Raw genomic sequence first — 72089 nt, 5'->3', positions numbered from 1 at the left:
CGTAGCGGCAGCATCATATAATTCAAAAGCTAGAGGTGTAGCTATATTAATTAATAAAAATATACCAATCAAAATAGAGGAGGAAATAATAGATCCAGCAGGGAGGTATGTAATGATAAAGTGTCAGATATATTCAGAATTTTGTAATTTGCTCAATGTACATGCACCTAATGAAGAGGATCAAAAGTTTATGCAAGATTTGTTTTGAAGATTGTAGATATACAAGGGAATATATTGATAGGAGGAGATTTTAACCTTAATTTGGATTCAATGTTGGATAAAACTGGACAAAAGACTAGCAAAAAGAATAAAGTGGCCATATTTATACTTAAATCAATGCAGGAAGTGAAACTTATGGATATATGGAAGAGGCAGCACCCAAGAGAGAAGAAATACTCATATTATTCGAGGAGGCATAAAACATACTCAAGGATTGATATGTTTTTGTTATTGGACCATATTCAAGGGAGAGTTAGGAAAACTGAATATAAAGCTAGATTGCTATCTGATCATTCACCCCTGTTATCCCACCAAGAACATATAGATGGAGGTTAAACTCCATGATACTTAAAAGGCAGGAATTTAGAGAGTTTATTGAACGCCAAATTAAAATGTACTTTGAAATAAATATGGAATCAGTGAAAGACAAATTTATATGATGAGATGCAATGAAAGCTTTCATTAGAGGGCAGATAATAAGTTATGTAACTAAGATGAAAAAGGACTACAATTGGGAAATAGAACAGTTGGAAAGGGAGATAAGGACAGAAAAGGAGCTAGTAAAAAGGGATGATATAACAAAAAGAAGAGAATTGACAGACAAAAAATTAAAATATGAAACATTACAAATATATAAGATGGAGAAGAACATAATGAAAATAAAGCAAAAGTATTATGAACTAGGAGAAAACACACAAAATATTAGCCAGGCAATTTAAGACAGAACAAGCTAAAAGAACTGTAATGGCATCAAGGAAAAAGGACAAACAAATTACATATAATTCAATGGAGATTAATGAGAACTTTAAGGAATTTTATGAACAATTATACCAAACTGAGAATGAGGGGAAAGATGTAAAATAGAAGAGTTTTAGCTAAAATTGAACTGCTGAAATTACAAGAAGAGGAACAAAACAAACTGATAAAACGATTTGAAATAGAAGTGCAGGATATATTAAAAAAGCTGCTGAACAATAAAACACCAGGAGAGGATGGATTCCCAATAGAATTCTATAAAGCATTTAAAGACTTATTAATTCCTCCTCTCCTGGAAGTAATGAACCAGATGGAAGAAACACAAAACTTGCCAGATTCATGTAAGACAGCAATAATTACACTAATACCAAAGATGGAGAAGGATCCACTAACACCAGCATCATATATACCAATATCTCTACTTAATTCAGATTATAAGATAATAGCAAAATTATTAGCAAACAAATTGGCCGATTGTGTACCAAAAATAGTAAAACAAGATTAAACTGGATTTATTAAGAAAAGACGAACAGCAGATAATGTCTGTAAATTTATTAATTTAATTCATGCAGTTCAAGGAAATAAGATGCCAACAGTGGCTGTTGCTTTAGATGCAGATAAAGCCTTTGACAGGGTAGAATGGAATTATTTATTCAAAGTATTACAGAGGTTCAATCTAGCAGAAAAATATATTAATTGGATTAAAGCATTATATAATGGACCATTGGTGAAATTAACAGTAAATGGATATGTATTGAACCAATTTAAATTAAGTAGGTCAACTAGGCAGGGATGTCCATTATCTCCCTCACTGTTCACTTTAGCAACAGAACCATTGGCAGAACTGATAAGAACGGAAAATAAAATAAAATGGATAAAAATAAAGGAGGAGTATAAAATCAGTTTATTTGCAGATGACATCATAGTATACTTAACAGAACCAGAAATATCTATAAAAGAACTACATAAGAAATTGAAGGAGTGGGGGGCGTGGCAAGATGGTGTAAGGATCAGACGTGCCTTCCAGTCCTCTCCTGACTCTATCTTATTGTTTTGTTTAGAAATGCCCGTTACAATTCTTTAAAAGTTTAGATAATTTCAGTGCTGTTAATTTAACTTATGATGGTACAATTGGTGGAAAAGAGCAAAAAAAAACGACAACAGATCATCAAAAAAATACATTTTCCAAAAGTTCAAGTTTTGGAGCCTACCTACAGGAAAGACACCGGGACTCAGCGTGAAATGGATCCCAGGAGAGAGGTACAGTGTTCGGATGCAGAGCTCGATGTTACATCGGTAGAGCCCTCTAAAGAGGGCACCAAACAGCCTTTAGAACAAAGAGTTACTCAGGTTCGCACATGCGCAGTAGCATCTGACGGCAATGTTATGAATGAACCGCTTGTAGAATCATCAGCTGAAGTATTACCAGCTGAAACACCGGCTGGGGAAAGGCATTTGTCAACTGTTGTGGTGGCGCTGCAAACTGCACCTCTTGAGATGGAAGAACCTATACAACTTGATGTACTGGGAGAACTTAATATATTATGGACTGGGGAAAACCCCGGCCAGCGCCCTCCAGTCATTGCTGGAGAGGCTGTGGCTGGGGTTTCCACACGCAGTCATACTACAAGGAAGGTAACCAGAATGAAGGAAGGAACAGAAGAAACCTTTGATTATGCAGAAGAAGGAGGAATCTGTTGACCCAGAATCTCTTCCAATTGAAAAGATTCTTGTGAATCTTGAATCTAAATTATCTTATACAATGCAGGGATTATCCAAGATTATGACTGAACTTGGTACTAGGTTTAATACCCTGGTGAAAATACATTCTCAACAGATGGCTGAGTTTGGAGCTTTTAAGCTTGAAGTGAGAGATAAATTTAATTCGTGTGAAGAAGATATAGACGAAATACCAAAATGGTTGAAGACTTACAAACTCAAAATAAAAATTTGGTGAAAAAGATTGATTATTTGGAAAACCAATCCAGATGGAACAATATAAAGATTATTGGTTTGCCGGAAGGTGTGGAGGGACCAGACCCAAGAAAATTTTTTACTGAATGGATTCCGCAGGTGCTGGATCAAGAACATTTCCCGGAAGGTATAATACTGGAACGTGCTCACAGAGCCTTGCATAGAAGACCTATTTCAGGTCAAAGTCCAAGACCTGTTTTGGTTCGTTGCTTGAATTATTACGACAGAGAAATAATTTTATGAGTGGCTATTAGAAATGCACAACAGAGAAAATCACCCTTGATGATTCAAAATAATCGAGTTTTCTTCTATGCGGATTTGAGTCAAGAAGTTATGTTCCAACGACAGGAATTCAATCCTGTTAAAGAGTTGTTGTGGAAGAAAGGTTACAAGGCAACCTTTAGATATCCAGCTGTTTTGAAGGTTTTCAAGATGGTTGCCAACCAAAGTTCTTTGATTCTCCAAAGGAAGCTATAGCATTTGCTCAAGAGCTGCCAATTACTCAGTTTCAACAGAGACATAGTCCGCCGTGATCTCTAAGGAGACAAGAGATGGAAGAAAAGAGCCGTGCTCCAAGAAGGAATGGTTGTAATGGTGACTCGGCAGTTGGAGCTGATTAAAAGAAGAGTTGTCCTTTTTTTTCTAATGTTTTTTTTTAAAAAAGGGATATTAAATAATGATGATGTTAGTTTAAGATGAAGTGAGAGTTGGGGGAGAGAAATGGATAGGCACTATTTCCTGAAAGTCATCTGCTACGTGTGAGTTATCTCACACCCTTTTTTTTTGGGAGTTACCGCATTGCGCGGTTTAGACGGGAGGGGGTATTTTTAACCTCCTACCCGTTTTTTTTCCCCTTTTTTTTTGTATTATTAGATTAAAGAGTGAAGGGTTTTTTTTTGGTGTTTATAAAAAAAAGCATAAGAAAATATTTGATTGTTTAAAAAACTAAAAATTGATGTGGTTTTTTTTGTAAAGTTTATTCAGTAGATAAGGAATATTTGAAATTTAAATGTGAATGGGATGGATAAGTTTTTTTAATATTTTTTCTTTAACTTTAAGGTGAAAGGAGTGGTAATTCTGGTGTATATTATTTTACTATTTTAGTTATAGAATGAAGGGAATAATGGTGAAAGTTATAAATTGAATTGTACAATTCTTAATGAGGCTTGAATTTTGTTTGTGGTTTATGCTCCATTTGTTGAAGATATAGATTTCGTTGTAGATGTGTTTTTATTATTTGGATATTTGAATTTTAACGTAATGATTTTATTGGATAATTATTCAAGAGTAAAAGGGAAAAATGGTGGAAGAGTACTAAAATTGAATTGTACAATGCTTAATGAGGTTTGAATTTTGTTTTAAGATGGTGGTTTATGTGACTAATATGATGATAGATGTGAAGTTAGTTGATATTTGGTGAAGCTTTATCTCTATAGAGAAAGTTTTTTTTCATCTTTTTTTTCTCATGCTACAATTTTTTTTAAGAATTGAATATTGTTTAAGAATTTTTGATAAACAATGTTACTAACTTTACTAATTTTTTGTATTACGTTTGAGTTAAATATATGTTTCATCTTAACTCCGTTTGTTAAATATATGCATTTAAGTTTGATTTAAATATGTTTTTTAAGTCTGATATCTTAGTATTAATTACTTTTCTTTTTGTAGGTATTTTAATCGGTTATGTTTTTGGTTTTTTTTTGTAAGTGGGTTTTTTTATCACATATATTATTAACTTTATTAATTCTTCACTCTTTATTTTGGGGGAGGAAAGGGGGGTTGGACTAATTTGAGTTGGGTTATTAATGTGTAATAATTATTGGGGAGGGTATAGTTTATTTAGATTACTGATACTGTATTGCAATTTTATTATTTTATTCTTAATTTTTTTAAATATAATCCTATATGTTATTCATGTTATAAAATCTTAAATAAAGTTTAAAAAAAAAGAAATTGAAGGAGTATGGAGAAATATCAGGGTACAAGATCAACGCAAATAAAAGTGAAGTGATGCCAATGAGTAATGCGGATTATACAGAATTTTAAAAAGAATCACAATTTAAATGGCAAACACAAGCAATCTGATACCTAGGAATTAGGTTAGATAATAATTTAAGCCACTTGTACAAATTAAATTATCAGCCACTAATAAAGAAATTGCAGGAAGACTTAGAACATTGGAAAGAATTACTGCTAACTTTGATCGGGAGGGTAAATTGCATTAAAATGAATGTCTTCCCAAGGACTTATTTCAACCATTACCAATTCCAAACAGAGAAATTCTTTAATGAACTAAAGAGAATAATAAGGAAATTTTTGTGGAAAGGGGGGAAACCAAGGATAGCATTAGATAAATTAACAAATAGATACAACCAAGGTGGTTTGCATTTACCAAACTTTAAAAATTATTATAGAGCAGCACAATTAAGGTATTTATCAGATTTTTATCAGACAAGGGAAAAACCAGATTGGACTAAGATAGAGCTAGATAAAATAGGGGAGAAGGTACCGGAACATATACTTTATAAGTGGGATGAAAAGCTGGTACAATATAAAAGCTCATCATTTACTCAATATATGGAAGAGAATTCACTTAGAAAAAAAAACAAATTATCAAATACCAAAATTATTATTGACGCAAAATCAGCTGATCCCTTTTACAATAGATAACCTTTCCTTTAGAGAATGGGAGAGAAAAGTAATTAAAAGAATATAAAAATATTTTTTTGGGAAATAATTTATTAACATTTGAACAAGTGAAGTACAAATATGGAATAACTCATGGTACAATGTTTGCATATCATCAACTGAAAGCTTACTTAAAGGATAAATTGGGAAATAGACTGAGATTACCAGAAGGAAGCAGCTTTGAATATGTGATTACAGACACAATGATAATTAAAAGATTTATAACGAACATGTACATCAAGCTGCAAAATAAGGAAAATTATGAAATAAGCTACAAACCCAAACAAAAGTGGGAAAAGGATTTAAACATAAAGATAAAAAATGAAACATGGGAAAAGTTATGTTCTGGAACAAGTTTATGCATGATACAGTGTAATTGCTTACGCAGGTTATATATCACACCCCATAAATTTAAAAAAATGGGATCCAACATTATCTGATAGATATTTTCACTGTAAGAAGGAAATGGGAACAACAGTACATGCAATTTGGGCATGTGAGAAAGTGAAAAAGATTTGAGAAAATGTAAATCAGATATTAAATAAAATCACAAAAAACATACCAAAAAATCCAGAGATCTTTCTTCTAAGTAATATAAGAAGTAAAGAATTAGGCCTTGATTTGGATGAAACACAAAAAAGATTTATTATGATAGCCTTAGCTGTAGCAAAAAATATATAACGTAAACTTGGAAATTGGAAGAGAGCCTGAGAATACAGCAATGGTACATGGAAATGAATAAATGTATTCCATTGGAAAAAAATAACATATAATTTAAAAAATAAAGTCACATTATTTGAACAAATTTCGGAACCGTACATGGAACACAACAGAGAGGACTAGCCTCGGACCTCCACCCCTTAAAATGATAAGAAGTCAAAATGACTTGATCCAGTGTGTAAAAGTAGATGACACATTTTTCTTGTTTATTTTTCATTGTGTGATGACATTGTTTAATGGTTTTATTGTAATGATTATGTTGAATGTTTATTGGTTTTGGAGGGGGTGGGAAGTGGGGGAGGGAAGGTAGGGGGGAAAAAGGTGAGAAAATGCAAGACTACACAAAAGAGTCTGGAAAAACAACCAACTGAAAAATCTCACAAAGATTAGCGTATACAGAGCCGTTGTCATACCAACACTCCTGTTCGGCTCCGAATCATGGGTCCTTTACCGGCATTACCTACGGCTCCGAGAACCCTTCCACCAGCATTGTCTCTGCTCCATCCTCAACATTCATTGGAGCGACTTCATCTCCAACATCAAAGTACTCGAGATGACAGAGGCCGACAGCATCGAAGCCACGCTGCTGAAGATCAAACTGCACTGGGTAGGTCACGTCTCCAGAATGGAGGACCATCGCCTTCCCAAGATCGTGTTATATGGCGAGCTCTCCACTGGCCACCAAGACAGAGGTGCACCAAAGAAGAGGTACAAGGACTGCCTAAAGAAATCTCTCGGTGCCTGCCACATTGACCATCGCCAGTGGGCTGATATCGCCTCAAACCGTGCATCTTGGCGCCTCACAGTTCGGCGGGCAGCAACCTCCTTTGAAGAAGACCGCAGAGCCCACCTCGTTGTCAAAAGACAAAGGAGGAAAAACCCAAACCCAACCCCAACCAACCAATTTTCCCCTGCAACCGCTGCAACCGTGTCTGCCTGTCCCGCATCGGACTTGTCAGCCATAAACGAGCCTGCAGCTGAAGTGGACATTACCCCTCCATAAATCTTCGTCCGCGAAGCCAAGCCAAAGATATTTAAGAGGAAAATGTTTGTATGTATTCTGGTTGATATGGTTCACAGTGTGAAAAATAAAAAAAATATTTTAAAAACTTTTTAAGGTGTACTGACTACAGCAAATAAGAATTTTCATGTATCTGAATGTTGTATTCATATACTCTATATTGACAATGAACTCTCACACTCAACCTAATGGGTTCATCAACATCATACCACCATAACAAACCTGGCCTCAGTATATCAGAGATATCCTCTTCATCCTATCCATTTTGCCCAACCCTCTCTACAGCTTAAAACTAAATTGTTTTCTCTTTGTCCAGTTCCGATGAAGGATCTTCAATATGAAATATTAACTTTGTTTATCTCTTTGCGGTGCTGCTTGGCCTGCCATGTGTTTTCTGCATTGTTATTTTAAAAAAATATATAAATCTAATTTATTTTAAAGCCACAGATAGGCAATGGATTCTGCATCTAACCAAGTATTGTTACCTCTCTTTCTTTTTCAACTAAAGTCAATGCCATTAGGGCATTCTTCATCTTTTGGAAGCAAATTTTCCTGATTTACTCTGTTTAAATTCTCCTTTAACAACATTGGTCTCTCTAATCTGCCTCTAGTTTGGTCACATGGAATTAACAAAGTTCCACAGCATTTAAACATGTCCACAGGCATGTTGTTCGTGATGAACAACATGCCATTTTGCTTTAGTCACAGTTGCTTGCATTAGGCCCATATCCCTCCCAACCCCCTTCCATCCAAGTGTCTCTGAAAGGAAGCTAACACACCTGCCTCCATCACTTTGTCTGGCAGCTCATTCTATATTGAAGGGCTTGTTTCTGTGTTGTACTATTCCATGCTCTATTCTATGTGTTCCTTCTAAATCTCACTCCCCTGTTATGCCCTCTAATCTTAAATTCACCCACTCCGTGAGACAGACGGTCACTGTTCACCCTATCAATACTCCTCGTTATTTTATAGTCTTCAATAACATGTCCTCTCAACACGATAACTCAAATTCCTTAATCTTGGAAAGAACCTCATAAACCTCCTCTGTACCCTTTCAACTTTATATCCTCATGCAGCTATATAATCAAATGGCACATAATGTTCCAAGTGTGACCTCACCAACGTCATGTATAACTTCAACATGACATCACAATACCCTGAATGATGAAGACAAGTGTCCCAAATGCTCCCTTCACTACTATGTCCACCTGTATTGCTATCTTTAAAAAGATGCATACCTGCACCCTTCAATCCATCTGCTCCACAATACTCTTTAGGGCCCTGCTGATAATAGAGTAAGTTCTGCCCTGGTTCAATTTACCCAAATGCAGCACATCACACTTCTCCAAGATGAACTGTATCTGCCATCCTTAGCCAGTTCTCAGTCTGAAATAGATCCTGTGGCAAACCTAGGTAATCTTCTTCATTGTCCACCGAAGCACATATTTCTCACCTTGTAACAAACATCCTTGTCCAAATAATTTTTGTATATTACAAAAAGCAAGGGTCTTACTACCAAACCCTTAGGCACTCCATTGGAGGCACTCCAAAACTGCCCACTACAATCATTCTCTTGCACCTATCACTGAGCTAATTTTAAAAAAAAATCATTGGATATTAGCTTCTTAACCCATGTGCCCTAACCTTCCATATTGACCAACCATGTAGCACTTTATCAAACACAGGATTATTTGAGTACAGCAGTAGACATTTGATCCATGGAGGTCATGCTGGCTTTCTGCAAGGGTGATCCAGTCAGTCCTATTATCAGACCTTTACCTCTGGCCCTGTATGTTTCATTTTACTCTCTCAACTATCTTTTTAAAACATTTATTAAATTTGAGGCTGTGAATTCCAGATTATAACTACCCACTGAATTAAAATATATTTTCCCAATAACACCTCTCGTTTATAAGCAAATCAACTTAACTTTGTTTCCTTGAGGCTTCCATCTATAGAAACAATTTCACTTATTTTTCTGTTCAGTGCTCATGATTTGGAACATTTATCAAATCACCTGACCACCTGTTCTCTTCGAAGAAAAATCTTTAGCTTCTCCAACATACAACTCTTCTCATCTCTCAAGACCATTCTGCTAAATCTTTTCTTTACCCTTTTGAGGCCTTGACATTCTTCCTATAGTAAGGTCATCTTCACCTTGAAACCAGTTTAGTAAATATCTACTGCACCTTTTCATGTCAGTGTTGCAGCTCGTCAATGATGGCTTATTATTTTTTGATTAATATTACAAATTTCATTTTGGCTCAGTGCTCCAGTCAATGGCTTTTAAGACTTGGCACATATTTTAACATACATATAATACCCCAAAGTAGTTCACTTAATTCCAAAAGGTGACAAACAGGTTGAGAAATCTCTCAAGCTACATTAATAATAATAAAGTTCAACAAGAAAAGTACACCCTGAAAATACCGAAATTTGAGAGGATTAGAATTAGATGTATTGGGAATAGAATTGTGTATGAATGTGGATAATGCATTAGGCATTGTCATTATAATGACAATGAGAATTAAACATAGGCCTGTAATTGCCTGAGGCTTTCAATTCTCTGTCATACCATGCATAAACCGCAAATTAAAATTTATAGGAGTTGCAGGTGTGCTTTTGTTGTGAAATTGAAATGTCTGAATTACATTTAAATGTTGTATGAACAAGCCTGTTTCTCATCCTTTATCATGTTCATCAGAATTCATCAATGTGCCTTTAAGCTATTTAAGAGCAATAAATTAACTAGATTTTGAAATGGTTTAGCCATGTATCTTAGAAAGGACCAAAATACTAATCAACATATGGTATACATGCTATACAAGAAACAAGGGTTCAATGATACTATTGTAATTTATGCCAGGTTTTAAATAAATGTTGAAAATGTCCAAAATTTGGCTTTTGAACGAGTCAAATTGTGAAGATACAGATACCAAAAGATCCCAGAATATTTTTGTTTGATGATTTATATAACACTGATACTAAATTGAAGTTAGACAAATATCAATGAAAATTTTTAACTGAAGCAGTACCAGTGGCACGGAAATGTATGACAGTAACATGGAAGTCAGATAATTTTATAAAATTGGATAGGTGGCCTCAAACTTGTATACATTTAGACATAGCCTCCTTCTGCACTGCATTATAGTAATAGTGACTTCCACAAAGTCAAAAACACATTGTGGTCTAAATATAGGGGACAGGTGAGAGATTGAAAATATCTGAAGATATTTATTTGTGGGAATATATCTTGGGAAAATGGGGAGAGTTGGGTAATAGAGATACATGCAAAAATGGATTGTTTTCTCTGCAGAAACAATTATGATTGGCGTGGATACTCAAAATCTTTTTCCAAGAGTGAAAATGTAAAGCTCTAAAAGGCAAAGGATAAGATAAGGGAGGGGGGGGGAAACATATGAAGGATATTTGCGAGACAAGTTTTTCTCACCCACTGTTGTTGCCTGCAACATGCTACTGGGTGAGGTGGTAGAAACAAATAGGATAGGAACTTTTAAGAGGCATTTAGACAGACATGTGAACAGGAGGAATAAGGTGGTACAGATCACATGGAGCTAGATGAAATTAGTTACATGGTCAGTGTAGGCAAGGTGGGTTGAAGGGCCTGTTTCTGTGTTGTACTATTCCATGCTCTATTCTAAAAATAGGAAAGGAGATTTGGACTAACACAATACTGTTGTTTAAAACTGCGAGTACAGCATTTTATCCATGTGGAAAGGATGGCCTGGTGTGTTAGAAGATCAAGCAATATTTTGTAAAAGATAGGTAATCTCTAAGAATAATATAGATCTTAATCATACAAAAGGCAAACATAACACAAGAGGTTCTAATCTAATATAAGAACCTATGACGTATGTAAGAACTTTTTTTTCTAGGTATCAGGTAAAGATGTAGCCCCTTCAGTGGCCACTAACCCCTGCCTTACAGCTAAAGTATTCAAAGCAAACATTACTTTCTGGAAAAGAAACTAGACCACTCCAGTCATATTGACATTAATACCCCTGCAGCCAAATTGATCTCCTCACTGAAGAAACAGTGCCTCGAGACAGCAAGCACTTTATTAGTTTACAATTCAAGATATTTTTTCATCTTCAGTCTTTTCATGGACAATTCACTTTAGAATTATATTTGAATGAGAAGCTTTGCGTCCATTGTATATTGCAGTTTTTTAATTCATTTATACATAATCTTTTACAGGCTGCTAACATTTCTGACATTAATTTTAGTATTGAACACAAAATGAGATTATATAATAACTAGATTAAGCACCAGCAAGTGTTCCACATGAGGCAGAAACTAAGCATGAAATAGAAGTAAATTGAATTGAAAAACAGAGTCACGAAGGGACTGCCAGTACAACAATTTCAAGTTAACGTGGCATGGTCAACTCTCACAGTGGTTCAAAATTAACTCTAAAATTCAAGATGGGAACTAGAAAATGATCAGGGACGATTTCTGTAAATCAGCTGGGTAATTGTGTAGAATACACAGAGAAGAAAGGCAAACTGTTCAGGCAGTGTATTTGGTGGAAATGGTGATGCCAGTGATGAGGAAGATTGATCATCTTTGGATCTTGGGGAAAGATGAGAATTTGAAGCTGTACTGTATTTAATTGATATTACCATTTATATTTTAGTTCAACTTTTGTAATTGATGGAAACATTGTAGCGGCTGTGTAGTGGGCCGAGTGGGTGCACAGCGCGGTATCGCAAACTGTCGCTGGTGTGGTTCTGCAGGCATGCGGAAACATAATACGGATAGCTGAGTACTCACCTAATGGACCACATGCGAGCAGTTCTGTGTGCCGAGGAATGGAACGTTGATCTGCTGAGTCTCCTGCTGGAAGGCATGGGACACTCACGAGGCTTACTTTAAACCTGCAAACTCGTAGTGATGTCTCACTTTGTCCCGTGGAGCCTGGGACATGCCTGGGACATGCGATATATAAAAGAAGCTTGTAAGGTCTGAATAAATCAGTCTTGTGTTGACTAACTTGGTTTGTGTGTGTGTGTGTGTGCATTGCTTTAGTAGCTCTACCAAAGTAGCCGGTACAATTGGTGACCCTGAATGCAAAATTCAGCAGAAGCTTGAATCTCTTTATCGTGGACACACAGCAGCAGCTGCAGCCACGGTGGCAGTTAATGCATTGGGACTTCACTTGCCTCCTTTCTGGTCCCATCAACCTCAGGTATGGCTTAATCAGGCTGAGACCCAGTTTCATCTTTGTGGCATAACAGCAGAAGACATGAAATTTGGCACATCGTAGGTGCGTTGGAGTAAGTGAATTTATTGCCAATCCCCCAGTGGAGAACCAGTACACCAGGTTCTGCCAATTTCTACTGGACATGCTGGTATTGACTAGACATGAGTGTGGCATGCAGCTTTTAAATATGGAGGGCCTGGGTGACAGGAATCCATCTGACCTAATGAATGAGATGCTCATTGCTTACTTTTTGAAACTCTATATCTGTCCAGACTCCCGAGTCGTGTGGCCATACCATCAGAAACAGATTTCCACCATCCCCATGATGTAGTGCGGGAGGCTGACAGGCTCTACCATACTCCAACACAATAGTCTGCTCACATACAGCCCGTTTTCGCAGCAGATCCATCTCCCGTATCCGATGAACCTCCTGTATCCGCATTTCAGCAAAGAAGGAGGAACGTGCTGATGGGCAACGAGAATGGTGTTTTTACCATCGCCGTAAGGGAAAAAATGCCCATAAATGTGTCCTATCATGTACCTATTACAGAAAAAAGGCGGGAAATGAAAAAGCCAGCTGTCAGTGGTGGCCTCGGCAGCTGGCGCAAGTACCAGCCTATTGTATCTTCAAGATGACACTGGATAGCACAAGTTTCTTGTAAACACAGGTGCTGAGGTCAGTTTGCTTCTGCCAACCTATTTTGAAAAAAACACATAACCATTAATACCATACATAACCATCAAGCAGCAAATGGGACTACCATTCCCAGCTTTGGCACACGACGGGTCACGATTAGGATAGGAGGGATGACATTCCATTGGAATTGCATATTGCCTTCCGTTGCACAGCCCATTTTGGGTGCAGATTTTCTAAGATCCCATGACTTGCTAGTAGATGTGAAGCGAAGGAAATTGGTTCATGCCACAACTTTTCAAACATACCCGTTGGTATGCAGCAAAGGGAGACTTTCCCAACTCGGGATGCATACCCTGCACAAAGATGCCTATGCTGCCCTTCTGTAATGGAAGATTCTAACCTATTTTTTAACCTGTTTTTTCTTAATTTCCAGCTCTGGGTTCTGCAAGGCTGAGAACCTAATTGTTTTTAGACTCAGCAGACATAAGCATAATTCCACCGAGGGGCCAGAGATGCAGTTATCTGACGAAAGGACATCTGTGTACTGAGAACATTTAATCTTTCTGCTTGTTTTGGTCACAGACTGTCAGAGGCCTAGCCTTGATGTAGAATAAACCATTGTATTAAAAATGATAAGCTGAAAATTATGTTATTCGTTAATTAACCTAGCATGCTAGCTTGCTTGCTTATCTTTCTTGCTGCGCTGGGAATAGGTGCTTGGGTAAGCAGTTTTTGGGTAATATAAGGCATGGTCCCGCTGCTGAAGTTTGAGACTCTCCGAGAGGTGGCAACATCTCTCAGCAAGAAGAAGAAGAACTTCTGGAGTCCAGCCAACGTCCCGGTCAGGGGAGGTGGAGAAGCTGCTACTGGCGCTCTGACAACCTACTACAAGTGTGCAGTCGTTGCCTCGCTTCGGCAATTGGGACCAGTCCAAGCATTGATAAGTATAGTTGGGAAGGGCTTGCATATTGTAGTGTGAAATCAGCTTTTGAATTTGTAATAAACATTTGTATAATCTGAACTGCTCTCGGTGTGTGTGTCTATTTTCTTTCGGTAGTTCAAACACTGTGACCAATCTAAAACGAACAAAGTGAGAGGTACAAGTTTACCCAAGACACCTTCTCACTGAATTTCCCGGTATTCTCTCTCCTAATTTCAATATCTCCAAAATGGTGTGTCCCATTACATAGCCACTTCAGGCCCTCCGATTTATGCCAGGGCTCGTTATCTTCCACCTGATAAACTGGCAAGGGCAGAGTTTACTGCAATGGAGGAATTGGGTATCATTCCACGCTCCAACAGTCCTTGAGCATCACCATTACGCATTGTATCCAAGAAAACAGGTGGATAGAGACCCTACGGCAGGGGTGTCAAACTCAAATTCACGGAGGGCCAAAATTAAAAACTTGGACTAAGTTGAGGGCCGAACTAAATATTTATTGAAAATTTTCAACAACATCTGCATGTTTTCTCTTCTTTCAACATATGTAATGTTAAACTTTTTCTTATTAAAATAAATGTTTAATAATAGTTTTGGATAAACTCTTTCCAGAAGCATTAACAAATGAGAAATAAAATATTCAATAAATAATATTTCTCTATAGAGGATTTGTCAAAAGTTGCTAGTGTGCTGTCGAATAGTAAAATCTGAGGGCTATTGAGAATGTGGGAGAATAACATGATCCCTGAAACAATCAAATGGGTGACTGATTGTGGGCATGAACTCTAGCAGGGTTATTTGCCATGCCCTTTTTCCATTGGTACAGATATCCTTTGATTTACACACTTTTCAAGTTTTATGCCTAATGAGCTTGTATCCAGGTGCAGGACCATTTTTAACCAGGAATATATTTATCACTGTGACATGAAACTATTGGAAGATTGTTTTATCCTGAGATTAAAGTTCATAATACTTACTCAGGCCTGTGTGCGGGAGGGCGGGGTTTGCGGGCGATCGGGTTGGACAACGACAGTGCGGGGGCATCGGCTCTCGCTGCAGGGCGGCATCTCGGCAGATCAGCGGCCCCATCACTGTGAGTCGCAGGTCGGCCTGCGGCAGGGAGGGGGAATGGGCAACGGTCCTGGCGAGGTCAGGCCCCCCCTGAGTTTCTGCCGGACTCCCCTTGACCTGCTGAGTTTATCCCGGACCCCCCTTGACCTGCTGAGTTTCTCCCGGACCCCCCCTTGACCTGCTGAGTTTCTCTCGGACCCCCCTTGACCTGCTGAGTTTCTCCCGGACCTCCTCCCCTTGACCTGCTGAGTTTCTCCTGGACCCCTCCCCCTTGACCTGCTGAGTTTCTCCTGGACCCCTCCCCCTTGACCTGCTGAGTTTCTCTCGGACCCCCCCTTTGACCTGCTGAGTTTCTCCCGGATCCCCCTTTGACCTGCTGAGTTTCTCCCGGACCCCCTTTGACCTGCTGAGTTTCTCCCTTCTGGTGTTTTTACGAGAACCACAGACTTTCGCTCATACATTGATGAGGGGGATCAAGGGCCAAATATTGTCAGGTACCTCTCTGCTGGATAAAGGATACGGTTTAACCCGCTGAGTTTCTCCAGTGTTGAGTTTTCACGAGGTAGAGTCAAAGGGCCGAAGGGCCTGTTTCTGATCTGTAATGTTCTACGGACCCTGCTCTTCTTTCCGTGCCGGTGTCCCAGGACCTTTCCAGGGCAGTCTCCGCGCTCAGGACCGCGCTGGGATCCTGGTCAGCGGTGGAGGAGCAGGTGGGTGTGGCTAATTCCGATCCAGCCCACGCCACTCCCGAGATTGGCGGGGGGTTCCACCCTACTTGCCCGACCAGCCTCGCTCTCCACGTGTACTCCGGGCACCCGCCGCTGGTCCGGTGGGAAGGCGCAGGGAGGCCGGCACCCCATTACCCGGCGGGGAGCCCCAATCTTCCCTCCGGCGTCCCGACTCCATCTGCAGCTCCAACTAACGCTGTGCCACTGGGGTTCCGGGCGCTGGGAAGCGGCCTTGGTGTCCCCTGACACCGGCCAGGCTGCGCTGCGGTGGGGGGGTGGGCGGGGGGACACGACAGCGAGTTTATAAAACCACCCACCACTACTTTTCAAGGACCAGGATTTTTCTCTCTCTCTCTCACCCTGGGACACAGCGGTTACTGTGCATGCGCTATACTGGCGCGGCGGCCAGCGGGCCACCTCTAATACATTTTTGATATCATCTTGCGGGCCAAATATAATTATATCGCGTGCCAAATTTGGCCCGCAGGCCAGAGTTTGACATGTGTGCCCTACGGCGATTACCGTAGGCTCAATGATATAACTGCACCCGACAGATACGTGATCCCTCATATACAGGATTTTGCTGCCCACCTGCAAAATTGCCATGCTTTCCTCAAAGATGATCTTGTCAAGGGATACCATCAGATCCTGAAAGGATGACATTCCTAAAACGGCGATTATTATTCCTTTTGGGCTTTTTGTATTTCTTAGGACGCCATTTGCGTTGAAAAACGCCGCTCAAATCTTCCAGTGACATATGGATGCTTTGACCAGGGATTTAGAGTTCGCTTACAGCTACTTGGATGACATCCTCATAGCCAGTCAGACTGAACACCACCTGCATTTATGCCACCTGTTCCAATGGCTGGAGGAATTCGGTCTTACATCAAACGTCAACTTGACTTCCTGGGACACAAGATCAGAGCCAATGGTGTCTTTCTCTTATCCAGCAAGGTAAACCCAGCCAGTGCTTTTTCCAAACCTACCACAGTTAAGGGACTGCAAAAATTCTTGGGCATGATAAACTTCTATCACCGGTTCATTCCAGCAGTTGCTGACATTCTTCGACCATTGTTTCAAATCCTCACCACCAAGCACAGGGACGTTACCTGGACATCAGAGGTGGAGGTTGCATTTATAACTGCCAAACACGCTTTGGCCAATGCAACAATGCTCACCCATCCTAACCCTGATGCTACCTTGACACTTAGCACTGATGCCTGGAGTACGGCCGTGGGTGTAGTTTTTGAGGTGTGTCAATGGCCATTGCCAACCCCTCACTTTCTTTAGCCAACATCTAAGGCCATCGAAAATGAAATATAGTGCATTTGATCAGGAACTGTTGGCATTGTATCTAGCCATATGGCACTTCCGATATGTTTCGGAGGGTCAGCATTTCAATGTGTTTACACATCGCAAGCCACTCATTTTTGCCTTCAGCAAAATAATGGATCCATGGTCGGCAGGATAGCAGCGTCACTTATACATTTCAGAATTCACGACGGACGTGCACCATGTTTCGAGTAAAGACAATCTTGTCGCGGATATGCTGTCCAAACCGACTTGTATATCATATTGAGGGTGGCACTGATATTTCTGAATTAGCCAGTGCACAGGCCTTGGACCCTGATATTCTGGCATACAGTACGGCTATTACTAACCTGGACATAACTGGATGGCCCAACCCTACTTTGTGCCATGTCCTTGGGCTACCCTAGACCATTGATTCCGGCATCTTGGAGGCGACGCCTTTTTGATCAGATACATAGCTTGTCTCATCCGTCAAGCAAATACATATGGCATGGACTGAAAAAAGATGTTGCGCAATGGGCATGCACATGTACCTCCTGCCAGACTGCCAAAATTCAGTGGCACACTAAGGCACCTCTTCAGCCTTTCCCAGTGATACGCAGACGGTTTGAACATGTGCATGTGGACCTGGTCGGACCATTGCCAGTATTTCAAAATGAGATACATTCTAACAGTTGTAGACCATTTCACGCACTGGCCAAAGGCCATCCAGTAACACTGAGACATGCACCAAAGCATTCATTATCAATTGGATCGCTAGATTTGGTGTCCCGACACACATAACTTCAGACTGTGGAGCATAATTCACCTCCGCGTTATGGACTGCCTTTGCATGCTTTTGTGGCACACACCTGCACAACACAGCGTACCACCCACAGTCCGACGGCCTTGTGGAACGTTGCCTCTGGCAACTAAAGTCTGCACTTAAGGCACAACTCAGGTCGATTGGGTCGATGAGTTGCCAATGGTTCTACTGGGAGTGCATCGTCCGCAAAGATGGTTTATGGAATGGTCCTTACAGTTCCAGGGGACATGCATTTCGCAACCAACTCTAACCTGGATGTCCTTCAGCAGCATCAACATGGTGTCGCGATCAGCAAACCTGTTCCTACCAACTGGCATGGAACCCCTAAACAGCATGTGCCCCACCACTCCTGAACGCTAATTTTGTTTTTGTACGCAGAAAGGACCCAGGAGCACCATTACAACAACCAAATGAGGGCCCTTTCCGAGTGATTAAGGAGGACGGTGTTGTGTATACTTTGGACATTGGGAAGCATTCGCAGCTGTTTAGTGTGGACAGACTCAAGCCTGCCCATGTGGATCCCACTTCACCCATTCAGTGCCCCCAGTCCAGACATCGAGGATGTCCACCTAAAGTACATGCAGCTAGTGTTTTAATTTCTGGCAACAGTTCTGGGGGCCGGGGGTGTGATGTAGCGGCTGTGTAGCGGGCCAAGTGGATGCACAGCGAACTGTTGCCTGTGCGGTTCCACGGCTCCTCCCCTTCCCCCTTTGCCCTCCAACCTATTTCTTTTCACAGCTCTCCATCTACCCTCACCATTTCCCCACCATCAGCCATCCACCCCACCCTCAGCCTTTCCCCCTCCCTTTCCACAGCTCCATCATGCCCCTTTCCGCAGCCTCCCCTCCCTTTCCATGGATCCCCCACACTCACTCTTTCTCCTTCACCCTTTCCACGACTCAACACCCTTTCCCTCACCCCCCCTCCCTCACCCCCACCCTCACCCCCACCCTCACCCCCACCCTCACCCCCACCCTCACCCCCACCCTCACCCCCACCCTCACCCCCACCCTCACCCCCACCCTCACCTCACCCCACCCTCACCTCACCCCACCCACACCTCACCCCACCCACACCTCACCCCACCCTCACCTCACCCCAACCCACCCTCACCTCACCCCACCCTTCCCCCACCCTCACCCCTTACCCACCCTCCTTTCCATAGTTCCATCCCACACTCCTTTCCATAGTTCCATCCCACACCTTTTCACAGCTCCCCCACCTCACCATTTCCCCTTCCCACCCTTTCTACAGCTCCACCCCCGCCTTTCCGTGGCTCCACCCCCGCCTTTCCGTGGCTCCACCCCCGCCTTTCCGTGGCTCCACCCCCGCCTTTCCGTGGCTCCACCCCCGCCTTTCCGTGGCTCCACCCCCGCCTTTCCGTGGCTCCACCCCCGCCTTTCCGTGGCTCCACCCCCGCCTTTCCGTGGCTCCACCCCCGCCTTTCCGTGGCTCCACCCCCTTTTCCGAGGCTCCTCCCGCCGCCGCTGCCAAATGCGGGTGCGCATTCTCTCCGGAGAAGATCGCGCGTGATTGGATGTGGTCCCGTGCTGCTGGGCGCCCGCGGATCGCGGAGCTGACGGTGATGAGACAGCGGAGTGACAGATTCGGGTTGGCAGCTGTTTTAGTGCTTGCTGCATTTCGATGCATCGCCTGTGGACCCTTGCATGCACAGTGCAAGGTTGAATGGTAGGTGAATGTCAGCAATTGCAAGCGTGGGTAGGATTGTAACTGTTGTAGATGTGCATCTCGGTCAACTTTAAAGCTTTACCTGTGCAATTGGAAACAAAAGTTCGCATTGCAAAGTGTCCGTTTTGTAAGTCACTTTGATCTAGAGCCTATTTGAATTTTGCGCTTATCAGTCTATAGTAACTAGTCCTAATCTGATATTATTAGAAGCGGTTGAAGCTGTTAGAGAACACAAATGGCAGATTGCATACAGATGTTGGAGGAACTCAGCTGACTAAGCAGCATCCTTCAGTAACTCATTGTTTGCCCCAGAGATCACCATCGCTGATTTTTCCCCCCTTCGGTACCAAAAACAATGCATGAGAAATACGTAAAAAAAACACTGCGGGAGAGACTCAGCAGGTCCAACAGTGTCCTTTCTGTAGCAAAAGCAGAGCTACATAACTGACGTTTTGGGCTTCATCTAAGTATGAGAAAATGCCGGTGAGCGTCAGAATAAAGGAGGGGGTAGTGGGTGGCAGTTTAGGAGATGATGGGTGGAGAAGGGAGGGATCAGGATGGGACGGTAAACAAGGCCATGGACAGACATGTGAGCATGGGAGTGTGATCCAGATTTGAGAGGTCGCTCTGGTTGCAGATGGAGAGGAGGTGCTGAGCGAAGCGATCTCCCAGTCTCTCCGATGTAGAGAATACCAATGCCTTTCCACTCCCCTCCCTCACTTCTCCAACTATCATCTTCTGCCCTGCCACCCCTTCTCTCTCTTTTATTCTGATGCTCCTCTGCATTTTCTCATACTTTGATGAAGAGCTGAAGCCTGAAACGTCAGTTATGTATCTCTGCCTTTGCTCCATAAAGGACACTGTTCGACCTTGCTGAGTTTCTCCAGCATTGTGTTTTTAATTCAACCACGGTGTCCACAGAATTCTGTGTTTTACCCATGAGAAATACAGGGTCTCACCCCAAAATGTTGACTTACCATTCTTACCTATGGATGTTGCCTAACCCAGAGACCCTCTACAATTGGCTCACAATTCATGAAAAGTTTGTGTGTTCCAATGATTTATGGAGGATGAATTCAAGCTTTGTGTACCAGATGCATTCAACTTGAAGGGGTTAGTAAAAATAATCTTAAGGAGAATGGCCACACCTATTGAATTGTTAATTCAGACACAAAGTGAGGTAGTTCAAATTGAAACCAGAGTGCCAAATTTAAAAACAGAAAAGAATGAAGACATCAGAGTGTCATATTTGTTCTTTAAGTTATATGTAATTTTTTCCCCCATAGTTTCCAGAGTCCATTGTGCTATGAGTAGGGGAGGGGGTCGGACTTCAAAGTGACCGTGATAAATTTTTTTGCTTCTGCCAGTGCTATTTTTATAAATGAGATTTGATATTTGGTCAATTTGTCACTTATTTCTATGAAATTACCTAATAGATATAGCTCTGGGTTGCCTATGAAGGCCACTCCTGGTATCCTGGTTAATTTTTTTCTTCAATTTCTTGCCAAAATGACCTCACTTTCATACACGTGCCATGTAGAAAAGTTCCTGTCTCACTCCCACATCTGAAACACATCTCTGAAATTTCAGCTTTTGATCTGTGTAACTTTTGTGGAGTAAGATATAATTGGTGTTTAAAAAAAATTCTACTGAACCAGTCTGTATCTTGCATTTATAATTGATGTCATGCTGACCTTACACCAATCTAACCAGCTTCTTTCTGAAATCACCACACCCAAATCGGACTCCCATCTTTCCCATGACTTCTGCAAACCTAATTTTTCACTTTCACTCTGGAGTGCATAGTGCATTTTTGTTATAAATTTTGGTGTATTCCCCATCAAGTCCGCTCATTCGGTTTCACTAATTTCAGGTGGGATCAACGTTGGTACCCATCTTTCTCTTAAGAAAGATCTAAGTTGAAGAAAACAGAAGAAGGTCCCATTGGCCACTCAGTGTTTGTGTTTTAATTGTTCAAAGGACCATATAATAATTACAGCACAGAAACTGGCTATCTCGGCCCTTCTAGTCTGCACCGAATCAAGTACTCTCCTCTAGTCCCACCTACCTGTACCTTGCCCATAACCCTCCATTCCCTTCATATCCACCTTAAATGACAAAATGGACCCTGCTGCCACTACTTCTCCTGGAAGCTCATTCCATACGTCCATCACTCTCTGAGTAAAGATGATCCCCCTCATTATTACTTTTGCCCCTTAACTCATGGTGTCTTGTTTCAATCTCTGCTACCCTCAAGGGAAAAAGCCTATCCACATCAACTCTATCTATCCCCCTCATAATCTTAAATACCTCTATCAAATCCCCCAGCGCCTCAACCTTCTGCGCTCCAAGGAATAAAGACCTTGTGTGCTCAATCTTTCTATGTAATCTAGATTCTGAAACCCAGGTAACATTTTTGTAAATCTTCTCTGCACTCTATCTTATTGATATCCTTCCGATAATTCGGTGACAGAACTGCACATAGTATTCCAAATTTGGCCTCGCCAATGCCTTGAACAGTCTCAACATCACTTCCCAACACCTGTATTCTATGCTTTGAATTATAAAGGCCAGCATACTAAAAGCCTTCTTCACCACCCTATCCACATGAGATTCTACCTTCAGGGAACGATGAACCATTATTCCTAGATCTTTCTGCTCCACTGCTTTCTTCAATGCTCTCCCATTTACTACATATGTCCTGTTTTGATTATTCCTTCCAAAATGAAGTACTTCACACTTCTCAGCATTAAACTCCATCTGCCATCTTCCAGCCCACTCTTCTAAGCAGTCCAAATCCTTTTGTAATCTTTGAAAACCTTCTTCATTATCCACAATTCCACTTATTTTAGTATCATCTGCAGATTTACTAATCCAATTTACCATCCCATCATCCAGTTCATTAATGTAAATGACAAACAGCAAGGGACCCGATACAGATCTCTGAGGCACACTGCTTGTTACTGGCCTCCAGCCTGACAAACAGTTATCCACTATGACTCTTTGGTATCTCCCTTCCACCCACTGTTGAATCCATTTGACTATCTCAAAGTTAATGCCTAGCACCTGAACCTCCCTAGCTGACCTTCCATGCGGGAACCTATCAAAGGCCTTACTAAAGACCATATAGACAATATTCACTGCTTTCCCCTCATCAACGTTCCTAGTCACCTTTCAAAAAATTCAAGAAGATTGGTCAAACATGACCTTCCACCCTTCCACGCACAAACCCATGTTGAGAGTTCCTGATCTGACCCTGGCTCTCGAATATATATATTTATGTGTGTATATAAATAAATAAAAAAAGAAGAAAATAAATAAATAGATAGATAGATAGATAGATATATATATATATATATATATAAAATTGTATATGTATTATATATATTTTACACAGATGTAAAACTTACAGGCCTATAATTGCTACGCTTGCTCCACGAACCTTTTTTAAACAAAGGAGCCACATGTGCAATACGCCAATCCTCCGGCACTATAGCCATCTCTAATGACATTTGAAAAATCACTGTTGGAGCTGCCGCTATTTCCTCACTAACTTCTCTCAAGGTCCTGGGAAAAATCCCATCAGGACCTGGAGACTTATCCACCTTTATATGCTTCAAAAACTCCAGTATTTCCTCTTTCTTTACCACTACAGTTTCCATAATTACCCTCTTTGCTTCATTCATCCTGCACAATTCAATATCCTTCTCCTTAGTAAATACCGAAAAAAAAGAACTTGTTCAAAATCTCCCCTATCTCATTTGGCTCCACACACAGTTGTCTGTTCTCATTCTGAGAAAAATTTTATCCCTCGCTCTCCTTTTGCTATTAACATATTTATAGAAACCTTTTGGATTTACTTTCACCTTATTTGCTCTAGCCACCTCGTACCTCCTTATAGCTTTTCTAAATTTTTTCTTAAGATTCTTTTTACATTCAATGTATTCTCCATTAAAAGGAGCATTAATAATTTTTTGAATTATTAATTCAAAAGTTGTCTATAAATCTCAGGTGGAAATCCATCTTCTCCCATTGATTTATTAGCCTGTAGGGTGCCCAGGGCCTTTTCAATTTCTTCCCTTGTGAAGGGAGTATCTAATTCTATCTTTTCTCTCTCTTCCAGCCTTGGAAGTTCGACATTCAGCAAAAATTCTTCCATTTTGTTTTTATCTAGTAATTCTACTTTGTATAATTTCATGTAATATTGTCTAAAAGTGTTGTTAATTTCTTTTTGCTTATATACTAGAGTGTCTGTTTCTGTTTTTATCATTCTTGATGACTCCTCTGTTTTAACCTGCCAATCTAAAATTTTGTGCGCCTGTTCACCCAACTCACAGTAATGTTGTTTAGTTTTTAATAGTTTTTTTTCTGCCCACAAAAAAAAGCCCATGGGTTCTTCTTCAGAAGAAACCCTTCCTTTAAAGGTTAAAATCGCTCCTCTCCTGGTGTCATCTCCCCCCACCCACCGCCTCCGCCAAGTCGGAGTTCCCAACTTGCTGGTTTCCTTAGTCTTTTCAGAGCTCTCCATATAAACCAATCTTTTTTATTTATTTAACATGAAAACAAGACAGCTCAGTACTATTAGTATAAATAAAAAGATACATCTTTAAGTTAGTCCCGTTTTAAAATGATCTTTTCAGTCCTTTCAGCTGGTGACTTTAATCTTTTCATAGCTTTCTTAAAAATTCTTCCACTTCTTTATTCTTGAAAATTTGTCGATTACCTTCTGAGACATCCACCCTCAGCGTTGCTGGATAAATCATTGAATGTTTAAAGTTTTTTGAATTGCAGTTGTCTATTTACCTCGTCAAATTCCTTTCTTTGTTTGACCAAGGCAGGGTTGAAGTCCTGGAAAATCATTATTTTTGCATTGTTCACCACTAATGGGCAATTATTATTTTTTGAATGTTCATATGCTGCTCCTAAGATCACATCTCTCCCAGTATCTTAAAAGTCTTATCAGGACTGGTTGCTGTTCACTGTTTCTTCTGGGTACGAGGGTCTGGTGAGCCCTTTCAATTTGCAGCTTTGCATTTAACTTACTTTGTTCCAACATTTGTGGAATCCATGTTTCAAAGAAACTCACCATGTCTTTTCCCTTCATTCCATCTCTGTCCAATGATTCTTGTATTTGTTACAGTTAGCAGCAACAGCTGGGACTGAAACAGGACAAAATTTTCTATATGGTCGATCTTGTCCACCAGTTCTTTCTTTTCTGGGTTCCATGTTATGAGGCCAGAGGACCCCAAAACCCAATAACAATAGATAATCACCAAGACAAATGGTTACTTTAAAAAAAAAATTGCTTTTAATTATCTTTTTAAAAAATTTTTAAAATTTTTCAAACTATGAACCATATTAACCAAAATACACACAAGCATTTCCCTCTTGAATATACACAGTCATTTTCTCCCCTTTTCCCCTCCCTTTCCTCCCTCCTTCACCCCCCCTTCCTCCCTCCTTCACCCCCCCTTTCCTCCCTCCTTCACCCCCCCTTTCCTCCCTCCTTCACCCCCCCCTTTCCTCCCTCCTTCACCCCCCCTCCCTTTCCTCCCTCCTTCACCCCCCCCTCCCTACCCACTAAACGTTCAACATATACAATACAATAAACCCATTAAACAATGTCATCACACAATGAAAATAAACAAGAAAATTCTGTCATCTACTGTTGCACACTGGGTCAGTTCATTTCGTCATCTTCTCATTCTGTCATTTTAGGGGGAGGAGGTCCGCGGTAGGCCCTCTCTGTTGAGTTCCATGTACGTTTCCCAAATTTGTTGGAATACTGTGACGTTATTTCTTAAATTGTATGTTATTTTTTCCAATGGAATACATTTATTCATTTCTATGTACCAGGCTCTCTTCTGATTTTCAGGTTGACATTATACATTTTTTTGCTACAGCTAAGGCTATCATAATAAATCTTTTTTGTACTTCATCCAAATCGAGGCCTAGTTCTTTACTTCTTGTATTACTTAGAAGAAAGATCTCTGGATTTTTTGGTCTGTTGCTTTTTGTGATTTTATTTAATACCTGATTTAGATCTTCCCAAAACTTTTCCACTTTCTCACATGCCCAAATTGCATGTACTGTTGTTCCCGTTTCCTTCTTACAGCGAAAACATCTATCTGATAGTGTTGGGTCGCATTTATTTAACTTTTGGGGCGAGGTATATAGCCTGTGTAACCAATTATATTGTATCATGCGTAACCTCGTATTTATTGTATTTCTCATAGTTCCGGAGCCAAGCTTTTCCCATTTTTCATTTTTTTATCTTTGTTCAGATCCTTTTCCCACTTTTGTTTGGGTTTACAGCTTATTTCATCATTTTCTTTCTCTTGCAGCTTGATGTACATGTTTGTTATAAATCTTTTAATATTGTGTCTGTAATCACATATTCAAAGCTGCTTCCTTCTGGTAACCTCAGCCTGTTTCCCAATTTGTCCTTCAAGTAGGTTTTCAGTTGGTGGTATGCAAACATTGTACTGTGAGTTGTACCATATTTGTACTTCATTTGTTCAAAAGATAATAAATTATTTTCCAAAAAAACAATTTTCTATTCTTTTGATCCCTTTTCTCTCCCATTCTCTAAAGGAAAGGTTATCTATTGTGAAAGGGATTAGTTGATTTTGCGTCAATAATAATTTTGGTAGTTGGTAATTTGTTTTTAAACATGAAAACAGAATCACACTTTAACTTAGCACTATTAACTAACCTATCTTAACCCCTTTCTAATTCTAAGCGCACGTTTATGTAATGTGTGTGTAAGTTCAGAAAAGTTCTTTGATTCACAGACCAATCTCACTTCTCATTCCTCCAAGTTTACTGGTTGCAGGCAATTCTTATACTGTGCACAGAATTTAACATTTATGAAATTCACCAGGCTTTTGTGCTTGAAAGGTAAATGGTTACCACTCAGGAAGGTTCTTTGTCAGTTTTCAGAGAGAGATTTGTTGTTCCAGGACATCCACAACTGTTGTACTTCCATCAGCCACTTCAGTGTCTCGCCGAACAAACTTGTCCCCTCAGGGTTCTCCAGATGATAACCTCTTTCTTTCCGGTCACCACAGAGTTCCTTTTTGTTTCTCTTATTTCAAGTGAAACATTAGGCAGCCTGTCTTCTCCTCTAATATGGACCACAAGGACTTTGACCAGGCTGAACTAAGCCCTCACAACCCGTCTTCCAAATGGTGTTTTTCCACAAGCTTGCCAGCTTGTCCTGTTCTAGTCCCAGCTGTTGCTGCTGACTGTCGCGCTGCAGAACTGATCTCCCTTCTTCTCTCTCTGAGAAAACCCTGTTTGACTCCCTCTCTGCTTGCATAAAACCACATGACCCCCTTCAAACAGCAAACAGCTCTCCCAGACAGCCTGAAGCTCCGAACATACTCTTCCGAGTTCTTTTATCTGTTGCTTTTCAAAACAATAATCCATTAGTGAAGTCGCTTGGGCACTCCCCAAAGCTTTTGGAAAGGCTCTTGGAGCCAGACGGTCTGGCTTGAGCAGTATTTTAAATGAGATCTGTTTTGAAGTCTTTGTATGTGACCTATACTAAAAAACCTGCCCTAATTTATCTCCCAGAAACATATCTATAATCTAACACACCCATATTTTTCCTTTTTCTTCCAGTGTCTTCAGCCTGTCTTTTGTTTTGTCCAGCTCAGCCTCTGAATGAGTCATTTGTTTATTTAAGTCTCCCACAACTTCTTTAATTTCCATGACCTTCTCTGATATATATCTCATTGCTGATTCCACACTCGTAAAACAACTGCAAAAGTTTCCATCATGTGCAGGATGGAGGCTATATCTTGGGCCGACTCCCCAGCTCTGCAGGCTTCAGCCAGACCCAAGGCCCCTGCTGAGTCACTCCTCATCAGGCTTCCTCTCGAAGCTCCTGGCTGAGTTGTTACTTTTACAGTTTTTTTTGTTGCATTGGTCGTTTAGCATTAGTTTTATCCATTTTTGACAGTAAAATTCTGGTTTTTAAGCTTTTAAACTGTCTTTTTAATGCTTTTTGAGGAGAGCTCTTTCAAAACACCTACTCAGCTCATTAGCATGGCCACACCCCCATTAAATTTTAATTAAAAAAAATTTAGACATACAGCTCAGTAACAGGCCATTTTGGCCCATGGATCGAGCTGCCCAATTTACGCCACAGTACATTTTGAGCAATGGGAGGAAACCGAAGCCCTCAGAGAAAACCATGTAGACACAGGGGGCACATTTACAAACTCCTTATGGACAGCGCAGGAGTCAAACTCTGGTCCAACCAGTGGTGGTGTAATGGCGTTGTGCTAACCATTACGACAACTGTGCTGTCCATAAGTGGAGACCAAGTCACACAATGTATTCAAGTAGACCAATACACAAATGTGCCTGAGCCCTTCATCAAGGTAGAGCAAAAAGCAAAGCAAAACCTCACTTGTGAATCTGCATGGGCCATCTACTGCATTGTGGCCTCCTCAACCTTGGAGAGACAGGATGCAGAATGGGAAATTGGTTTGTGAGCACCTTCGCCCTGCCCACTGCAATAGTGGGGACCTCTCAGTAGCCAACCCTTTGTATTGCATGCCTTACTCCCATGCTGATGGCCTGCAATCAGTACTGGGAGACTTTCTTGTTTTAATCTATTAGAGTAGATACTTTTGTGTTACAAAATTTGTTGATCATGGGATAGAGAGAGTGAGAAAATAGTATTGAGATATAGTATCAGTTATGTTTCTATTGATGCAGGTGAAGGGAGAATGATTCATTCCTCCTGTTTTTCTATATCCTTCTAACAACCTTTCGAAAATTAATATTGCAGTAAAACCCCTGGTATCTGACACCTATGAGGGGTTATAGATGCTGGACAAGTGTATTTTCTCATTGCTTGAAATTGTATGCTGCGTGATTACCTCTTTATTTTCTGTGGGTTTTTTTTTTGCTGGTTGCTTGAGGCTTCCAGTCGCTTGAATACCAGATAACAGGTTTTACTATATTTCCATTCAATGCTTATTCTGCAGGACATTTGGGATTCCTTGTTACAATGTGTACCTGGAATTAGCCAGCCAGATCAAAGAATGGAAAACTGCTGATAATTGTGCAAATGGAGGAGAAAAATGCTTGTATACTGTGAGTATCAAAAACTTAATTCTGTTAACATTTCTTGGAATAATTCAAAAGATCTGAATGGACATAATAACATTAATGTTACAGTGGATCTAATAAAACATTCTAAGGCACTGGTTTGAACTGAAAGTACAAGTTATTGTAATTACAAGAACAGGAGATTATATTTGCAAAATATTTCAGTTTATGACTACTGGAAATAGCTTAATTGAATGTATTTTTTCTTTACATTTTTGTTGACTTTTACATTTCAACGTGCAAGGAATTTTAGCCAAAGGGGAATTTGGACAACATACCTGTTAAAATATTACTTGAGCAAATACATCAATGGTAAAATGTGCTCAATGGCTGAATTACATAAACTCGCTTTACCCCTACGACTGTATGGTTTGGTACATGAACCACACCATTCACAAGTTCGCTGACAATACCACACTAGTGGGTTATATTAAAAAAAGGTGATAAGTCAGTATACAGGAGGGAGATTGAAAATTTGGCTGAATGGTGCATCAACAACAACTTTGCACTCATTGTCACCAAATCAAGGAGCCTATTGTCGACTTCAGGAAGGGAAAACTAGAGGTGTACCCTCCAGTGATTATTGGGGATCAGAGCTGGAGAGGGTGAGCCAATTTAAGTTCTTGGGAGTCACTATCTTGGAGAATCTTTCCTGGACCCAACGCACAAATGGCATTGTGAATAAAGCACGTCAGTACTTTTACTTCCTCAGGAGTTTGTGGTGGATTGGCATGACATTGTAAACAATGGGAAATTTCTACAGATGTGTCTGGTGAAACATTAGGCAGCCTTTCTTCTCCTCTAATACCAGTGCCCCTGAGTGAAAAGCCCTGTGAAAGGTAGTGGACACAGGCCAGGACATTGTGGGTAAAATCCACCCCGTCATCAAGAACATTTACAGGGAAAGGTGCTGTCAGAATGCAGAGCATCAAGGATCCACACCACCTAGCACGCGCTCTGTTTTTATTGCTGCCCTCAGGAAAGAGGTATAGATTTCAGATTTCTTGTCAGAGTACATACATGACATTACATACAACCGAGAGATTCTTTTTCCTGCAGGCCAGGCAGGATTACCACTAATCGGTAGTGCAAAAAAAAACTATGCAGTGTAAACATGTAAACAAGCAAACTGTAAACTCGCACAACCAGGTTCAGGCACAGCTGCTACCCCTTCACCATCAGACTCCTCAACAACAAACTCAACCGGGCACTCATTTAAGGAGTCTTACACTTTTGCATTAATTGATTTTTTTTCTCTCTGTATTAATGTGTACATTAAACCAGTTTTTTTCCCCCCTGCCAATAAGTGATAATTCTGCCTGGCCCGTAGGAAAAATAATTTCAGGGTTGTATGTAATGTCATGTTTGTACTCTGACAAGAAATCTAAATTGAAGACTGAAGTTTCTGTTGCTTTTTGTCATTTAAATTTGCCTTTTGGTTGGCATTCTTCAGTGGGGTCATAACACAGAAATATAATTTTCACTTGAACCTGTTCTTAACTATCCCCTATATTTTTAATACATTCATCAGAAGATAAAGAAAAAGTAATTGTCACAGGAGACCTAAGAGAAGACTGTGCTGAAATCCGGAGTTCTATTGTTGGATTAAAATCGCCCTGAATAATCTTAAGACACTTAAATGAGCTAATATTTATCATATGCAGAAGGCTCAGTGCTTGTTATGCTCTTCCTTTTAATTTGAGCTACCTTCTGAGGTGATATGTCCTCGCAAGCATCCCAAGAAATGGGAGTTTTCTCTCTGGCTTCACACTATGCCCAAAGGCATTACTGAACTGAACTTCATTATCCATGATGTATATTAACACCACAGATATTTAGTAGTTTTAGAAGTAAAGCTTTGCAATTAAAATATGATATTATAAACACAAGCAAATTTCTCAATATTTTGTATTGCCTGAAAATTATGATAATTTTACTTATTTTCCTTATTGCAGTGAATGCCTTGTGTGGATGGACTATTGCCTGTATTAAACTATTTGTACTTTCTGGTTATTAACCAGAATCTGTACTGAGCATCTGTTTTCTCCCCTTTCTGATGTGGATGTTTTTCTTGAAAATATTATTTTTGAGTAAAAAAAAAAGATTGCACTGATCAGGTAATCTTGGGATCCAAACCTGTCAATAGGGAAGCAATTGACTTTGGAGATGAAAAAAAGGTTAAGATTGAGGAACACAGATTGCCTGAGGTTTACAAGAGGGGATATAGAACTTGGAGAAACTCATTCAAGTTGATTGCTATTTATGTGAATAAATGCCATCAATATTTTCTATATTGAAGTATATTTTTCTGTGCTATCCACTCTTAAGTCAAAAACCAAATGATTCTTTTTTCCCCCCCCAGTTTTCTTCCACTTGATTTGCAATCCATTGTAGCAGACTCTTCCACACTCTCTGTGATTGACAAAACCTGGCTTGCACACAAGACTGTTTAATGAACGTTGGCAAGTTGTTGCATGCTATCACTGCCATGTATGAACTTGGGCATTTATTTTCAGTAAGGGGGAGGGGATGCAGATGAGAAGACTTTTTTTTAAGATAGCACTGCATATGGTAGAGTATTTTTAGATAGCATGAACAGAGAACTGGACCAAGAAGCTTCTTTCCCAATACTCTGCCATTATGATGCAATGTTATTTCACTGGGAGACTTCAATTCCAAATGCCTTTTATTAATTTGCTATGTTGGACTGTGTGTTGATATTGAAAATAATAGCTATCCTGGTCTCATGCCAAAGTGTTACATTTAAAACCGATGTTATGCTTTGACTCTTCCCACATATAATTCATTTGGAAGGAACATGGTAGTCAATTTACTCATTGAGACTGAATCGTGGTGACATCTGGGATCCTTTCAGGATATCTGCTGAATGGAAAACTAGAGAAATGTATAGACAAATATGTATCAGGTGGTCCATCTTTTGGCTCTCACTACCGAATCAAATTGAAATTTAATTAATTACACTGTTCTGAACAGTTACTGATTCCTTGTGACTACGAACCATCTTAGGACATCTTTATTAAATTAAAGATAATTGAAAATCTATTTATTTTGTAAGGCAAATGTAGTAATTTATAAGAATTAATTTAAAAATTCAAAATACAAGTCTATTTAAAAATAAACTGCAAGAAAAGCTCTGGTAATTAATGATTATTTTCCTTAGATAGCAACTAATTTTTTTTTCCTCCTGTCTTCCTGATCCTACACTCTCATTTGTAGCTAAAGTCTGCAAACGAACACTACATTGTGGCTCAGCATACCACTCCAGTACACAAATATGTTGATGACCTTACATTCAAATTGACTTCCTCCTTGGATAAGAGCTTCTGTTTTGTATCCGTAAGTAATATAATTATATTTCTAATAAAAGGCTAACATAATGTCTTATGCTTTTGTACAAAATCTCTTTCAGAATCAGAATTTATTGTCATGAACAAGTCACGAAATTTGCAGCAGTAATCATAGGGTAAACATTCACATTATTAACTATCTCACAACATTACTTTAAAAAATAGTAAGAATTATTATGCATAAAATGTAAGGCAGTATCTACTGATATTTCAGGAATTTGATCAGTGGGGAAGAACTTGCCCTTGTGCCATTGAGTGCTTATTTTTAGGCTCCTGTATCTTTTTCCTGATGGTAGCAGAGTGAAGAAGGCATGGCCTGGGTGGTGGGGGTCTTTGAGGGTAGAAGCTGTTTTTTGTAAGCCACTGCCTTATGTAGATGTCCTCGACGGAGAGAAGTCTGGTGCCTGTTATGTTGCAGGCCGAGTTAACAACTCTCTGAAGTTTATTCTTGTCCTGAGAGTTGGTGCCTCGATACCAGGCAGTGATGCATCAACCCAGAATACTCTCCACAGTACACCTGTAGAAGTTTACAAGAGTCTTCAGTGACGAACCAAATCTCATTACAAAATATAACCGCTGGCGAGCCTTTGTGATTGCATCAATGTGGAGGCTTCAGGACAGATCCTCAGAAATGTTGACAGCCAGGAATTTGATGTTCTTGACGCTCTCCACTACTGAGCTCTCGATGAGGATTGGGTTGTGTTCCCTGACTTCCTCCTGAAGTCCACAGTCACCTTCTTGGTTTTGCTGACATTGAGACAAGGTTGTTGTCATCACACCTTTCAAAGAGTTGATCTCCCTCCCTCGTGTCCGCTTCTTTATTGCCATTTGTGATTCTGCTGACATCTGTGGTGTCATCAGTAACCTTGAAGGTGGCATTGGAATTGTGTCTGTCCACAGTCATGGGTGTATAACGAGGTGATCAGTGGGCTAAGCACACATCCTTGGGGTGCGCCTGTGTTGATGATCAGTGAGGAAGAGATGTTGTTTCCAATTCATACTGACTGTGGTCTTCCGATGAGAAAGTCAAGGATCCAGTTGCAGAGAGGGATACAGAGGCCTAAAGTTTGTAGCTTTTTGACCAATACTGAGGGAATAATGTTATTGAAGGCAGAGGTGCCGTCCAAGAAGAGCAGCCTTGTGTATGAATTGCTGTTTTTGTGGTGATCCAGAGCTGAGTGGAGATCCATCTGCAGTGGAGCGAATGTGACTATAGGCGAATTGCAGTGGGTCCAGAACTTTGCTTAGGTATGTGTTAATTCTGGCCATGACCAGCCTCTCAAAGCATTTAATCACAGTGGAAGTTAGTGTTACTGGGCGGTAGCTGTTGAGGCAGCTTACACTGCTCTTCTTCATGCCTTTTTAAAAAAAAAAATACTTTCTGGACATTAACAATCATAGAATTATACAACTCGGAATCATGCCTTTCAGCCCAATTCATCTAGGACAACCAAGATGCTTTCCTGTGCTTGACTCATTTGTCTGTATTTGGCATGTATTCCTTTAAATCAGTAGTTTTCAACCTTTTTCTTTCCACTCACATATCATTTTAAGTAATCCCTATGCCTTCGGAGCTCTGTGATTAGTAAGGGATTACTTAAGCTGGTACATGAGTGGGAAAAACTAAGGTTGAGAACCACTGCTCTAGACCCAATTGTTACTGAAATATTTCACTTGAGAAAAATTGTCATTGGCCCATTTCTTTTGGAGTTATGAAACTGCACATAATGAGTCAATTAGATATGATTAAAACAGTAATTTTCAAACATTTTCTTTCCACTCACATAACATCTTAAGTAATCCCTTACTAATCACAGAACAGGGGGCGTGGCAAGATGGTGTAGAGGGCAGAAGTGCGATCCTTCCCCTTCTCAGCCAGTTTTTTAAGTGCCCATCTTTAAAATTTACCTTAGTGAATAAAAGTTGTATCTTTATTTTTGGGAATATTAGTGGGTCACAATAGTGACTAATGTTTTAAAAAAAAACCGAAAGCTCAATTACAGAAGAAATTCTTTTAAAAATGTTGAAGAATTGAGGCCTACCTGTCCAGCTGAAGCCACAGAATTGTTGTTTGGCACATCCAAGGCACAGAGAACTGCCAGGCTGAGTATTACACTGGTGCTGACCTTGTCTCTACAAGATGGTGCCGGCATGTTGACGAGCTCGGCCGGAGTTGAGCAGGCGACCCGGCTGAGAGAAGAGCCCTTGAGCCCAAGCTGCCGTCGAGTGAGCCGGGGACGCGCAGAATGGCGTTGGAAGCTACCTCTGCGTGGTCCCTGGCTTTACCGGGCATGCATGGTGCCTAAAGGGTCCGTGAATTACTGGACCGCGTGTGGGCCGTCAGATGTGCAGACCCGCAGCCGCACTGGGGTGGGCCCGACAATGTTGTAAGAAGAGGAAGACTTACCTTTAATGAGCAGTTCACAGGAACAATTTGGGGTGGAGTCTAGAGAAAGTAGGTCTCAAGATGTGGAACTGGAACCTGGAATGGAGTCTGTTTGCACAATTTTGGAAGGGATTGCCTATCATATGGACAATATGTCTAAACAAATTACTCAAGGATTTTTGGATGTGACAACTAAAATATCTAATATGTCTGAAGATGTATCTAATCTGTCTGAAGATGTATCTACACTTAAGAGGGATGTCAGTAAATGTATTAAATCAGTGGATACAGTGCAAGAAAATTTTTTAAAAATTGAAACAGCTTTTTCTGAATGCAAAATTCAAGTCGTACGTAATAAGGAAAAAATAGAGAAAGAAGAAGATTCGTTTGTGGATTGGGGAATCCAGAAGAAAGGATTACTGAAAAAAAATTGATTCATTGGAAAATCAAAGTCAGAGAAACAATGTGAAAATTGTGGGTCTTCCAGAAGACATTGAAGGGTCTGATCCAATAAAATTTTTCAAGAGTTGGATTCCCAAGGTGTTGGGCAAGGAGTTTTTTTGGGAGGTTTAGTATTGGAGAGGGCACATAGAGCATTACGAAAAGAAACAGTTACCAGGACACCTTATTTTGGGAAGTTGAACCCAGTGTATTTCTACCTAATTTTTCTTTGCTGTACCAATTTATCAAAATAATCTATGACCACGAGCGGTCTTAGTTTGGTGCCTGAACTCTCAAGATAGAGAAATGATATTACGGTTGGTGGTACAGAAGGCACGACAAAGTCAATCTCCAACGATGATTCAAAATAACAGAGTATTTTTTTACGCTGATTTGAGTCAAGAAATTATTGGGGATAATTTAATTCGGCTAAAGAAGTATTGCGGCAGAAGGGTTATAAATTTGCTTTTCAATATCCTGCTGTGATAAAAGTCTTTTATGGTAATTTTCAATCTCAATTTTTTGAGAATGATCATGATGCATTAGTTTTTGCTAATTCATTACCGGATTTACGAGGACATGGAAGAGTTTTGCCACCGTCACCTAAAAAGAGGGTAAATGGAAATGGAAATTTGCAGAATGGGAAGAATGGAAAAAATGGAAAGAAAGAGGTTTTAACACAAAGTCTTATTGACAATGAAGATCCAGAACAATCATTGGGAATTGAGTCATTGGGTTGAATATATTTACAGTATTGAATTGTATTAATGTGAATGATGTATTTCTGGCTGGGGAAGTGGGTGGATAGCACTGAAATCTTTGATGGTCATCTGCCACTAGTTGGGTTTACCACACCATGTTTTTTAGGGCGTTACTAGTTTTTTTTTGGGGGGGGATAATTAATTTTTTTTCTATATATATTTTTTTTCAAAAATATTTAGGGGAGGGAGAGTGGTTTTAATTTACTAGAAGGGGAGCGATATTTTGTAGTAAGTGATTATATTGTTAGTTTGTATTCTAATTTGAAATTTCCAACTTTTAATGTTCAGGGGTTAAATAATCCAATTAAGCGAAAGCGAGTTTTGGGTTATATCAAGAAAATGAAAATTGATATTGCCTTTTTACAAGAAATGCATTTGACTGAAAAAGAAGATTTGAAATTGAAGAGAGATTGGGTTGGGCACCCCTAAGGCAAGGGGTGTAGCAATTCTAATTCAGAAGAATTTGTCTTTTGAGTTGCAAACTATGGAAAGGAATGCTGGAAGGGTTTTAAAGGTGAATTGTAAATTTTTTACTGCATCTTGGACTTTGCTTAATGTTTATGCACCTTATGTGGACGATGAGTGTTTTATTTCGGATGTTTTTTTATTATTAAATCAAGCTAATGAAAATATTTTAGTTGGGGGAGATTTTAATAGTGTCTTGGTTCCTTTGTTGGATAGATCCCCAAAAAATATAAAGAAATCAAAGATGGCGATACAAATTGGGGCCTTGATGAAGGATTTAAATTTGATGGATATTTGGAGAACGGTTAATCCTACATAGGAGGATTTTTCTTTTTATTCGTCTTGACATGATTCATTTTCTAGAATTGATTTTTGTTTAGTATCGGCACATTTGCAAGGAAGGGTATTACAGGCAGAATATAAAAGCAGGGTTATATCAGATCATTGTTTATTATTTTTTTCTTATGTAAGTTCAGAAGTGGTACGCTCATTTTATAGATGGTGATTTGTTGTTGAAAAAAACAGAGTTTGTTATTTTTGTTAAAGAACAGATTACTTTTCTTTGGTCTGAAAATGTTAATTCAGTAAAAAGTCATTTTGTGTTATGGGATGCGTTAAAAGCTTATTCAAGAGGACAGATTATTAGTTATACCACTAAAGTTAAGAAGCAGTATATGGCAGAAACCTTTGAATCAGAAAAGCAAATTGATGAATTGGAGAAGGAATTTCAGAAGGAAATGAAAGAAGATTTAAAAAAAAGTGGCTTTGACTAAATTGAAATTGCATTATAATAGATTGTAGACTTATCAATTTGAATGTTTAATTAATCGATCTAAGCAGCGTTATCATGAGTTGGGTGAGAGGGCACATGAGGTACTTGCATGGCAGTTAAAGAAGGAACAAGTTTCACGGATTATTAATGCTGTAAAAAAGAATTCAACAGTTACCTATAAGCCTCAGGAAATTAATGACCAGTTTTATTCATTTTATAAAAAAATATATACTTCTGAGGGTAAACAGGATAGTGGTTCTATTGATTCTTATTTATCTAAGCTAACATTATCAGCATTAGAAGAGGAGGATGTTATGGATTTGGAAGCTACATTTACAGATTAGAGATGAAGGTGGCCATGTTGGAAATGTCCAATGGGAAGTCACCAGGTGATGATGGGTTTTCGGTGGAATTTTATAAAACTTTTTATGGAGATTTATCTTTGGTGTTTGGGGAGGTATTACAACAAGTGACAGACTGAGTTACCAGAATCTTGCTCCAGTGCTTTAATTACTGTAATTCCGAAAAAAGATAGAGACCCGTTGAAAGTGTCTTCGTATAGACCTAATTCTTTATTGCATGTTGATTATAAAATAATAGCAAAAGTGTTGGCAAATCGACTTGCTTAGTATCTACCTAAATTGATACATGTTGATCAAACAGGTTTTATTAAAAATAGAAATGCTTCAGATAATATTCTTTGATTGATTAGTTTGGTCAATGCATATCGACAGCAGCCCAAAATTGGTTGTGCTTGATGTTGGAAAAAGCCTTTGATAGGGTCGGATGGGTTTTTTTATTTAAAGTATTGGAGAAGTTTAAATTTGGCCCTTTTTTTATTGGTTGTGTTAAAGCTTTATATGCGAACCCGACTGCTAGGGTGGAGACAAATGGTCAAGTTTCATCATTGTTTAAATTGACGCGTTTAACTCGACAAAGTTGTCCATTGTCATCAGTTCTGTTTGCATTGGCTATTGAACCATTAGCTCAAACAATAAGGCAGAATGAACAGATAAGAGGGATGAGAGTTATGGACGAAGAGTATAAGATTAATTTGTTTTCAGATGATGTTTTGATATATTTAACAAACCCAGAACAATCATTGCCACATTTACGGGAATGTTTATTACAATATTGAACATTATTTGGATATAAAGTTAACTGGGATAAGAGTGAAATTTTACCAGTCAGAGAAGGAGATTATTCAGAGTTAAAAAGTATTATAAAACTGAAATGATCTGATAAAATTAAATATTTAGGAATAATTGTAAATGCTGAGTATCAATCTTTATACAAGTTAAATTATGTTCCATTATTAAAAAAGATTAAAGCAGATTTAATTAAGTGGAAAGATCTTCCGTTAACTTTAATTGGATGAGTTAATTGTATTAGGATGAATATTTTTCCTCCTATTCAATATTTATTTCAATCAATACCTTGTTCTCTTTCAAAGAGTTTCTTTCAGGATTTAAATAAAGTTACAAGAGAATTTTTATGGAAATGTAAATTACCACGGATAGCATTAAATAAACTTACTTAGAATATGCGTTAGGTGGGCTTCAATTACCTCATTTTCAAAAGTATTATGAAGCAGCCCAGTTGAAATTTATTAGTAGATTGATGGATTTGGACCAACCCCCGAGTTGGGCTAAAGTTGAGATGGCCTGTATTTCTGAAGTCGAGGTGTATCAATTTATATTTCGATGGAATGTAAATTTGTGGAGGGAATATAATATGCTGATCTTAAAACATCTATTAAAATTATGGATTAAAAAATAAGATTTTAGGATCAAAAGGTAATTTGTCAATTTTAACTCCATTATAGAGAAGTCTAAGTTTAAATGGGAAAATGATTTAGCTTTTGTTTTTCCTGAAGACTTCTGGGCAGATACGTGTCATGATAGTGTTACTAAATTGACGAATGTGTGGTATGGAATGGTTAATTATAACTTTCTACATCAGTTGTATTTAACACCAGAGAAATTGAAAAAATATGGTTTTATTAATTTGGATTCTTGTTTTAGATGTGGTGTATGTACTGGAACTTTTTTACATGCTGTTTGGTCTTGTGTGCATGTACAATAACCATTCTGGGATGAAATTAAGTTAATTTTGGAAAAATTATATAATTTTGTTACCATTAGATCCATCTATTTTTTTAATGGGTTATATGATTCCTTTAAGGGGATTAGGGTTGGATACATTTCAAATTGCATTTATATATTTAGCATTGTTTGTAACTCAAAAATGTGTAGCAAGTATATGGAAAGATAATGTAGTGATTAATATAATGCGATGGCATAATGAATTGAAAGCTTGTATTGTAATGGAAAAAAATTATGTATAATCTACATGACAATTATTTTTTTTTGTTAATAAGTGGTTACCATATTTGGAATATATGCATTTAGATATATTTTGATTTATTATATATTTTAGTTTCTGTTTATATATTTTTAGCTCTCCTTAAGAGAGCTGGCTGATGGGGTGGGAGGGGAGGGGAGTGGGGACTTGATTTTTTAAAATTTTATTTTTTTAATATATATTCATATAAAATTTTCTTTATGGAATGTATTTTGTATTACTATTAATGATTCTTCAAATAAATAAAGTTTAAAAAAAACTAATCACATAGCACCTATGGCATAGAGATTACTTAAGGTGGTATGTGAGTGGGAAAAAAAGGTTGAAAACCACTGTTTTAATTGTACCTAATTGACTCTTTATGTGTACGGTTTCATAACTCCAAAGGAAATGGGCCAATGATAATTTGTCTCAAGTAAAATAGTAACTGACCTTCTTCAAAGCAATCCTCAATCACCTTTATACCCTCACAATCCCATACCTTTTAACTACCTATTATTCATCCTAAAAGGAATAACCCTATTTTGATATAATGGAGTTTGAATTGATAACTTACCCCTCATACTTATAACAGAATTCCTTTTAGTCCAGATCCCTAATAAATGTTTTAATACAGGCATATTATATCCCTGTAATAAACATGAATTCCACTTAAATATAAACTGATGAACCTGAAATTCAGAAATACAAGCTAATTCCATTTTAGCCCAACTAGGAGGTTGTGTAATGTCCAGCATTCTATTAACGAATTTTAATTGTGCAGCTTCATCATAATTTGAAAATGAGGTATTGAAGTCCTCCTAAAACATATTTCCACATCAATTTCTGTAATGCTACTCTCGCTAACTTTCCCTTCCATAAAAATTTCCTCACCACCATATTCAAATCTTGAAAAAGTACTTTTGGAAGGGAACATGGAATCGACTGAAGAAGATATTGAATACATGGAAAGATATTCATCTTAATACAATTTACCCGACCTATTAATATTAACAGATCTTTCCACTTGATCAAATCCATCTTAATCTTTTTCAATGATGGTACATAATTTAATTTATATAGAGATTGATAATTTGCATCAACAATTACTCCTAAGTATTTAATTTTATCAGACCATCGTAATTTTGTAATCTGTTTAAACTCACTATAATTCCTGTCCAAAATTGGTAATATTTCACTTTTGTTCCAATTTACTTTATACCCAGATAATACACCAAATTCCTCCATTTTTGCAAATGCTTCAACGATTGTTCTGGATGTGTTAAATAAATCAATACATCATTGACAAATAAATTAATCTTATATTCATCATCTGAAATTTTTATCCCTTTAATATTATCATTTTGTCTAAATGAGCTAACGGTTCAATGATCAATGCAAATAAGGCTGGTGACAATGGACAACCTTGATGTGTTGATCGTGCTAAATTAAATGACAAAGAAATTTTGCCATTCGTCACCACCCTAGCAACTGGATTTTTATATTGTGCCTTAACCCAACCAGTTAAAAAAAAAGGCCCAAAATTAAATTTTTCTAGCTCTTTAAATAAAAACATCCACTCAACCCGATCAAATGCTTTTTCTGCGTCGAGCACGGCAACCATTGGTTGGTTGGGTTGCTGCCTCAATGCATCGATCAATGTAATCAATCTAAGGATATTATCGGAAACATACCTATTCTTAAAACCTGGTTGATCAATATGTACTAACTGAGGTAAATATTTAGCAAGTCTATTTGCCAATATTTTAGCTATTATTTTATAATCTACATTTAATAAAGAAATTGGCCGATATGAAGCCACATTCAATGGATCTCGGTCTTCTTTGGAATTACTGTAATTATCATACTCGAACAAGATTCTGATTATGATTGTTCATCTGTTATTTGTTGAAGCACATCCATAAATATAGGGGACAAATCCTCATAAAATACCTTATAAAACTCTACTCTAAATCCATCGTCACCTGGAGACTTCCCATTTGGCATATCCTGTATAGCCTCTTTAATCTCAAAATCTGTAAATGGAGACTCCAATTCTTTCACTTCATCTTCTCCAAAGACTGGAAAATCTAAAGCAGATTAAAAAAAAAAAATTCAATATAACCATCATCTTGAATTCCCTCAGAAGTATATAATTTCTGATAAAATGAACAAAATTGATCATTAATTTCCTGAGGTTTATAAGTAACTATTGAATTCTTTTTGATAATTAATAATAGGTATTTAAACATATGGGATTCTGAGAGTATAAAAATTAGAATATTTAAAAAAAAATTATTTAAGCTTAAATTGCCGTTAGACCCAGAAATTTTTTTGTTGGATTATATTGTCTCGCTGACTGGTTTGGGGTTGGATAAGTTTCAGATAACTTTTGTTCATTTAGCACTGGCAGTAGCATGGAAATGTATTGTGATTACTTGGAAAGATAATGTAGAAGTAAATATAGCTCGTTGGCATAATGAATTGAGATCTTGCATTTATATGGAAAAAATAACAATTTGCATGATAATTATTCTTTTTTTGTTCAAAAATGGTCACCTTATTTGGAATGTATGGGTCTAGAAATATCTTAAAATATTGTATTGTTTAAGTTTTTAATTATTTGATATATGTTTTTTTTTTAGCTCCCATTGCGGGGCTGGCTTAGTGTTTTAGTTTATTTTCTTTTTACTTTTGTTTATTATTTCTATGTAATTTGAAAATCTTAAAGTTTAAAAATAAAACAAAATAGTAACAATTGGGTCTCAACCTTCCCTTCCCACTCATGTACTGCCTTAAGTAATCTTTTACCAATCACAGAGCCCCTATAGCATAGGGATTACTTGATGAAGGGCTCCAGCCTGAAACGTTGGTGATGTATCTTCACCATTGCTATGTAAAGGCACTGTTTGACCTGCTGAGTTTCTCCAGCATTTGTGTTTTTTTTCACTTAAAAGTGATATGTGAGTAGAAAGGAAAAGTTTAAAGTACTCATTGATCACAGGAATATTTAAATTGTGCTAACATTTACACAGCTTTGATTTTATTTTTAAAAGACCGATCCCATGAAAAGGACTTGAGTGCTATGATACAGCAATTTCATAAACAACATGACATCTCTAACAAAAAAATCTTAAGTGCAAAATGAGAATTGTCAAAGAGGGGTTTGCAAGAGAAGTTGGGGAGAGGGCAGTGTCCGAATCAGGAAAGACATGAATTTGTAGCATTGACAACCCCTCCAATTCAATGTACTTGGGGCAGAAAACTGCAGATGTTTCAAATCTTGTGTCCCTCAGAGCACTAACAAACTTGCATCTCGTCCCAATCATTGAGACACCTAGAGACCAACTTGAATAAATTCAGTTGCCAATGTTGCAAAGCTTAGTGTTAATGCAAGTTGAAAGGATGCTGAGAAGACTCATTGGGATATGGATGGACTAAATCATTGACCAAACCTCTTTTAAAACGGTAAAAGGTTGAAAGAGCCTGTTCAAAGAAATCTGGTAAGATTTATGAAAGTTAACATCAAATAATTAAGAAATAAAAGTTATATTAGTGTTTATTGCAAGAAGTTTTGCATTGCCTCAACTTTCTTGGAACACTAAGGAAGTTTCAGAATCAGAATTTATTGTCATGAACAAGTCACAAAATTTGTTGTTTTGCAGCAGAATCATAGGGCAAACATTCACCTCACAACAATAAATGTTTAAAAATTCTTGAAAAGTGAGGCAGTGTCTTTGGTTCATTGGTGATGGCAGTGGGGAAGAAGGTGTCCTTATGCTGCTGAGGGTATCTCTAATTTTTCTTAGGAAGGTGAAAATTAGCCACCTTCTTGAACCACAGCATCTCTTCTGATGATCGTGTTCCTTCCCACAGTATTGTTGGTTGGATGCGTCAGAAATTAATACATGCAGGTTGAAGTTTTGATATTCTAAATTTGAGAATTTAACCAGTTTTTAATCACATCTAATATTCAATTAGAATGTGAGAAAGATTGTCATAGATAGAAACATAGAAAAAAACATAGAAGATAGGAGCAGGAGTAGGTCATTCGACCCTTCGAGCCTGCTCCGCCATTCAACGAGATCATGGCTGATCTTAAAGTTCAGTACCCCGTCCCCGCCTTCTCTCCATAAGCTTTAATACCCTTATACTGAAGAAATATATCTAATTCCCTCTTAAATATATTTAATGAACCTGCCTCTACTGCCCTCTGTGGCAATGAATTCCACAGATTCACCACCCTCTGGGTATAGAAATTCCTCCTCATCTCGGTCCTAAATGGTTTGCCTATTATCCTCAAACCATGGCCCCGGGTTCTGGATTTTCCCATCATTGGAAACATCCCATCTGCATCCACTCTGTCCAGTCCTGCCAGAATTTTATATGTCTCTATGAGATCCCCTCTCAATCTTCTAAACTCCAGGGAGTACAATCCCAATTGGCGTAATCTTTCCTCAGAAGTCATTCCTGCCATTCCAGTATTAGCCTGGTGAATCGCCTCTGCACTCCCTCCATTGCAAGAACATCCTTCCTTAGATAAGGTGACCAAAACTGCACACAATACTCCAGCTGCAGTAAGGTATCCTTGTTCCTATACTCAAACCCTCTTGATATGAAGGCCAACATACCATTTGCCTTTTTAACCGCCTGCTGTACCTGCATGCTCGCCTTCAGAGACTGATGTACAAGTACCCCTAGGTCTCTCTGCACTTCCCCATCTCTTAATCTATTGCCATTCAAATAGTAATCTGCCCTCCGGTTTGTATTACCAAAGTGGGTAACTTCACATTTATCCACATTGTAGTGCATTTGCCATGTATCTGCCCAGTCCTTCAATTTATCCAAATCACACTAGAGCTTCCTGACCCCCTCTTCCGTGCACACAACCCCTCCTAGCTTAATGTCATCTGAAAATTTGGAGATATTACATCTAATCCCTCATCCAGATCATTAATGTAAATTGTGAACAGCTAGGGTCCCAGTACAGATCCCTGTGGTACCCCACTGGTCACGGCCTGCCACTCAGAAAACGAGCCATTTATCCCAACTCTCTGTCTTCTACCTGCCAGCCAGTTCTCAATCCACATCAATACTTTGCCCCCAATCCCATGAGCCTTGATTTTGGAAGCCAGTCGTTTATGCAGGACCTTATCGAAGGCCTTTTGGAAGTCCAGGTACACCACATCCACTGGCTCTCCCCCATCTATTTTACCTGTCACCATCTCAAAGAATTCCAATAGATTTGTCAAGCACGATTTACCTTTTGTAAATCCATGTTGACTCCGTCCGATCCCTTCTCTGCTAGTCATATGCTCCGCTATTACATCCTTAATAATGGATTCCATCATTTGCCCACTACTGATGTAAGGCTCACCGGCCTATAATTCTCCGCTTTTTCTCTACCCCCCTTTTTAAATAGTGGGGTAACATTAGCTATCCTCCAATCCATGGGTACTGATCCTGAGTCTATCGAGTTCTGGAAAATAATTCTTAAAGCATCTGCTATCTGAATGGCCACTTCCTTGAGTACCCTAGGATGTAGATTATCAGGCCCTTGGGATTTATCTGCCTTCAATCCCATCAATTTCCCCAAGACCATGTCCTTAGAGATACTGATTTCTTTCAGTTCCTCCCTTGCATTAGTCTCTATGTTTCTCAACATCCTTCGGAGGTTATTTGTATCCTCTCTTGTAAAAACAGAACTAAAGTAAGAATTTAATTGGTCTGCCATTTCCTTATTCCCCATTATATATTCCCCTGATTCCGACTGCAAAGGACCTACTCTGGATTTCACCAATCTTTTCCTCTTGACATATTTATAAAAGCTTTTGCAGTCGGTTTTTATATTTGCAACAAGCTTACTTTTGTAATTTATTTTTGCTCTCTTGATTAATCCCTTTGTCCTCCTTTGCTGCATCTTGAACTTCTCCCAGTCTTCGGTTGTGGTACTTTTTTTGGCCAATTGATATGCTCTCTCTTTAGACCCAATGCTGTCTCTAATTTCCCTTTTTATCCATGGTTGAGTCACCTTTTTTGGTTTATTTTTATGCCAAACCGGTATAAACGATTTTTGCAATTTCTCCATTAGATCTGTGAATGCTTTCCATTGTCTATCCACAGTCAACTCCCCCATAAACACGACCCAATCAATCTTACTCAACTCTCGTCTCATACCATCATAATTCCCTTTATTTAAATTCAGGACCTTAGTCTCGGTTTTAATTTCATCACTGTCCATGTCGAGTGAGAATTCGATCATATTGTGATCGCTCCTACCCAAAGGGCCTCGCACAACAAGATTGCTGATTAGCCCCTTATCATTGCATAATACCCAATCTAAAATGGCCTGCTCCCGAGTTGGTTCCTCGACATATTGTTCTAGATAACCGTCCCGTAAACATTCAAGGAATTCCTCCTCCTCTGTATTTTTACCAATTTGAGTAGTCCAATCTATATGCAAATTAAAGTCTCCCATGATGACAACTGTTCCCTTATTGCACGCTTTTCTAATTTCTCTTTTAATGCCTTCCCTCACCTCTACACTACTATTTGGAGGCCTATATACCACCCCCACTAACGTTTTCCACCCCTTGCTATTCCTCAGTTCTACCCATATAGATTCCGCATCTTCTGAGTTAATATCCAAATCTTTCACATAGTGGTGTATCTGAAATTCATTTGTTCCTTCCATTATACTAATTGTATTCAGTTATGCTGATTTTAATGAAATGAAACCATTCTTATTCCAGGGATTCTCCATTTCTGAATTGTGGTATGCGGTGTTTGACTATGGTACTAACTACTGCAACTTGCACAACCTTATCGAAGGTGAGACCTGAACATTTAAATTGCATCAACTTTCCACTAATATCGAAGTTCTACTATTCATTTCTTGTTTTCCAGGTAGTGCCTTGGACAAAGTTTCAGGTTATAGCGAATCCACAAACAACTTCAAGTGCACTCAATTTTCATCAGCTAATTGTTCTATTTACTAATTGTGATGTGCTTTATTAAGAAAATTGGAAAGCTGCATTATGTTGTTTGACTTGGAGATGCTTTTTATAAATCCTTGTTCAAAGACTTTGAAATGATTGTTTTCTCAGTATTACATTCAGTCTTTCCTCAATGTTACTACCAAAGACTGTGAAGTTCATTGAAGAAAGAAATGAAAACTCTTGTCACCATAGTCAATAGAATCAAGAAATCCATCCATTTAATGATTGGGCATTCTGTAACACAAGTGAGCTATTTCAGAGAAATGATAGAATGAACAGAAAAATAGTTGGGTCAAAATAGTTATTCATCCCAATCTGTTTTCCGTCTACTTCCATTCTCCCTTGTGTCATTTTCCTTTAGTATATCACACCTTATTTTATTTTGGTGGTTCTTCCCACCATTGATGGTTAATTAACTACCTTCAGGAAGGATCTCCACCCAGAATGTCGATTTTTTTTTTTTCCCCATTTCCTTCCGCAGATGCTGCCTGACCTGCTGAGTTCCTCCAGCAATTTGATTTGCTGCAGGTTCCAGCAACTAATGTCTCTTGTCTCTCCTTTCTACTACTTCATTGCGGTCTCTTCAAGGAATGCCGACTCTGAAGGTTTTTCTCTTAACCACAGGAGATTTGTGGGACTTCTCCTGTGATTTCTATTGGTCTTCTACTTTTTGACAATGTTCTCACCAAGACTTGCTATGATAGCCATGTATTCATCCTCGCTACTAATCTTAACCACTGTCTTGACCCGTGTGGTTTCCAGCTTCATTTCTAGATCTCTCAATTCAGTCTCAGCCAGGATTTTGGGTAAGTATACTCCATTCGTAGCTCATCCCAACTAGTTCCCTTCATACCCTCTCTGCCATGTGTTGGTAAAATTTGATCCTTTCCCTTTTGTAAGTCTGAGCCTCACTCTCTCAAACATGCCATGGATTTGAGTTTTTTTTTTGTTCTCACCAGATCGACTTTTTCAAGCAGCATTTGATTGTATTCCTCACTTTCACAAAGGATTGTAAGATTCCATCAGTAACGTGACACCAAAGTGGGGGGGGGGGGGGGGGTGCTACTCAACCTGAGGCCAAGACCCCTAATACTATGTGGGCCTCTGGTCATTCCTGAGTCCAACGCTGCTCCCCCACCCACCTCGTGCTGAGGCCCCTGTGCTGTATGGTGGTTTCACTGCTTTCCCTGCTGCTGTCCCTATCATGTCTCCTTGTCCTCTTGTGATCTGCAGCCATGACAAAAGGTCTTGACTCAAAATGCCGGCTCACTGGTTCCCTCCTAGATGTTGCCCAACCCATTGAGTTCCTCCTGCAATTTGCTTTCTGTTCCATATTAGTAACCGTATAAATTAATAATTAATAGTATTCCCAGAATGTAGCAAGACCCTCATTCATTTTTTTTTGGTTCTGGTTTCTCAACAAATTTTAGAAATTCCATTTGTCTGGATAAATATTACATGTAATAAAGTTAGTTAATGAAAATATTTTTCTGATTTTTGACTACCCCATTCTTCATAATACTGTCATTATAAGTTAAGGGAGTGCTTAAGTTTCAAAGAGAGAATTGATGGGAAATACCTTGATGCTGTCAAGAATTTGAGTTCCTGATATACAGGTATGTCCTCTTTAATACTGATTCCACACTTGGACATGTCCAGTTTAAATCAAAATGTAAAAGAAAACTCAAATTTTGCATTTTAATTTTTAATCTACAGCTTGATTAAATAATCTTTGATAGTACATTAAGAATATAGAGTATTTGTATAATTGCAGTACAGGTACACAATCCTTCATTCGGAACCCTTGGGGGACAGTGTGTTTCTAACTTCGGAAAGCCTGATTTAAGCTCACCTGAATTGTGCTGCAGTATCCACTTCCACCTGGTCTCTCGCGCTGCCGGTCTCTTCCCCTCGCCTGCCCAACTCGCGCTGCCAGTCTCTTCCCCCTCACCCCGCCCGAGTCGTGCTGCCGTATCTTCCCCCCACTTGGTGGATTTTGGAGCTTTCCAGCTTTTAGATGTCCGGATTGTGTACCTGTATAATATCGCCTCATAAAGCTATTGATTTGACTAATGGTTCTACTTGGTCTTGTAAGAGAAGGAATTATTTTAAATATTTGTCTTAGAACTAATTCCTTACCTCATTATTATTTCATTAAACTGGTGAAAATTCATTGAGGTAATGTGTATACAGTATGTAGTTGAACTGAGATGATTATTCAGACACTGAATCACATCAAATCTCCTTCAGTGTAAATTCTAACACAGGAACAAAAAATGAATTCATGTTTACTCTGAATAACATTGATCCCCAACATGACTGGGGAGAACAGTCACTTGCCATTTCTCCAATGCAACAGTAATCTTCAGTGAAAAGAAATAAATGACTGGCATGTTGACATTGCTTTCTGGTTTATCCATAAAACTAATTAATCGCTCTTGATATTGTTTAAGTACTTCATAGCCTAGTTGTTTCATCCACTGTACCTTACAAGGCTGAAATATTTTGGTTTGGGTTACTGGAGATTTAGCATTAATTTAGGTTCTCAAAAAACTGTCTGTAAATAAATTACTAAGAGCTGCATTTTAATATCATGATGAAGTGAGATGAATTGATTGGGCAATGCTATTTAGGGTGATGTTGATTCAGTGATCAATCAGTCTGTATATTTGGAAACATTTCAGACTGCCTTTTTGTACATAGATCCTCTCCTGCACTATGGTTGAAAGAGAAATTAAGAATCAGAATTTTATTGTCCTGAGCAAGTCATGAAATTTGGTGTTTTTGGCAGCATCAGAGAGCAAACATTCATATTATAACCATCTTACAACATTACTATAAATTAAAAAAAAATAGTGCACGAAAAGTAAGGTAGTGTTTTTGGTTCATTGGTTATTCATGAATCTGAAGGCAGCGGGGAAAAAGCTGTTCTTGTGCCGCTGAGTTCTCATATTTAGGCTCCTCTACATTTTTCTTGATGGTAGCAGAGTGAAGGGGGCATGGCCTGGGTGGTGCGAGTCTTTGAGGATAGAGGCTGCTTTTTTAAGACACAGTCTTATGTAGATGTTGTCAATGGAGAGAAGTCTGGTGCCTGTGATGTCGCAGGCAAAGTTAATAATGCTCTGGAATTTATTCTTGTCCTGAGACTTGGCACCTCTGTGCCAGACAGTGTTGCAACCACACAGAATGCTCTTCATGGTACATCTGTAGAAGTTTTTGGAGACATACTGAATCTCCTCAGGCAACTCACAAAGTATGGCTTCTGACAAACCTTCTTTGTAATTGCATCAACATGGAGGCTCCAGGACAAACAAATTACATATAAAATAAAGCAGAAGTATTACGAGCTAGGAGAAAAAAATGCACAAAATACTGGCTTGGCAGCTTAAAACAGAACAAGCTAAAAGAACGGTATTGGCATCAAGGAAAAAGAACAAACAAATTACATCTAACCCAGCAGAGATCAATAAAAGCTTTAAGGAATTCTATGACCATTTATACCGAACTGAGAACGAAGGGAAAGAAGACAAAATAGATGAGTTTCTAGCTAAAATTGGACTACCGAAATTGCAAGAAGAGGACCAAAACAAATTGATAAAACCATTTGAAATAGAGGAAATACAAGATGTATTAAAAAAGCTACCGAACAATAAAACACCTGGGGAGGATGGACTCCCAATAGAATTCTATAAAACATTTAAAGAGGTACTAATTCCTCCTCTCCTGGAAGTAATGAACCAGATAGAAGAAACACGAAACATGCCAGATTCATGTAAGACAGCAATAATTACAGTAATACCAAAGACAGGGAAGAATCCACTAACACCAGCATCATATAGACCAATATCTCTACTTAACTCAGATTATGAGATAATAGCAAAACTATTAGCAAACAGTTTGGCCAACTGTGTACCAAAAATAGTAAAACTAGATCAAACTGGATTTATTAAGAAAAGATGAACAACAGACAATGTCTGTAAGTTAATTAACTTAATCCATGCAGTTCAAGGAAATAAGACGCCAACGGTCGCTGTTGCTTTAGACGCAGAGAAAGCCTTTGACAGGGTAGAATGGAATTATTTATTCAAAGTATTACAGAGGTTCAACCTACCAGAGAAATATATTAATTGGATTAAAGCATTATATAAGGGTCCAATGGCGAAGGTGACAGTAAATGGATATATATCAAACCAATTTAAATTAAGCAGGTCAACTAGGCAGCGATGTCCACTATCTCCCTCACTGTTCGCTTTAGCAATAGAACCACTGGCAGAACTGATAAGAACAGAAAATAAAATAAAAGGGATAAAAATAAAAGAGAAGGAATATAAAATCAGTCTATTTGCAGATGACACCATAGAATACTTAACAGAACCAGAATTATCAATAAAAGAATTACATAAGAAATTGAAGGAATATGGAGAAATATCGGGGTACAAGATCAACGCAAATAAAAGTGAAGTGATGCCAATGAATAATCGGATTTCACAAAGTTTAAGAAAGAATCACCATTTAAATGGCAAAAACAAGCAATTCGATACCGAGGTATTAGACTAGATGATAATCTAGGCCATCTATACAAATTAAATTATCAGCCATTAATGATGACTTAGAACATTGGAAAGATTTACCACTAACACTGATAGGAAGGGTAAATTGCATTAAAATGAATATCTTCCCAAGGATACAATACCTATTTCAATCGTTACCAATTCCCTTAACAGAGAAATTCTTCAATGAGCTAAAGAAAATAATTAGGAAATTCATATGGAAAGGGGCAAAACCGAGGATAGCGCTAGAAAAATTAACAGAATAGTACAAACAAGGTGGTTTGCATCTACCAAACTTTTTTTTTGAAACTTTATTTAAAGATTTTATTACATGAATAAAACAAAGAAATTACATTTAAAGAAAAAATAAAAATGAAGTAATTATTACAACACAACATTAATAACCTAACTTAAATCAATCTAACCCCCATATATATGATCACTAAAAAAAACTATATTAAAAAAACCCACCCTTCCCCCCCCAAAAATAAAGAGTGAAGAATTAATAAAGTTAGTAATATTATATATATAAAAAACACTCACAAACAAAAGAAAATAACAAATAAAAATATTAATTAAAAAAGTTATCAAATCTAAAATATCACACATAAAACATATTTAAATCAGACTTAATTGCAAGTACTTAACAAATGGAGTCCACTTCAACTTATAAAAAGACATCTTATCTTGAATTGAAAAAGATATCTTTTCCATAATTAAACAAGACTTCATCTCTAAATACCACCTGTCTAAGGTTAGTATATTTCTATCTGTCCAAGTAAGCGCTATACATTTCTTAGCCACTGCTAAGGCTAAATAGATAAAAGAAATCTGATAATCATTTAAGCCTAAATCGATTAATGATTGCATATTCCATAATAAAAATATATCAGGATCTAATACAATATGGATATTATATAAACTATTAAATATAAATTGAATACCTTTCCAAAACTGTTGCAATCGATCACAAAACCAAACTGTATGTAAAAAAGTATTAGCCGTCTGATCACAACGAAAACAACAATCTACCTTACTAAGACCAAACTTTTTTAATTTCTCTGGTTTTAAATATAATTGATGTATAAAATTATAATTAATCATCGCTAATCTAGCATTAATCAATTTTCGAATACTATTCTGACAAATTTCCATCCAAGCTTCTTCAGCTATTATAAAACCTAAATCTTTTTCCCATTTCAACTTATCTGTCTTATTTTCATTTTTTTTGTAAAATACAATACAAATCAGATATATACCCCTTTTTTGGTATGGAAAGTACATATTTCTCAAAACTAGTTTCAGGCAATAAAATCATATGTTGGCCACATACCTGTTTTACAAATGATCTTAACTGATAATATACAAATACAGAATTTCCACTAATACCAAATTTCCTTTATAATTCCTCAAAAGAACAAAAACATCCTTCAAAAAAAAATCTTTTTTTTAAACTTTATTTAAGATTTTATAACATGAATAACATATAACATTAAAAAAAATTAAGAATAAAATAATAAAATTACAATACAGTATCAGTAATCTAAATAAACTATACCCTCCCCAATAATTATTACACATTAATAACCCAACTCAAATTAGTCCAAACAATCTGATAATTTTTTTATTCCTTTCCTTTCCCATTGTTTCAAAGTAATATTGGAGACTGTAAAAGGAACAAGTTGATTATTATATAATGGCAATCGCCCAAACCATTTATTTTTAAGCCCCAATTTATTAAGTTTACTTGTCCATAAATTCAGTAAATGTTTCAATATTGGTACATCATAAGTTCGTAATAAATTTTTATTCCATCGAAACAAAAACTCATGTGGAAATTTTTCTAAAATAACTGCCATTTCTATCTTTGCCCAACTAGGTGGGTCCTCCGTATTCATTAATGCACTAAGAAATTTAAATTGAGCTGCCTCATAATAATGTTGAAAATTCGGTAATCTCAAACCTCCAAATTGAAAATCCCACATCAACTTTCTCATTGCTACCCTCGGAAATTTTCACTTCCATAAAAAATCTCTAACTGCTTTATATAAAACCTTAAAAAAAACTTAAAAAAAAAATAAGGAATTGATTGAAACAAATACTGTATCCGAGGACAAATATTCATTTTTATAGTGTTAATCCTCCCCAATAAACCTAAAGGTAAATCCTTCCACCTAATCAAATCTAACTTAATCTTTTTTATTAAAGGAAGATAATTAATTGAATATAAATCTTGATATTCTGTATTAACATTAATTCCTAAATATTTAATTTGTTTAGTCCACTTCAAATTTATAATATTTTTATACATTGAATAATCATCTTTACAAATTGACAAAATTTCACTTTTAGCCCAGTTTACCTTATAACCAGATAATTGACCCTAATTTTCTAAAGATTCTTGAATTGCTGGTAAAGAAATATCAGGATCCACCAAATATAATAAAACATCATCAGCAAATAAATTAATCTTATATTCCTCATTCAAAACTCTCATACCCATAACATTTTCATTTTGACGTATTAATTGTGCCAAAGGTTCAATAACTATGGCAAATAAAGCAGGTGACAATAGACATCCTTGCCTAGTAGACCTTGTTAAATCAAAGGATTCTGAAATCTGCCCATTGGTAGCAACTCTAGCCTTCGGACTATTATATAAAGCCTTTATCAATCCAATAAATGAGGAACCAAAACAAAATTTCTCAAGTACTTTAAATAAAAACTTCCATTCCACTCTATCAAAAGCCTTTTCTGCATCCAACGAAACCACTATTGGATAATTCATTTGAGATTTAGATTTGTTTATCAAAGTTATTAAATGCAAAATATTATCAGACACATATCTATTTTTTATAAATCCTGTTTGGTCTTTATGTATTATTTTAGGTAAATATTGAGCTAATCTATTAGCCATAACTTTAGCTACAATTTTATAATCCACATTTAACAACGATATTGGTCGATAAGAAGAAACCTGTAAAGGATCTTTATCTTTTTTTGGTATAACTGTAATTATAGCATTAGAACAAGATTCAGGTAATTGAAAAGTTTTATAAATTTGCTGTATTACATCCTTATAAATAGAAGATATATCAACATAAAAAGTTTTATAAAACTCTATAGAAAACCCATCTTCACCAGGTGCCTTTCCATTTGGCATATCTCTTATTGCCATTTCAATTTAATTTTCTGTAAAAGATTTATCCAACTCTTGTCTATCTTCTTGATTCAGTTGTGGCAATTTAATATTTTTCAAAAAAGAATCTATTGCATCTTCAGTTACATCTTTACATTCTGAAGTATATAATTTTAAATAAAAATTACAAAATTCCTCATTAATTTCTTTTTGTCTAAAAGTAATGCCCGATTTCTTTCTAATTGCTGGTATAATCCTAGATAATTGTTCTTTTTTCAACTGCCATGAAAGGACTTTAGAGAAGTCCTTCTCACCCCATTCATAAAACTTATGTTTAGTTCGATTCATTAAAAATTCAAACTGATATGTTTGTAATTCATTATATTTACATTTTAAATTAGTTAACTGATTCTTTGGCATTTCAGTAGGATTTTTTTGAAATTCTTTTTCAGTAACAGTTATCTTTTTCTCTAAATCTTCAATCTCTCTAATTCTCTCTTTCTTTACTTTAGAAGCATAACTAATAATTTGACCTCGTAAAAAAGCTTTAATTGCGTCCCATAAAACAAAATGACTAGAAACAGAATTAATATTATTACTAATAAAAACCTCAATTTGTTTTTTTAAATAACTAATAAATTCTGGTTTTTGTAATAGCATAGTATTAAATCTCCATCTTGGGGTTCTCTGAACATCTTGTGAACTCTGATATTCTAATAATAATAATGAATGATCTGAGACCAACCTTGCCTTATAATCCACAGATATAACATTATCCTGCAAATGTGTTGAAATTTTAAAAATAATCAATTCTTGAAAAGGAATTATGGCGTGAAGAATAAAAAGAAAAATCTTTCTCTGTAGGATTAAATCTTCGCCAAATATCAACTAAATTCAAATCTGTCATCATATTAGTCACTTGCACTGCCATTTTAGATTTCTTAATTACTCTTGGATACTTGTCCAATAAAGGCTCCAATACCACATTTAAATCTCCCCCAATCATCACATTGGAATTTGCTTGTCCAAGTAATAAAGACACAACAAAAGCTGTATCCTCAACATTTGGAGCATAAACATCAAGCAAAGTCCAAGCCTCATTAAAGATTGTACAATTCAATTTTAATAATCTTCCACCATTTTTCACTTCATTCTGTAACTGAAATGGTAGATTCTTGTGCACCAAAATTGCCACTCCTTTTGCTTTTGAATTAAATGAAGAATAAAAAACTTGTCCAACCCATTCACGTTTAAGTTTCAAATGTTCCTTATCCGTTAAATGAGTTTCCTGCAAAAAACTTTAATTTAGACTTTTCTTACAACAGAACAAGAAAAAAAGGAAAAAAAACAAGAAAAAAAGAAAGAAAAAAAACCCTCCCCTTATCCCCTCTTAAAATTACAACAAAAAAAAGAGAAATAAAAAAGAAAAGAAATTATTATTTAAAAAAAAATAAGAAACTTCACTCCTTAATCCAAAAATTAATAAAAAAAACAGGTAAGAGGTTATGACTACCTCCTCCTTTCTAAACTGCACAATGCGGTAACTCCCACAAAATATTGGGTGTGAGATAACTCACACGTAGCTGGTTGGTTTCTGGAAAATAATGCCCACCCAGTTCCCTCTCCTAACTCCCATTTCACATGAAATTATCATTATCTAAATCTTCTCGAGAAAATTTAAAAAAAAAAATTTAATCAGCTTTGTCACTTCGACCACCATTGCTTCCATTTCTTCTTGAAATTCGGTTCCCGTCTTGCATCTCCACTCTCTTCGGAGACCGTGGAGGACTACGTCATTCCTGAAATTGTGTCATTGGTAACAATTGAGCAAAGTCCATAGCTTCTTTAGGATTGTCAAAAAATTTTGGTTGATATCCATCCTGAAAAATCTTCAATACTGCAGGGTATCTAAATGTTGCTTTATATCCTTTTTTCCATAACACTTCTTTCACAGGATTAAATTCACGTCGTTGAGATATTATTTCCTGACTCAAATCCGGATTAAAAAAAAACACGATTGTTCTGGACCATCAAAGGAGATCTGTTTTGTTGAGCATTTCTAATAGCCACATGCAAAATTGTCTCTCTATCATAATAGTTTAGACAACGGACCAGAACAGGTCTTGGATTCTGTCCTGAAAAAGGTTTTCTTCTCAAAGCTTGATGAGCACGTTCCAGTATTAAACCATCCGGGAACTTATCTTGTCCTAAAACTTGAGGGATCCAATCAGTAAAGAATTTTCTTGGATCTGGTCCTTCTATATCTTCTGGCAAACCTATAATTTTTACATTGTTTCATCAAGACTGATTCTCCAAATAATCAACCTTTTTTGCTAAATTTTTATTCTGAACTTGTAAAGTTTCAGTTGTTTTATTTACATCTTGTATTTGGTCTTGTACCTCAACTATACCTTGGTCACAAACATCAAGTCTTTCATTTGTTTCAAGCTTGAAAGCTCCGTAGTCAACCATCTATTGAGTATTAATGTCCACCAAGGTATTAAGCTTGGTGTTAACTTGAACCAAAGATTTACCTAACTTTTTGATTGAAGACCTACCAAACTTTAAGAATTATTATAGAGCAGCACAATTAAGATATCTATCAAATTTTTATCAAACAAGGGAAAAACCAGATTGGACCAGGATAGAGATAGATAAAATAGAGGAGAAGGTACCAGAATATATACTTTATAAGTGGGATGAAAAACTGGTGCAATATAGTTCACCAGTACTGCACCATCTGCTCAACATTTGGAAGAAGATTCATGTAGAAAGGAAAAAAACTAATTCCAAAATTATTATTGACGCAAAATCAACTAATCTCTTTCACAATAGATAACCTTTCCTTTAGAGAATGGGAGAGAAAAGGGATTAAAAGAATAGAAAATTGTTATTTGGGAAATAATTTATTATCATTTGAACAAATGAAGTACAAATATGGAATAACTCATGGTACAATATTTGCATGCCACCAACTTAAAAACCTACTTAAAGAACAAACTGGGAAGCAGACTGAGTTTACCAGAAGGAAGCAGCTTTGAATGTGTGATTACAGACACAATGATAATTAAAAGATTTATAACAAACATGTACATCAAGTTGCAAGAGGAAGAAAATGATGAAATAAGCTATAAACCCAAGCAAAAGTGGGAACAAGATCTAAACATAAAGATAAAAAATGAAATGTGGGAAAAGCTATGCTCCAGAACTATAAGAAACACAATAAACACGAGGTTATGCATGATACAATATAATTGGTTACACAGGCTATATGTCACGTCCCAAAAGTTAAATAAATGGGACCCAACAGTATCAGATAGATGTTTTCGCTGTAAGAAGGAAATGGGAACAACAGTACATGCAATTTGAGCATGTGAGAAAGTGGAAAAGTTTTGGGAAGATCTAAATTAGGTATTAAATAAAATCACAAAAAGCAACATACCAAAAAATCTAGAGATCTTTCTTCTAAGTAATATAAGAAGTAAAGTATTAGGCCTCAAACTGGATGAAGCACAAAAAAGTTTATTATGATAGCCTTAGCTGTAGCAAAAAAATGTATAATGTCAACTTGGAAATCAGAAGAGAGCCTGAGAGTACAGCAATGGTACATAGAAATAAATAAATGTATTCCATTGGAAAAAAAATAAGATGTAATTAAAAAAAATAAAATCACATTATTTGAACAAATTTGGGAACCGTACATGGTACACAACCAAGAGGGCCTACCGCAGACCTCCACCCACTAAAATGATAGAATGAGAAGAAGACGAAATGAACTGACCTAGTGTGTAAAAGTAGATGACACAATTTTCTTGTTTATTTTCATTGTGTGATGACATTGTTTAATGGGTTTATTGTATTGTATATGTCGAACGCTTAATGGGTTTGGAGGGGGGTGGGAAGGAAGGAGGGGGAAAAGGGGATAAAATGACACTGTGTATATTCACTATGTGTATTTTGGTTAATATGGTTCACAGTGTGAACATTTTTTTTAAAAAATGGATGCTCCAGGACAGATCCTCAGGAATATGATTTTGACACCCAGGAATATGATTTTATTGACCCTCTCTACTACTGAGCCCTCAATGAGGACTGAAGTCCACAATCATGTCCTTGGTTTTGGTAATGTTGAGCTCAAGGTTGTTGTTACACCATTCAACAAGCTGATCACTCTCCCTCCTGTACACTTCCTCATTGCTGTCTGTGATTCTGCCGACAACTGTGGTGTCATAGGCAAACTTGTAGATGGCATTGGAATTGTGCCTGGTCACACAGTCATGGGTGTATAATGAGTAGATCAGTGTGCTTAGCACGCCTCCTTGGGGTACGCCTGTGTTGTTAATCAGTGAGGAGAATACTTTATTTCCAATTTGTACTGACTGGTCTTTCAATGAGAAAGTCAAGGATTCGGTTGAGGGTACAGAGGCCTAAAGGTTGTAGCTTTTTTGACCACCACTGATTGAATAATGGTATTGAAGGCCAAGCTTTAGTCAATGAAGGGCAACCCCATTTTTGAGGACATAGAAAATCTACCACAAAGAAGGATGCTATTTGACTCGTATCATCTCAAGTCCATGCCAGTTTAAAAATCAACTAATCTCATCCCTCTTTTTTAGCACTAGATCAGAAAATAACCCTGCCAATTATGACTATTCATTTGCATATCCATGAATTATTTAAATATCTTAAGTTTCCTGCACACATCAACCTTTCAGGCAGTATGTCACAGATCCCCAACAACTTCTGGTAGAATATCAAAAGATATTTCCTTTTGATCATTTGACTGTTCACTGTTCAACTTTACAGTAAGTCTGAGACTATGCATTGAGTTTATAATGAGTGGATTGTTGTGTACATGTATGTTGTTGGAATCTAGGGGTTAAAATATCACGGAATATATGACTATGTAACAATTTTATATTTACTTCATGGTAAGGTAATTAAGTGACAATCACAGCATGGAGCAAAGTTGGCCGAGTCCAGTAGGGGTAGAATTGTCTGATCCCAAAATACAAGGGAGAGGAAATGGATGAAACGATTTAGGAGGAATGCTCAACTGAAGGAGGTGTTGAGTAGCACAGGAGACACAGGGCAGACCAGAACAAAGAGTATCCTGTAAGAAACAAAGGGAATGGAAAGCCAGTCTAGGAAGAAGATTAAGGCATGAGGAGGTGTTAAGGAGAACAGAAGAAATTGGCCAGACAGGAATAGAACGATGATTGGAAATATCTGGGGTAGGAATTGATTTCTGTTCAAAACAATAGGATGGTCTGATCTTGAGGATTTAAGATAAGAGGTCTACACCCGAGATAAACTGGAGAATAGGAAATTGTTGATATACTTTATGTAAAAAATCTAGCAAAGGAAGCCAACTTTTGTTCTGTATGGTAATTTGGATCTATATAAACTGAGCAGACTGGACAATAGGGGTCAGTCTTGGGGAATAGCTCACTGTGCAGGTGACCTATGAACTAACGACTGACCCAGAGCTCTGTTAAGTTTTATTCTTGTGCTGTATAATAAACTGATTGTTGAACCGAATACCTTCTCCTATCACTTCATTCAACGAGCACGCTGGACTCAGACGACACATAAACTAAATTGAGGGTAGGGTAAAGCTAGAGTTCGACAATGTGTACTCTGAAACTTCTTTAGCTGAACAGATACTTTGTTCAAATGGAAAAATACAAAACAATGATTAAAAACTACATACTACATGCTTAATTGAATTAAAAAGTCAAGAACTACACTAAAATAGCTTATAAATATTCAGTTATCCTTATTCTAAAAGTTTGTGACTTGTCAATAGTGCATGCAGTCCTTTTGTGGTTGGAACAATCCTTGATTAGTGGAACAGTTGGGGGGGTGGGGTGCGGTTTGAGAGCTTGGTTCTTAAGCCTAGAAGTAGTAGTCTTCAGGCTTCTGCCTGAAGGGGGGAGTGAGACGACATTCTGACTGGAGTGATGAGGATCTTTTGCGACATTGGCTACCTCCTTAAGGCAGTGCTTCACATAGACTCTTTCACTGGATAGGAGGTTGGAACCTGTGATGGACCTGATTATGTTTGTTACCTTCTGGAGCCTTCTGCATTCTTGAGCAGTCGAATTCCCAAAACAGCTCTGCTAGAGCCTGTCACTATTCTTTACACAGTGAAACTTTAGAAGTTTAATGGGGTATGTGCTGACATGCCAAGTCTCCTCAGACTCATTAAAAAGTAGAAGTGTTGGTGGTCCTTTTTCATGGTTGCCTCGTGGTGCTGACTCCAAGGGTGGTCTTGTGAGATACAGACTCCCAAGAACTCTCTCCAACTCTGTACTATCGATGTGGACAGGAGCAAGGTCCCTTGTCCTCTCCATCCTAAAATCAACAATATGCTCCTTGGTTTTGGCACCACTTAACCAGAATCTTGATTTCCATCCTGTATTCATTCTCAACATTTCCAGTGATTCACCAAACAATGGTGGTGTCATCAGTGAATTTGTAGATCATGCTCTCTATAACCTGCAATTTTAAGCTTTGTAGCTTAAAATAGCCCGGAAAATTAAAGATAAAGCCCTCCCCACTATTGAATACATGTACAGGGAATGCTGCTGTCAGAGGGCAGCAGGAATTATTAAAGACCCTCACCACCTAGCACATGCTCTGTTCTTGCTGCTGCCATTAGGGAAGAGGTCTAGCTGCCACAAGACTCACACCACCAGGTTCAGGAACAGCTGCTACCCCTCCACTATCAGACTCCTCAACAATAAACTCAATCAAGGACTCTCTTTGTTTTCTCTGTATTGCATGGTCAATTTGTTTACATTTGTTGTCTATTAACAGTTCTTTTAATTGTTCATATGCTTATATTGTGTACAGCTTATTTTATTGCACTACCAATTAGTGGTAATTCAGCTGTGTCCGTAGGAAAAAGGAATCTCATGGTTGTATGTGATGTTATGATTGTACTCTGACAATAAAGCTGAAATGAAAACAAAAAAAAAATTGTTGACGTGCCTGCAGTGGTTCCTGGAATATGTGTCGCAGTTTGAACACAAAACATTACAGCGTAGCCCTTCAGCTCTCCATGTTATGCCAACTTGTATATTCCTACCAAATTAAATACTAAACCCTTCCTACCTCATAACCAGTTGCGGTTTAACCATTAGACTGAGTAGGCTGAATCCTAAGGTCTTGGAAGGTAAGGGGGCACGTCACAACCACTGGTATACCAATGTAATCTCTTGTCAATATGAGCTCACATTAATCCTGGGTCCACCTGTCATGGGTGCAGTACTCCCGGAGTAGAATTCTTTACATTGGACACAGCAAGAGAGATGTAAGTGTTTTTTTTACCCACAATGCAAAATGGTGCAGATACCATTCCGTCTTGCCAGGCTTAAAAAGAATGTACGAACTGCAACTAAACCACGTGATCTCCCATAATGACATTATCATGCACAGTGTCTGCCCACTCATCCCTGCTTCCCATGTTCCACCAATGCTCAACTTCAGAAACCTGTCACTCTCTCATACCCGTCTAGAGGCCAATCACCACCATGTATCCCATTCTCCCCATCCGATTTGGCAATGAAAGCTGTCAATTATGCTCCCTTGGCATCCTGAAGGGGAAGGGGACCACGTTTTCTTTTTGCAAAGTAAAAACATGGAAATGCTGGAGGAACTCAGCAGGTCTTGCTGCATTAACAGGAAGTAAAGACTCTTAACCATCAACTATATTTCTGTGGACCTGAGGTTTACTTTTTTGATGCTCCCTTCTCTGTTATTTTGTATCAAGACTTTTTATTAGAACTTGTAACTAACAAACTTTTCAAATTATTTGGGGCAAGCAGACAGCTTCTGTAAGATAAAGGTTTGTTTGATTTTAATGAAGTTTTTTCTCCCGTTCTCCAAGCAAAGACCAACAGGTATATTCCCAGCACATACCCAACTGATAAATTTAGAATATGAGGGCGTCATGCCCAAGGACAAATAAAGGGAACAAATTTCACTTTATTCAACAAAGGGTGCGGGCAGGGGGACAAGATCTGGAGGGGGGGGGGTGTTCCTCACTAAAGCTCAGCCTAGAGCCTGGGTGGTAGTTAATCTGCCACTGTTCGTAACCCTCTATTCTTTCATCCATGTGCCTGTTTGAGTCTCTTAAATGCCCTTAATGTTTCAGCATCCACCATCATCCCTGGCAAGGCATTCTCAGTTTCAAAAAACAACTCCTGGTGGCTCTCCTAAACTTTTCCTCCACTCTGTTTGTAGAGATGTCCCCTGGTATTTGTTTTTCCTGCCCTGGGAAAAAGACACTGGCTGTCCACCTTATCTATGCCCCTCAGAATCTTGTAGACCTCTAAGTCTCCCTTCTTTGGTCCAAAGTGAAAAGTCCCAGCTATGCTAACCTTGCCTCATAAGACTTATTTTCCAATCTAGGCAACATCCTGGTAAATCTCCTCTGCACCCTTTCCATAACTACCATATTTTTCCTGTAATGAGGTGACCAGAGATTTGTAGAGATCCAGCAAGACTGATTGGTTATTCAACTCAATCCCCCTATTAATGAATCCCAACATCTCTTAGGCCTTCTTAGCTATCCTATCAACCTGTGCAACAACCTTGAGAGATGTGTGGATTTGGGCCCCAAGTTCCGCACTATTAAGTATCCAACCATTATGCTTGTACTCAGCCTTCTGGTTGACCTTCCAAAATGCATCACCTCACACTAATTTGCCAGTTTTCTGCCAAATTCTGCATTTTATTTATATCCTTTTGTAACCTACAATAACCTTCAGTACTATCCACAACTCCTCCAATTTATCATCTGTCATTGTATTGACCCACTTTTTTTTGAATATTTTATTTTTGTATTTTTTCAAAATTATACATAGTAACATTTTAAATGTACAGTTATTAAACTTTTTCTCACAAACACAACAAAAACAAAACAGTCCCTCCCTCCCACCCATCTTCCATATATACAGATCCATCCACTGTCAGAGAATACATATATTTTAATGATAAATAATTACTTTTATACCATTTTTATTCCTTTTTATTACACTCTCTGGGCCCCCATGGTTCCACTTCTTTATCTCGGTCATTTGTAAAAATCACAAGGAGCAGGGATTCCAGAACAGATCTCTGGGTAACTCCACCTGTCACTGACCTTCAAGTAGAATACTTTCTGTCCACTACTACTGTAAGCCAATTTTTAATCTACACAGCCAAAGCTCCATGCATCCCATGCCTCATGGCTTTCTGAAGGAATCTCTCATGGGGGACCTTGTCAAATGCCTTACTAAAATCCATGTAGACTTCATTAAAGCCCTATCTTCATCAATTTATTTTGCTTTGAACTAGAGTTGATCTAGGTAAATGGTAATCAGATTAGGATCGTTACTTTGCAATGGCCATAGTGACTCAAGGATGTTCATACTGGTCCTGTCGATATCTCTTTGGTCCCTTGTCCTTCATATACTTAATGTCATCACATAAGACTCTGGAGGATGCATGGTGAAAGCAAGGTATTGTCCTCACAAAACACCATGAAACTTATTTAAGTGTATTTGCATTATCATACCTGGTGAGAAGGATTCTAAAAGGTCAACTCTAGCATTCATGCAGATGGATAAAGTTGAAGAACGAGAAAGGAGTGGAACAGTTCTATTTAATGAGAAGAAATTATCGAAGAGCAGCACACAAGTTTGTGCCACACCTCGCCAGAACTTTCAATGCTATCATGATGAAGTTCATCTTCAATTGATAGGTTGGTTTCTCTCTGTGTATATTGAAATGCCCACAGAATTCCTTCTGTGACTCTCTCCTTGTCTGAGCTTGTGTGAATGGTTAATGTTACTGGAATTTCTGATTCATCAAATAGTGAAGGAAATTAATCTGCAAGTAATTTCATCTTCCTCAGTTGGCATCAATTCCATTTAATGTGATAGAACATAGGAAATCTTTGCCACAATGCACAATACAAAGTTAAACATGCAAATTTGCTGTGATTGTAGTTCATACAAAAGTGCTTAATAAACTCAGTAAGTCATGCAACATTTTTATTTTATGTGGCAATGATAAAGGTGTATCCAACATTTTGGGCCTGAGCCCTTAATGAAGATATAAGCAAAAGCAGGCTGGTGCCGGAACAAAATGGTGGGGTGAGAGGCACGGAGAGGAGAAGAGGCCCATAGGCAAGAGGCATAGGTGAATAAAGGTGAGAGGGCACAAGGAAAGAAGCTGAGAATTGATAGAGGGAGGGGGTAGTTCTGAATGGAGCAGGAAGGCAGGGATGAGGAAGAGAGGGAGGCTGGCGAGTGGCTTAACATAAACTGGAGAACTTGATATTAGTGTCATCTGGATCCAGAGTCCCTATTGTTCCTCCAGTTTATGAGTGGCCTTGGTTTGGCAGTGTGTGAGGACACAGATAGACATGTCACGCAGGAGTGGGGCATGTAATTGAAATGGTTGGCCACTGGGTGATCCCCATCATTGCTGCGGTTGGAGCAAAATTATTACTTTGTTAATATAGTTATAGCATACAATGACAGATTTTATAGATTCTATCTTTTTTTTATTCTTGCTGTATACTTCCTTATTTAATTTATTGACCAGAAACTGATTGGAAAAAAAATGAACATGAAAGTATTGTTAAAATATACACCTGTCATTTTTTAATAATGTTTTTCCATTCACTGTCATTTTGTTACAAGTTGACTTACTTACCTGTCACTTTCTTAAATTTAAATCTGTCTTATGTTCCAGAAAGTACAATGATCTTTCTGATTATAACAGACAGTTTTATGGTTTGTTTGAGATACAGTGCTCAAATATTTCTAAATTTTGTAGGCACTCCCAGCTGAGGCTTACAGATGTGTTCTTGTCATAAGTCTGACAAACAATTTCACCATTTCTTGCGTGGGTGCAAATTTCCTGTTAAATGGGCATTAATTCATGAATCCAGCTCCCTGTCAGTGAAACAAAGTACAAATTAAAGAACAAGGGACTAAAGAAACACAATCAATCATTCTTCAATTTCTTATCGTTAACAAGCATGTACCATAAATCAGCCCAATTATTATCTAATAATTAGTTTACATTTGCTGAGAAATTTGTTTCTAGTATTAACACAAGTTGGGAATTTAGGCTGATCACCGGAATTCCTAGCTGTTTTGTATAATACCATTGGTAAAAGATGGATAATATCTTTTACTTTGTTTCTTAGTAGCTTTTATTATTGTGATAAAGTTTTCAAGTACGTAGCCACACAATATGCTGGGAAGCGAAAATCTGGTTGTCTTAGTAGAGCACCATTGATGCAGAATGGTGCATCTCCATCAGCTTTATCAAGGTCATAAGACACACATGTCAAACTCTGGCCGGCGGGCCAAATTTGGCCCATGATATAATTATATTTGGCCCACAAGATCATTTCAAAAATGTATTAGAGGTGGCCCGCCGCGCCAGTATAGCGCATGCACAGTAATACAACAAATCCCAGAATGCATTGGCGTCAGCCTGCTAATCGCCCCCACCTCCTCTGTTTATGTTGCAGGGTTTCACCGTGGACTCTGGTTTTGGGGCCTGGCCGGTGTCAGGGGAAGCCAAGGTCGCTTCCCAGCACCCGGAACCGGAGGCCTCGGGCCTGACCTCGCCAGGACCATTGCCCACTCCCCCTCCCTGCTCCAGGCCAATCCGCGACTCACGGTGACGGGGCCGCTGATCCGCCGAGATGCTGCCCTGCAGCGAGAGCCGATGCCCATGCACTGTCGTTGTCCAACCCACCCTCCCGCTCACAGGCCTGAGTAAGTTTTATGAACTTTAATCTCAGGATAAAACAATCTTCCAATAGTTTCATGTCACAGTGATAAATATATTCCTGGTTAAAAATGGTCCTGCACCTGGATACAAGCTCATTAGGCATAAAACTTGAAAAGTGTGTAAATCAAAGGATATCTGTACCAATGGAAAAAGGGCATGGCAAATAACCCTGCTAGAGTTCATGCCCTCAATCAGTCACCCAATTTGATTGTTTCAGGAATCATGTTATTCTCCCACATTCTCAATAGCCCTCAGATTTTACTATTCGACAGCACACTAGCAACATTTGACAAATCCTCTATAGAGAAATATTATTTATTGAATATTTTATTTCTCATTTGTTAATGCTTCTGGAAAGAGTTTATCCAAAACTATTATTAAACATTTATTTTAATAAGAAAAAGTTTAACATTACATATGTTGAAAGAAGAGAAAACATGCAGATGTTGTTGAAAATTTTCAATAAATATTTAGTTCGGCCCTCGACTTAGTCCAAGTTTTTAATTTTGGCCCTCCGTGAATTTGAGTTTGACACCCCTGTCATAAGAGATGCATCTTTGGCTGCATTGGTGAGCTCAGTTCATGTAAAATACTGACAGGGCTGTAGGGTGTGACATCTTTTCTGATCATAGTCATGCGAGAGCATTTAAGATCATATCCGTGAGAAAGATATTTGCTAGGGTATGTTAAGAATGGTATGTTAAGAATGGTGTGTTCTTAAGAATGAAGTGTAGTGGACATGCTTCATGTTGAGATACATGAGCTTGGGATTGGAAATACTGAAAGACTTTTGTGTAAGGAGATGATTATTCAACATTAATTGCCTTTGTTGAGATATGGCAATTGTAGGAATTAATGATGATAATCCTGTCAATATAGCTGTAAATATATGTCAATATACAGATACAGGGCTTAAGAGTGACTACATGAAATTTCATACTGCATATGTAAGTGATACAAAAAAAAATGAAAACCAGATATAACAGAGGAATAGACATCAACCCTTTTTACATCTGGAAGATGGGTTGAAATACAACATGTACAAGAGACTTCTCAGTAAGTTACAGGAAAGTGGAGTCTGGGGAAGTCTATTGGCATGGATCGAAAATTGGTTGTCTGACAGGAGGCAGAGAGTCGGGATAAGTGGGAGTCTTTCAGGTTGGCAGAGAGTGGTAAGTGGGGTGCCGCAGGGGTCGGTGCTAGGCCCACAGCTGTTCATCATTTACATTGATGACTTGGAGGAGGGGACAAAATGTGGTGCAGACAAGTTTGCGGATAACACCAAATTTAGTGGAAGAGCAAATTGTAATGAGGATGTGGAGAGTCTGCAGAGGAATATAGTTAAGCTGGATGAGTGGGCAAAGGTCTGGCAGATGGAGTAAGTGTGAGGTTATCCACTTTGGCAAGAAAAATGAAAGAGCTGAATATTATTTAAAGGGTGAAAAACTACAGCATGCTGTTGTTCAGAGGGACTTGGGAGTGCTTGTGCATGAATGGCAAAAAGTTAGGTTGCAGGTGCAGCAGGTTATTAAGAAGGCAAATGGAATGTTGGCCTTCATCGCTAGAGGAATTGAATTCAGGAGTAGGGAGGTAATGTTGCAACTGTATAAGGTACTGGTGAGACCGCACCTGGAGTACTGTGTCCAGTTCTGGTCTCCATATTTGAGGAAGGAGATACTGGCTTTGGAGGTGGTCCAGAGGAGGTTTACTAGATTGATCCCTGGGATGAAGGGGTTGACTTATGATGAAAGATTGTCTAGGATTGTATTCGCTCGAGTTCAGAAGAATGAGAGGAGATCTTATAGAAACATATGGGATTATGAAGGGTATGGATAGGATAGATGTAGGAAGGTTTATTGAGCTGGCCAGGGAAACTAAAATGTGAGGACACAGTCTCAAGGTTCGGGGGAGTAGATTTAGGACAGAGATGAGGAAAAATAGTTTTTCCCAGAGAGTAGTGAATGTTTGGAATTCTCTATCCAGGGAAGTGGTTGAGGCTGCTTCATTAGGCATATTTAAAATTTGGTTAGATAAATTTTTACATGATAGAGGAATTAGGGGATATGGGGAGAAGGCAGGTAGGTGGAGTTAGGTCATAAATTAGATCAGCCATGATCTTATTGAATGGTGGAGCAGGCTCGATGGGCCATTTTTGGCCTACTCCTGTTCCTACTTCCTATGTTCCTACGTGGGACAGTTTCATCAAGACTAGATAGAATGTGAAATAAAGTTACGAAGCATCAAACCAGTGGTATAGTTACACAAAATAACATTTTAATTTGTTATATATGATAAAAAATTTAACTTGGGTATGTTTCTCTGATGTGGTGATGATAAAAAATAGGTAAATTTTACTTTTATTCTTATATTAACTGAAGAATGCTTGTTCTGTCACTCAGGGTATGGTCAAAAGGTAACAATAAGGTCAAAAGGTAATGACAAAATTTGTTGATGACTTCACTAAACAAAGGCTGAAGTGTCTTGCTGAAAGGTAAGGAGATCGTATCCCAACACGATTTTCAATCTGAAATCAGAATCGATAAAATGAATGTACTTCCTCACTGGATTCATGCCTAATTTGTTTGAACATTGCTTTATTAGCACACAAAAACCAGTGTAAAAAGTAATTGATAAATTATCAAGGGATTCCGTCAACCTCCTATTGATTTTGTTGTAAGGACTCGGAGAAGATCTTATTTTCTGCAGAAATTGCACTGAATCCTTGCTGCAAATTAACATGCCCAGCCATTCAATTAAATCTGCAAATTTTCTAAATTGTGTACATTTGTAGTTGTAGACTATAGGATACATTTTTTAAAAAAAATCTCCATTCATTGTTTTTTCATAAAATATTCAGCAGAAGTCAACAGAAAGTAGTAGATGTAAGAGAGCAAAATAAGCATGTTGATTTTTTGCTCCTTTTTTTTTAAGGAAAACATCTTGTGAAGTTGTTGAGTGATACAAATGAATATAGTTTAGCAAAATAAAATTCAGCAAAAAAAATCCCGACAAAGGATGAAATGTTTAACAGGCCCTTCTGATGCACGAGCCAGTGCTGCCCAACTACCCCAATTAACCTACAGCTACCATAGTTTTTGAAGGGTGGGATGGAATTGGCATGCTCGGAGGAAATCTACACTGACTTGGGAAGATCAAATGAATTCCTTACAGGCAACGCTGGATTATGTTCTTTTGTTGTAGTTGGAAATGTACTGTAAAGCAAAATAGAACATACCAGGGATATATTTGAATGCATTGAAGAGCACACAATTGTGCATGGAGTAGCTTTTTTTCTTGAAAATTGTAGGAACAGGAGAAGGCCTTTTGTGGTATCAAAAGCACAAATGCTGGAGCCTGAGCCTTACTTCATTGGTTATTTATCATCACACCTCCTATGGCTGCTGCAAGACCTGCTGAGTTCCTCCAGCATTTCTGTGGTTTCACTACATTCACAGCATCTGCAGACTTTCGTGTTTCACCACATTTATTGTATCAAACCTAGGAAGTCATGGCTGATTTGAACATTACATGTCCTTGCCCCACATTCTGCACTAACAGCAAATATTAAACCTGTGGTTTTTAAACTGCCACCCCCCCAAACTCACATTCCACCTTAAGCAATCCCTATGCCATAAGTGCTCTGTGATTGGTAAGGGATTGCTTAAGGTGGTATGTGAGTAGAAAGAAAAAAGGTTTGAAAACCACTGTTTTAATCGTACCAAAGTGACTCATACCTCCAAAGGAAATGGGCCAATGACAATTTTTCTCAAGCAAAATATTTCAGTAACATTTGGGTCTAGAGCAGTGGTTCTCATCCTTCCCACTCACATGCCACCTTAAGCAATCCCTTACCAACCACAGAGCACTTATGGCCTAGGGATTACTTAAAATGGAATGTGAGTTTAGGGGAGCAGTTTGAAAACCACTGCATTAAACTTAAAGTTGATTATTGGTCTAGTATCAATTACCCTTACTGGAAACATTTAACATCTTCTACATTTAGGAATTTTTTTTTAACTTCACTCTTTTAAAAACTTGTTTTCAACTTGTTTGAATTGTTCTGTGGTATGAGACATACCAAGAAGCAGTCAGAGAAAACTTATTGTAGAGGAAGTATTAATTAAATTCCAGGGGATTAAAAGGATGTGCAATCCCTCGTTGTGATTTAACCATTTGAGTACAAATATAATTTGGGTAAATCGATGCTTGCTCTTTGAGGCCAATGTATTCTAAATACTATGAAGCGCCCATTGCTGCTCATATTTCTCCATATCTAATCCAACTATTATCATTGTATAGTGGCAGCATCACTTTTACCACCTTGAATTCTAAACCCTTGGTATTTTCAATTACTTTCTATTCTTGTTAACATTTTGTGATCCTTGAGAACTTTGTTGCTTCTCCAGTTTCAATATTCAGCTGTCTGATTTAAATCCTCAGTTTTAACATCCTTATTATTGATCCATCTGTACATCTTGATGCTGGCAATCTGGCAGTTTTGATTGGGATAAATATTGCCCAGGCCTTGTGATTTAAAGGTCTGGTCTTAGCATTCACTTAATGTGGCAGACTCCGAACAGTTTAAGAAGTTGAAATGATGCATCCATGAGGAGTTAAAACACAAGCTGCAGATGGCAGGATCTTGAGCAAACAAAGCAATCAGAGGAACTCAATGGTTCAGGTATCAACCATGGATAGAAATGGTCAGTTAATATTTTGGGTCAGGACCCTACATAAAGATTGAAGTGGGAAGGGGAGATACCTATCATATCGAGGGGTAGAGGTGCTAAGTGGTGATAGGCTGTTGGACAGAAGATGGGAGAGGTGGGGAGATTCATTGGAGAAAAGGAAAGGTTAGAGAGGAAAGTCAGAATGGGAGCAGTTAAAGAAGATCATCCGGGAAGCAGAGGGGATGATAAGCAGGAGTTACACGGACACTATCACACCTAGGAGGCAGAAGGAGGGCGGATGGGTGACAGTCAGGAGAGGGAACAGGCAGGCAGAGCAGGGCACCCCTGTGCTATTCCCCTCAATAACAAGTATATAATTTTGGATACTGTTTGGGGGAGTGAGTAGGGAAATGACCTAACTTGGCCAAGCCACAACTATCAGCTCTCTGGCACAGAGAATAGTCCTGTGGCTCAGAAGGAAAGGGAGGAGGAGGCAAGGTGTAGTGATAAGGGATTCCATAGTTACTGGGAAAGATAAGAGGTACTGTGGAAGAAATAGATTATCCCCGATGGTATGTTGCCTCTCTGGTGTCAAGATCTGAATATCTCGGATCGCGTTCTCAGGAGGGAAGGTGAGCAGCCAGATGTTGTGGTCCATTCACCAATGACATGGTGAGGAGGTCGTCCTAGGAGAGTTCAGAGAGTTAGGTGCTAGGTTGAAGGATGTGATTTCCAGGGTTGTGATCTCAGGATTGTTACCCTGCTACATGCCAGTGTTAGAAATATGAGGATAATGCATCTTAACACATTGCTAAAGACATGGTGCAGTAGGGAGTGTTTCATATTTCTGGATCATTGTGCTCTCTTCCAGGGAAGGTGGGATCTGTTCTGATGGGATGACTTGCATCTGAACTGGAAGGGAATGAATATCCTTCTGGGAAGGTTTGCTAATGCTGCTCCGGTGGGTTTAAACTAGATTTGGAGAGCTAGGGGAACCAGAATGCCAGAGCAGATAGAGCAGTAGAGGAGGGAAAAGATGATGTGAAAATTGCATCCACTGTTAGAAATCAACAGGTTGTATGTAGTGGAAATTTGATAAAGTGAATCTATTTCAATACAAGGAGTATTGTAGGAAAGGCAGATGAGCTTAGAATGGCATGTGGAATTATGACATTGTGGCTATTAGTGAAACTTGGTTGCAGGAATGGCAGTCCGAAGTTCCAGGTTTCTGTTGATTTAGACATGATCAAACGGGGGATGAAGAGGGGAAGAGAGGCAGTGGTTGGCAGGGAAAATATCACAGCTGTGGTCAGGCAGAACAGACCAGAAGGCTTGTCTACTGAGGCTACAGTGTATGGATGGAGATGAGGAATGGGAAAGGTATGTCCCCACTTATGGGGTTGTATTATAGACCGCCCAATAGTTAACAAGGGCTGGTTGTCTTGAAGTTTGTCAAATGCATTCAGGAAAATTTCCTAAATC

The 72089-nt window shown here is 38.2% G+C and overlaps 1 protein-coding gene across 1 annotated transcript; it reads left to right on the top strand.

The window, feature by feature from the left end:
• The first annotated feature begins 19568 nt into the window (after positions 1–19568).
• Positions 19569–48616, top strand: LOC138753516 (uncharacterized). The gene is made up of 5 exons (XM_069916632.1): positions 19569–19783; positions 28786–28894; positions 32147–32266; positions 46198–46276; positions 46352–48616. Exons 1-5 carry the CDS (start codon positions 19632–19634, stop codon positions 46441–46443), a joined length of 552 nt encoding a protein of 183 aa, XP_069772733.1. The 5' UTR covers positions 19569–19631; the 3' UTR covers positions 46444–48616.
• Positions 48617–72089: the final 23473 nt, after the last annotated feature.

Source organism: Narcine bancroftii, chromosome 1, assembly GCF_036971445.1.
Source record: "Narcine bancroftii isolate sNarBan1 chromosome 1, sNarBan1.hap1, whole genome shotgun sequence".
Taxonomy (NCBI): domain Eukaryota; kingdom Metazoa; phylum Chordata; class Chondrichthyes; order Torpediniformes; family Narcinidae; genus Narcine; species Narcine bancroftii.
The sequence above is the reverse complement of the archived record's forward strand: the minus strand, read 5'-3'. Positions and strand labels throughout refer to the sequence as shown.

What these genes read in the sequence shown, in the direction of transcription:
- LOC138753516 (XM_069916632.1), top strand. Translation starts at nt 19,632, where the DNA reads ATGTGGTCCCGTGCTGCTGGGCGCCCGCGGATCGCGGAGCTGACGGTG. An exon ending in GCACAGTGCAAGGTTGAATG is followed by an intron (nt 19,784 to 28,785) that starts GTAGGTGAATGT and finishes CTTATTCTGCAG; the next exon opens with GACATTTGGGATTCCTTGTT. An exon ending in AGAGCTTCTGTTTTGTATCC is followed by an intron (nt 32,267 to 46,197) that starts GTAAGTAATATA and finishes TTCTTATTCCAG; the next exon opens with GGATTCTCCATTTCTGAATT.